The 58029-nt window shown below is 39.5% G+C and overlaps 1 protein-coding gene across 1 annotated transcript; it reads left to right on the forward strand.

Moving 5' to 3' along the window:
* Positions 1-17915: 17915 nt before the first annotated feature.
* On the forward strand, positions 17916-25009 carry LOC148022873 (peroxisomal acyl-coenzyme A oxidase 1-like). Its single transcript, XM_087695803.1, has 14 exons — positions 17916-18172; positions 19244-19352; positions 19721-19782; positions 19990-20199; positions 20297-20384; positions 20485-20647; positions 20775-20973; positions 21100-21297; positions 21567-21698; positions 23520-23640; positions 23751-23861; positions 24007-24076; positions 24206-24389; positions 24513-25009. The coding sequence occupies exons 1-14, from the start codon at positions 18032-18034 to the stop codon at positions 24717-24719; spliced, it is 1995 nt and encodes a 664-aa protein (XP_087551929.1). The 5' UTR covers positions 17916-18031; the 3' UTR covers positions 24720-25009.
* The last annotated feature ends 33020 nt before the right edge of the window (positions 25010-58029 follow it).

Genomic DNA, 58029 nt, shown 5'->3' on the forward strand with positions numbered 1-58029 from the left:
TGTGCACCATAACGTATATGGTAATGGTATATAAAATTAATGTGAGTGTTGCACACACCAAATTAACAAAATGCACCCCATAAAATTTTCAATCAAAATGAACAAATTGTTAATTTGTAAAAGGAATCTTGTCATTGCATGCACACACCTTGCACAATCACCCACATAATTTTGTAAATTAAAATTAACCCTTGATGTTCACAATGCACATACACATGAATTGTAGTCACATTTAAATTGTTTTTTAAAAAAAAGAACACCCCGGCATCACTCATGCATGCACTTTGCACCAAACATCATCTAATTTGCATTTCAAAAGACCATTATCTAGTGTTGAGTCCAATCTACATGGGTTTTGGGTTGCGAACTATGACTCATTGTGCATTAAGGGCCTAATTTAACAATGAATTGTTACTAATACCATCTACTAAAAGGAATTTGTATAGCTTTCACCCATCCATATCATGGAACTATAGGTTGATGAATTGCACTTACAGGGATGGGATTTATCCATCATATGTTGGTCTTATCACCCCCTATCTATTTTGGGTATTAATTAGTGGTTTTGTTATGAGTTCATTTTGATCTCTTTGGTCTAGTCAATGTTGGGGATGCAGCATAATTGTGCATAAATTTGATTTGATTGCTTGATTACCGAGAAGATAGGGGTGCTTATTTGTCTGTATATCATTGAGCTATCGATTGCATGTGTGTGTAGGTTGTGCCAAAAAAAACTTGTAGGCAATGGTCTGTTTGGGAAAGTCTGGTCTAGTCCTGTTTGTCCCTTTTTTTCTAATATTCATCTTAGTGGTGGTTTTTTTTTTTTATAATAATTTTTCACTTTTTTGGTTTTTGTGTGTGTGTTTTATCTCGTGTAATTTGAATGGCATCCACTTCCACACTACCAATAGTAATTCAGTATGTCCCACTACTAGTTTATGACTACTCCCTCCTGTTGGATACTGAGTGTATCCGTCAGGCTGGTCTTCGTCAATTTGTTGCCATCAAATTTTCGCCCATGGATAAGAAGCTTTGCTATCTTTTCTTTACATCCTATAAAAACCGAGTCTAGTTTAGTGTATGATCAAAATTTCTACTTATCTTCTGCCAATGTTAGAGTGAGGCATTGTTATTACCCCTTTTAGCATTCTTTGTGCCTAGTGATAATCAACTATTAACAACAGAGGAGATCATTGCCCTTCTACAAGAGGAGAATTCTATCACTTTTATACCAACTAAAGTTATTAGCAGTTCAGGAGTGTTAGTGGCCCACATTTCTTATCTTATCTGGTAGCAATTATGCCAATTACTACAGCATCACTTCATGTCAAGTAAGCTTGCATCCAAGTGCTTGTCCAAGAAACTATTCATTGCATTAGTCAAAATCCTTGAGGGGATGAGTTTAATTGGGTAGTATTGGCTAAAATGGATCAACACTTTCAGTATCGTGTAAAGAAGGGCCAGCTTATCAATGTGTCATATGAAGCTTTTCTTCAAAAATTTATTACTCTTGCACCTCCTAATGGGGAGTGCCAATACCCGATCCTGCTCCTCTTCCAAAATAATCTCCACCTCCAATTTCCTCTCTACCTCCTATGCAAGCCAACTCCTACTAGGTTCCATCCAAAGAAACATTTATGTACAAAGCATTCTTCCAATCCTTCTTTTGCACTCTAGATCCTCTTGCACATATATTTTCTCCTACCATTTCTAGTAGCTCCCTTCCCTCATTCCTTTCCCTTGCACAAATCTATTTGTAGCCCAAAGAGAAGGTCAGTTGCATTTACAAATTCCTTTCTCTTGAGACCATGCTACCTGGACCCATGCTTTCCCAGTTGATTTCTCATGTCTAGTCTACTATGAAAACTTGTATTGCCTTATGTCTTCAAACCATCTATATAGGTGTTTACACTTCTTTGTAAGATAAGATGGACTCTTTAACTAGTTAGCTTAGCAAGGATTTGGAGGATTTAGTTTCTAAGAAGGCTACCTTGAGTGACATCCATAAACAAATGACTACAACTACAGCCTTAATTGATTCACAGAAAGCCACAATTATAGAGCTCAAGACCAAGATCACTACTTTAGAAAAGGAGAATGTATCTGTGACTAGAGAGGAAAACATTTCTATTGAGGAGATGGTAACACTAGCTAGTAAGCTTGGTACATGTGAGGGGGGTTAGCTAGTACTCTCAAGAAACTGTAGAGTCATAGAAGAAGCTTATTATAGAACTCCATAGTAAAGTAGCTACCTTTTCTGTTTCTCCTCCAGCTCATATGGTATCTTCTGTGTTGTTTTCTAAAGAGGAGCTTGACCAATTACATCAAAAGGATAAATTATGTGATGATTTTTTTTATAAGGTAGAATGCCTTCAATAGCGTATGACATGAGTCCAAGAAGATTTTGTTCACTATGTTGAATTGGTGTCTCCTCCGCCCTCTTTCTTGATTAAGTATAATCAACACTGCTTTTCCTTGAACATTTCCTTGAGTAATGTGGATTTAGAACCTCCAAAGGATGGGTGGATGAGATTATGGTTTGCAGATTTGTTGAAAGCTATCTTTGAAAGATTTGTGGATGAGCTAATTTCTCATGAAGCCCAATTACTTTCTTTCATGTATCTCAAGGGAGATTTGCAGATTCGTGATGAAGAGGACATGAATCTCTATGTGGGTCATGTGATCTTATAGGCTATCATGTATATACATTTAGTTGAGATGCTTTTAGCAGATGGCCTTAAAAATTATCATCAACAATAGATTAATTCATGTAAAGGATATGCTTGGAATTCTCCTTTGGAGGATGGTGTCATAGATCCACAATGTCAACAGAGTGTTTTTCATAAGTCCAATATCTAGTCATTACGATCTCCAATCTTAACAAACATGGTAGATAATCCCTTGTTCACAATAGAATTCTTCCAAATTTTCAATTTTTGTTGCTCTATTTACCCATATGATCCTAATGACCTTCTTTTCTATTCCCTAATTCCTTATCGCAGACATTTGCAAATTTCTATTCTCACTTCTAATCCAGATACCATTCCCATCTTATCCTTCACTCCTACTAACTCCCCTCACATTCTTATCTTCACAAGTTGTCCATTCATTACTGATCCTACATCTTCTCCTACTCCTTCTAAGCCTTCTCCTATTGTTCCTCTTGTTCCATTTGTCTTTCAATAGAGTATGTTCATATGTCTTTATTATCTTTTCCTCAATTTTCATCCTCATTGTCTCTTTAGTTATCATCTTTTGATGATTTGTCATACCCACCTCTTCATTATTCCCCTATCATTCCAATACCCCCACCCACCGACTATATCAACCTTCCTCCCCAATCTATTCTCGATACTCCTGGATATCATGGTGATATTCTCCCTCGATGACATTGGACATTGTATGATTCTCTAATAGGGCCTATATTTAATCAAACTCTCATTTTTGGGTCTTGGGAGACTTCCTCAACATGTTCAAACTCCTATCTTCAATTTGATTGCGTGCATGCTCAGTCTCTAAGGACATTGTTGTATGTCTTGTTGTAAATTTTTGTCGGTATCTTACCTTCATGCATCAATAGTCCAATCAAAACACTTGGAAGAATATTCCACATGTGATAATAAATCCTAGTGAGGATGTGATTGTTGCTCAAATGGATGTGATGTACTACTTTGCACATGATTTTCCTACTAGATTCATTATCTTGTTGGAAAGAATGTGTCCTTTATAGTTTCTCCAAAATGTGCCTGTACACTTTGTAGATGAGAGTAAAGCCTTAGAACATCTCAAGCTTAACATAAAGTTTAAGCATAAAGTTTAAGAAGAAATATATTCATCTTACATAACAATGGTGCAGTTTTTGGATGTATCATCTTTTGAATGAAAATTCTCCTTCTTTTTAGTCCTCCATTTTTGGGGATTGGTGCCATTTAAACTACATTTTGTTGTATATTTGTGAGTTCTATGTTCTATGTTCTATGATGTGTGTGGTGTGTGTGTATTATCTTTGTCACTAGAGATAATGAAGGTGTTTTTGAAGAAGATTGAAGTTAAAGTGCTAATCAAAGCTAGTTGGAGATTGAAGTTAAAGATTGTCTAGATGGCTATGTGTGGCAATGTAAAAAACTGTTATATCCTTTACCAATTTGTTGACCACTAAGGCTTGTTCTATACTTTAAGTCATTTTCCTTTCGTCAATATTTTTTATAGATCTAGGTTATTTTGAAGATTGATGGAGTCGAGGTTGGTTTGTAGATTCTAATCGATTGATGTTCTAGAATGCAATGTTGAGCTAGTTTTTGGGATTAGTATTCTTCCTTATTTCGAGATCGCGAGGACACTTCTTGATTAAGTGTGGACATATATATTGAGGACTGAAGTGATTTTTTTTCAACTAATTTTAATGTTTTTGTGAGCTAAATGGTTAATTTTGAGGGTTTAGTGATTAAATTTTGTTGTGTTTGAAGTGTTTTGGAATGTGTTGGGATGGGTCAAATATGTTTGAGAAGCTCATGATGGGTTTTGGTTGAGGTATGATGTTTTGATAGGTTTTGTACTATCTATTTGATTCTAATAATATCTATTTTGTCTCTATTTGGATCTATTTTCTTTTGGTTTGTGATGTTGGAATTGTGAATTTGAGAAATTATTGAGAGTGTATTGAATGGTTTTTGATAGATTGAAGTGGTTCTCGTTTGAGTTGTATAGTGTATATGTCGTTTGTTGACTCTTTGAGTATTCTATAGAGCCTTTGTCTTTGTTCTATAAGCTTCTCTTTGCTTCTATATCTATTTTCATGGATATATATTTAGCTTGGGGAATGTTTTTTAATCTTAGAAAATATAGAATAAAATCTCAAAATAGCTCGAAGAAGTAAAAGATGTAGCTGAAGAAGACTTGAAGTGAAGACTACTGTGACACTAATAGTAGTGAGCTCTCAAGGGATACTGTAGTAGCTTTGGTGACTCTTCATATCAAGCAAACCTCTTGGCTCGAGGAAGTTACTATATGTATATCCTCTACATAATGTGTGTTATTCAAGGCCTATATTTAAATATCCTTATCTATGATTTTTTTTAAATAAAACATAATCCTTTTCTATTCAGTCTATAAATAACCCCTTTATATTACACCCTTCTACATGTAAAAAATGTATAAAAAATAGTATTTTAAAAATATCCTATTTTGAATCCACATTATGCACACATATATTCATGAGTAACTTACCCGAGCCTCTTGGGAGGGGTATCCATGACCAAGAGAGGATTATTGAGTATTATTCATTGTAATTTGAATGTACTATTGAGTGAGGATATGTGAGAGAGAGATCAAGTATGAGAAATAGTCATTTCTATAAAAAATATTGTATCTATATGAGTGATTGAGAGGAGAATATGAAGATATTGAATATGAAGACAATGAGAGATTGAGAGGAGAATATGAGAATATTGAAAATGAATACTATGTGATGAAATTCCATTCAAAGTGGATCATTCTTTTGTGTTTTTGTGGTTCTTTGATGGACTCTAAGAAGAATATGAAGAATGTGATCAATTTTACTAAAGATAAAGTCATGGGAATTCTTTCTATGATTTTATGTGAAGATTTATTGTGAGCCTGGTGTTCTTTTTCTTGTTGTGATTACATAAAGGATGAAAATAGCTTGTTGATGAATAGAAGATAGTTTTTCTTGTGATAGATTCCCCAGTTTTCTTGATGTTCCTCTTGGGATTCCATTAGTTGAAGGAGTTACTTACTTGAACCCCTATCTTAGTCTGTCCTAATTTTTCTAAGGAATTTTTTGTTTAGTGTGATGCTAGTTGATAGGATATTCATGCTATCCTACTTCAAGAGGATAGGGTCATTGCTTTTGAAGGTCATAAGTTGAGTGACAAGGACATGGAAATGAATGTATATAACTAGGAGATGTTGACTATTTTTCATGCTATAAAGAAATGAGACCACTATGTTTATGGTAGCCATTTCTGTGTGAAAAATGACCATAGGGTGCTCAAGTGTTTTCTCACACTATCTAATATTACTTCAAAGCAAAGAAGACAGGTTGCTACTCTCCAAAATTATAACTTTGAAATTACCCACACTAGGGGAAAAGACAATATTGTAGCAAATACATTATCAAGAATGTAGGCTTGTAGAGTATCTTCTATGACTCAACTTCATCATGATTGGATCGAAGAATCATAGGAGGCATATCTTTTGGATGAAGAATTCATCCATCTCTTCTAGAAATTACAATAATAAATAATTGAGGATAATTCCCATTTTTAGCTCAATAATGATCTTATATGGTATCATGGCAAGATTACTATTCCCTACACTTCCCCATTCAAGCAAAAGATCATGGAGAAAATGTAGCCTTTGCCAACAACTGGTTATTTAAAGGTCTTTAAAACTTATGAAAGGACTTCAAAAAGCTTTCATTGGAAAGACTTATGGAGCTTTCATTGGAAAGATCATGGAGAAAATGTAGCCTTTGCCAACAACTGGTTATTTAAAGGTCTTTAAAACTTATGAAAGGACTTCAAAAAGCTTTCATTGGAAAGACTTATGGAGGGATGTGAAGGATTTTGTGTCATGTTGCATACCATGTCAATCCAAGTCCATAACTTTACACTGTAACTCCATATTCTACACGTATGTAGCATGCATAGCTAGTTCTCCCTATCCTTATAAGCCAATAATCTATCATTTTCCATCAAAGTCTACATATTCCCTTGTAATCTTGTCTGCATATTTGTCAAGGCTTCATGAACCCTTGCTAATCCTTGTGTGACAAGTCTACACATGTATCCATACAATCCTTCATTGCCTTCACAAACTTCAAATTGTGGTGGCCTTTGAGTGACTAGATTGGGTGGATAAATTAACCCATCAACCCAAAGGTCCACTTTTTTTCCCTGCATTTCTTTCTTGTTGCATCCTCTATCTTATTGCATCATCCCTTTCCACATTTCTTTTGAACATTGGTGCATATTCATCCTCCAATTGAAAGTGAATATCTCTATCTCTTGGTATGTCCTGCGCCTGCATTCTGCAACGAAAAACATATGCCAATTTTAACTTGGATTAACACTCAAATCACACAATTAGACCCCTTTGATTCACTATATTTGTGTTCTTTTTTAACCAGTTGGATCTTGTCTCTTTCTCTTGATTTTAGTCATGATAGACCCTAATCAGCTTGTAATTTTAGCTTTTAATCTACCTCTTATTAGCATCAATTCTTATCTCTTGTTCTATCCAAAATATTCTCTCTCTCTCTCTCTCTCTTTCTCTCTCTCTCTCTCTCTCTCTCTCTCTCTCTCTCTCTCTCTCTCTCTCTCTCTCTCTCTCTCTCTCTCTCTCTCTCTCTCTCTCTCTCTCTCTCTCTCTCTCTAAAAAAGAATTGATCAAATATATTTAAACACATTTATATAGAAGCTTGGCTAGTGAAGAAAAATAACATAATCTTATCTTCTACCCTAATTTACTCTTTGTCACTCTATCACTTATTTTCTTAGTTCATCTCACACAGTCCTCTCTCCCCCCCCCCTCTCCCTCTCTCCCTCTCCCTCTCTCTCTCCCCCCCTCTCTCTCTCTCTCTCTGAATTGATGCTTAAGGATTAAACGACAACTGTGAAGAATAATAACATTACAAAGATTCAAAAAAATTTAGATACCTCCATTAAATCTTGATTGCTTGTAATTTAGACTATTAAGGACGAAGGTATCTTATAGCATAGTACTGAAGAGGGAGATTACTTGTATCAAGGTAGAGAGTGTTGTAGATAGAGATTATTTGATTTTAGAAAATTGTATCAAAACCACACCTAAGATTGCTTATAGCAGGGTAGAGAGTGTTATAGATAGTATACTGAGTGCTGCTTCAAAAGAATTCGTACGCAAGAAACCGTATTTTGAAGGGAAGGAGAAGAGTACACAAAATTTGGGACAAGACTAGAGCTTTGAGAGGGAATGAAAAATTTTCCAAAAAAGATAAAAATTTACAAGGAAACTCTCGAGTCAAAAAGGTGTCTCTAGGTAAAAAATAATCTTAAAATATGATGTGTACATCATTTTATATAAATGTTTAACTTCTGCCCTTTTAAGAAGTAAGAATGAGAATGATTCTAATATATTTTAATGTTGAAAAGTCATGAGGGCATTAAAGAGTCATATATCAATGAATGGCTCCATTTTTAGAGAAAATAGAGTTGTATTTTTTAAGTTATGAGGATTTTGAGAAAAATTATGAGGATTTTGAAAAAAATAATAAGTGAAATCTATTGAAAATACAAATACAAGATTTGCTTGATTGTAGAAGATCTCTTATTATAATATTATTTTGGAATCTAGAGAGAGAGAGAGAGAGAGAGAGGAGAAAAACCCCTTAAGGGGCAAAAAAGAGAGTCCATGTTTCTTGTAATATTTCCGCAATGAAATATTAATTGGCCCTAGACCCCGCACTCCCCGCGCAAAAATGCAACCCAAAGTAAAATCTCCTGCAACGTTAAATGTTGGTGGCTAAGTGCTCCCTCCGCGTGCATCAACAAACTCTAGCCGCATGGTGTACAAGAGCCGTGGCTTGAAGACTGCAAGCACACGCGGGAACACCCTTCATGGAAAAAGTAAAAGGATAATGGTTAAATTTTGTGTAAATTTTTTTATAATAACCCCCTCCCCCTCAGCCGATGCATGGCGGGGGAGAGGAGTGTGAGAGGGAGTGGAGCTAAGTGGAGTAGAGAGGAGCATGGGGAGGGGATCATGCCACCCTCCACATGTGTGGCTACCCCCCCGCCCCCCCCCCCCCCCCCTCTTGAAGCTTGGGGGATAAGAGAGAGAGGGGATCGTGAGCTTACCTGTGACATTGCTGTTGCCGCCACGCTGGCTACTCGCCGCCAGGGCTATCGCCACTCCGCCTCTACCACCACCAGCATCATCATAATCATCATTATTATCATCTTCATCTCCATCATCGTCGCCTTCACCCTCCCAATCATTTACACTCCCCAAGTCATCCTCTGGTACTTCAGAATCTTAGAAGCTTCTAAATAGAAGCTTCTAAATAAGGCTTCCATAAGCCTTGTTTACACGGCCTTCCCTGGGTTTTTTTAAAACCACGTCTTGTAAAGGCAATTTCTGCACAAGGGGGAGTAGGTAGTTTGTGGGGCTGATTTGCCAAAGCCTTGAGGGAGTTCAGAAATCGGATAAAGGTAAGGACAAGTTTGCAGAGTCAAGGATCTACGTCATCGATGGCTCCTAAGCAAAAGATGCAAGGCGCACACGCGGGAGCTTCCAACCCGAGTACACATGTGGACAACACTATGATCCTCAATGCCCAGGTTCTTAGAATTGATTCCGCATGAAAAGAATGCACTAGGCTTGTCTAATTCTCATAGGCGAGTTAAATACATTTGGAAAATTTTAATTGCTCGCCCGATTTACAAGATTTAATTGCATGTCATGCATTTGAAATTGCTTGTGCTTTCAAGTTGCAATCCTGAACGCATATTGCATAAGTTAAAAGGTGGATTTGTCTAAATGCATCCTTGATTGCCTTGCGAGAAAGAACAATGCATAATGCACTTAGGTAACAATTTCCTAGTTGTGCTTCGTATTAGATAATCGTTGGCGTCCATTAAATGTTGTCCGAGTAGTTGCAATGCATGAAAGGGATTTATGTACCTTGCAAATTGCATGTGATGATAATTACATCCTAGGTTGGGCTAAGTGTTGAAGGACGAATTAAATCAATGATGGTCTCATGGCATTCGCTCATGCATGGAGATCTCTTATCAAAGTTTGAAAGCATCTTCATTTAGAATATTAAAGCTTTGATTTCGTTGCATCAACGTAGGGTTTATACTAGTTAGCCCTGAATTGTCAATCATTATAGTTTAGGCAAGGAAAAGTAACGATCATTGTAGAACTTATAACTGCATAGAAGGAAAAAGTCTATAAATCGCATATTTGCATGGAATGTTATATCTTGCAATTATTTACTTCTCCCAGGAAAAGTATTTGCACCTCTAAGGAAAGATCACCTCTTATCGCAAGACAAGTAGATCAATTAGGTAAATCACTTGTAATGGTGTAACTCAAATGATAATCACCTCAATGCGCTAGGTAGAGCTAAGCCACGATAAAATTCTGCCTAGTATTGCACTCGGGAAACCGACTTAGTATTTCCGACCTCAAAGGTCCTACCCACATTCACGGAATGTTAGGGTTAGTTAAACGCCCATGCAAGAACGATCTAGGGTTCGTACCCTAAGGACCAATTGGCCTAATACTAGACTTTTGCAAGGAAATTAGAAACCCTAGGGCTAAGCGTTATCAGCCTAGCAGGGTTAGTGTTGGATTGGGTCAAGAGGACTCCCAAACCCTACATCCGAACCAAAGGTATTTTTGTCTACAGAATACCGGGTGATGGGAGAAATAATTCCACAAGTTAGGCGCGACACTTATCTCGTGCAACAAGTTGTAGCGTCGCATGGTTTTGTGTCTAAATCACAAAATGGTATTGCTACTCCTTAGAACAAGTTTGGCGAGTTCTAAGTGCAAGTCCAATTTCTAGAGGATGAGTAGACATCGTGCTTCATCACCCTTCTTTGAGGCTGATTTGCCAAGTTAGGGTAATTATGAATTACCTAGCAAGCAATTGACCAATCAAGTTAGGGCGACGAGGTTGCCTAGAATTATTGACCTTAATGTAAGGAAACTTAAGGTATTTGTTAATTGGGTTAACATGATATAAACCCTAACCCAAGGATAAAAGGGTAAACAAGCAACGAAACCCTTGGGGAACTTGCCAAGTCGCAATTGTTCGCGGATCGAATGCTAGATATATTCAAAGAAAATGATTCATACCTTATCAGTTGGCCGTACAAACGACCACTGGAATGATTGTGTTTATACAGTTAGGAGCATTGTTTGTACTTCTTTGCTCAAGGAAGTAAAGCTGGAAAATAATTAACGCTTCAGGTTGAAAGCTTGGAGGGAGAGGCAGCATCAATTACCCCCGACTGTCTGTCTGATCCTATCCAAGGGGGTTGTTAGCTGCACCGGGTACGTGGACCGAACCTGCCGCGAGAGGTCTCTTTGTGGGTGCTACTTGGAGCAGGAGGACGCTTGGGTGCTAGGGGGGCTCTGGCCGTAAATCCCTTGCCTCCAGGTCCTACACAAGAGGCCGACGTGACTCGAGATTGGATCTCGAGGCCCACATACTAGTCTACGGGCAGAAACTTGGAATAGCGATCCCTGAGGATTGCTGGAATTGCCTTCGAGCGGATTATGGAATTGCCTTCAGGCGGATTATGGAATTTCCTTCAGGCAGATTATGGAATAGCCTTCGGGCTGGATTATATGATGTATTCCAAAGACTGATAAATAAGATCAATTGTTGAAAAGGAACTTACTTGACATTGTTTTTCTATGTCAGTGCTTAAGTTACGTGAAGGAACCATTGAATAATTGGCTAATTAAGGAAGCTGTTTTTGCTTGTCAAACTAAATTGTGGTAGGTAATTGGATAACAAAAGCAACCTGAGGAAAGTGCGATGGATGTGACCATGGGTCCGTCCTACAGAAGGGTGGTCCCGGTTGGCCGAGAACTTTTCTCAAAGGAATTGACAGCAAGGTAACGATGACCTAAAATCTAGAGAGCTAGAATCCTGATTTATACTGTTTTAGGGGAACGGAATGGGACTATGCCTTATGGGCAGAGAGGTCAAGCTTCGCATCCCTCTCGTTTCCCATTCTCCTTGAACCAAGTGTAGTATAAATCCGCTTCGACCAACGGATCTAATATTTAAAAGGAAACTTAATGAGGTGAAGTAGAGCAAATGTTGTTAAAAACATTCCCTTACTTATCGATGCTGGCCTGTAGAATCGCGAAGCATGGAACAAATTCGTGGTGTTCCAGGTTATATTTATGACTGCGATGCATGCTTCGAATTTTTTACGGAGGCTCGATATGATGAATATCCTAGACCGCATCTACAATCCTTCACCCCTATATGTGGAACAAAGATGGATGGGTGATTCAGGAATTTGTTACATAGCTGCCCACCGACTTGCATACCTTTGGACCAACTTGAAGAGAATCAAGTGGATGGAGGACTTAAAGATCGTGAAGCTGTTCATCTTTGTCGAGGCTCACGCAAATGCAACCCTACATGTCGGCGGTCGAAGGGTCAAGCAAAACGAGTATGTGTATGAGGAAGTGACTCGAGTAATCCCTGTCGATAGAATCAAGGTGTTGGGATGTTATGAGAAGAACGGGTATCAAAGGAAAGGATACCCTAATCTTCCTATGACCTATCGATTCCTGAAAATCCATGACCCCAATCCATACTATTACTCAGTTCCCGTAGCTGGATGTAACACAATCTTATTCTCCCCAAATTGATGTATCAGCTTGTTCCACCTTCCCAAAAATAATTGTACTCGAAAGGGCTATGCCCACATGAATGAAATAGACTTTTTATCAATGACTATCTTGGTTGTAAGTGTTGGTACGGAGTTAAGTGATTAGGTCACTTGGCTAAAAGCTGAACTGGACATGTTAATGTAATGTGGAATTCCTACTGGGTGGAAAGTCGACTTCGGTCAGATTCAAGGTTATGAACTTAGGTATCCACGAGTGTTTGCTCGGAATGGATTGGCTTCAACCTAATGATGCCCACATCCACTGTGGAAAGGGCCAAGTCTCCTTTCAAAATTCCGAAAGAGAATTGGTCATAACTCAAGGAGAGGCTGGTAAGCCAAAAATTAAATTGGCCAAAGCATCTCAGATAATAAAAGGAGTTAGAAAGGGGCTACCTGTCTATTTGATTAAGCTAAATAAGCTAGATTAGAATCAAGAGTCTAGGGAAGAACCTTCATGGCTAAAGGAGTACACAGACGTATTTCCTGAAGAGCTGACAGAACTTCCTCCTCAAAGGGAAGTCAATCATGAAATCAAGCTAGCGCCAGGAGCTGCACCAATTGCAAAGAGACCATATAGGATGTCCATCCCAGAAGCGATTGAGCTGAAGGAGCAACTCAAGCAACTGTTAGACCAAAGCTACATCCGTCCTAGTAGTTCACCATGGGGAGTTCCAGTGCTGTTCCAGAAGAAGAAGGATGGAACGCTTCGGTTATGCATTGACTACAGAGGGTTGAATCAATCAACCATTAAGAACAAATACCCCATCCCAAGAATAGATGAACTTCTCGACCGTCTTCAAGGTGCGAAGATCTTCTCCAAGATTGATCTCAGGTCTGGATATTATCAGATAAGAATCAAGGAGGAAGATATCCCAAAGACAGCATTCAGCACAAGATATGGACACTTTGAATTCCTAGTCATGTCATTCGGGCTGACAAATGCTCCGGCTACCTTCAACAAGCTAATGCAGGATATCTTTAGGCCCTATCTTGATGACTTCGTACTCGTCTTCTTTGACGATACCCTAGTCTACTCCAAATAGGAAGAAGATCATGAACCCCAGCTTCGCATTGTTCTTGAAACAATGAGGGCACACAAGCTTTATGCCAAGAAGAAGAAGTGTGCATTCTTCAAACAATAGATTGAATATCTGGGATTCATTGTATCAGCAGAAGGAATTTCAGTAGACATACCTCATGCGTACCTCAAGATATCACCCATCATACCTGAATGATATGCTCTGGTTGAGGTCCCTCAAGATATGCAGAAGGAATTTCGTACGTATTCAATCTGTAGGTATGCATATCATGAGGTATACTCCGTTGAGGTCCCTCGAGATATGCAGAAGGAATTTCGTACGTATTTCTTGAGGTATGCAATCTTATGATTTTAATTCTCTATGTGGATGATATGTTGATTGCTAGGAGTGCTCATGATGAGCTAGATGCCTTGAAAGGTCAGTTTAAGAAGAGCTTTGAGATGAAGAACATGGGATAGGCCTCATATATTCTTGGGATACGGATTACTTTTCTTTCACTCTTAAGGGCCCCTCTACTTGTCACAAAAGGAGTATATCTAAAAGGTTCTTGAGTAGTTTCATCAGTAGGATGTTAAGCCTATTGGCTATCCTTACATTCTCACATGAAGGTTAGTCAAGTAGATTGTCCATAGTTTGATGAGCAGAAGGCTAGGACGGCCACAATCCCTTATGCATCCGCAATAGGTAGTTTGATGTATGCCATGATAGCCACTCATCTTGACATAGCATTTGTAGTGGGAGTTGTGGCACACCATATGGCTACACTTGGCTAACATCATTGGGATGTTGTTAAGGGTATCATGATGTATACTTGAAGGGCACAATAGCTATGTGCATATGTTATGGTGGCTAGGATACATGAGTTGTGATATACATCGACTTTGATTATGTAGTAGGACATACAAATAGTAGGAAGTCCACTTTTGGCTATGTCTTTATCTTTGTTGGAGGTGCTATTTCTTAGGTGTCCAACATGTAGAAATGTACGGCCTATTTACTACAGAGACAGAGTATGTTGTATCCACTAAGGCTTGTGAGGCTCTCTGGTTAGGCCATCTGGTGGCAACCCTTGGTATTACTGATGTGGTCCCTACATTGCATTCAGATTCTATGAGTGTTATTCAGTTGGCCAAGAATTCGGTATTCCATGCGAAGACAAAGCACATTGAGGTGCGTTACCACTTTATTCAAGAGGTCATTGAGGACAAGTCTATTGAGCTCAACTAACCAAAATCCTACAAGTCGATTCACTAAAAGTCTCTTAGTGGAGCATTTTACCTTCCTTAGAAAGTTAATAGGTATTGGATGAGATGATGCCTTTCCTCATCTTGTTGTACTTATATACATTTGTATTTTGTCACTTTTTTCTTGTTCTCTCCTCACTAGTGACACATTCACCTTTAAGTGGAGGTTGTTGGGGGTAAAGGGCATGTGCCTAGCTGGCTGTGTATTAGTTACATTGGCAATACGTGCACACATGTATATTGTGGGTGGTGAGCGCCCATCATTGTCGCTTCATTCTTTATTCTTTCAATGAGATTTGAATAAAGGGAAGGCCGATCACACATTGTGGTTATTGGAATTGCCACATCTTCTCTCTCTCTCTCTCTCTCTCTCTCTCTCTCTCTCTCTCTCTCTCTCTCTCCCCACCATAGCTCTTGCTTCCACTTTATGCTTCCACTTCATGGCTCACCTCCCTTCAAGTGGTTGGCTTTCTTTATTTTCATGGGATGGAGCTTGAACCGATTCCTTTTCATCATTGCCCTCGACTTGCTTCTTCTCCATGTTCTTATTGTTATTAGTGCCTCCTTCTCTCTTGCTTTACTCTTTGCAATCTCTGGCATAGTGGCATGGATAGTAAGTATCAGAGAAGCAATTGAATTTAACTTAGACACACACTTCAATACCACTCTAGAAACTCAAGCGGGTGCCGATCTCATCATCCGGTAACCATGGGTATGTAACCCAAATAGGATACTCTTACTGCAATGATTATTTTAGATAGAAATGCACTGCCCATGGGAGGGCATATACGAAGTTATCGCTAAATTTGACCGTTGATCCAAGGATCCAATTCCCTTCCAACAAATTTATATTCAAGCATAGCCCTACCATGATATGTTTACATAAATCACCACAAATAGCAAAATTGAGGACTTTGTAAGAGAACATTGATATTGTGTTGCACTTGCTTCTCCACCTCCCCCATGTCCACCTTCAATTGCCTAACAATTGTTGTAGCAAAGTCCATCTCCTTGATGGTGCTAAATGGTTGTGACACAACACTTTCCAATGGTCTTCAAGACAAAGTGTTGATGAGCTAGGAGAGTAAGATCCCAACTACTGATATTTTTAACTAGATTAGGAGTGATTCATTGTCCATGCTTAGAGTAGTAAAAAACCAAGCTCAAGTGTTTAAAATAGCCCCAAAAGGCTCGCTATGTAAGTCAATGGAACCCACATGGTTTTACAGGATTAGTTTTGTGTTGGACCTAATTGTAGGTCAAGGGCCATAGGCCACCAGTTCCTTTTATTTTAAATTTATTTTCCACCACATAATAACAAAAATTGCAAAGATGAAGATATCAAAAGTGCATAAACTACATGAAAAGTACAATGTGACAAAAATAATGTTAGAGAGACTAAGACAAAACATCCTTAAACATATAAATTATTTAACATTCAATCACCTTAATAAATGAAAACATTCACTCACATTGATAGACAAGATTAACACAAATACGTAATATTAACACACATAACACTAACACAATATTAATTAATACAACACATTCTTCACACACATTAATACATAATATTAACACAACATTCATTAATTTATATTAACACACATATTAAAAGGATAGACATGCATTTGCATTTATATAGAGACTCATATATGTATGCAATGCACACACATTAATATACACAATATTAACACACACATAATACTAACACAATATTAATTTAACACATATTCATACACATTAGTTAATATACATCAACATGACCATTGTGGGCTTGGGAGGGCTGTGGGGGGAACTTAATGTATGAATGACCACTTATGGTTGACGGGGGGTGTTCTTGAAAGGGGGGAGGGGCTTAACACTACTATGGGCCGCCGAGGGGGTGGGGTGGGGTGTGGATTGAATGACCACCATCATGGCATTGCTGCCATGGTCACCCGAGGCAGGGGCCGGGGGGGGGGGGGGGGGGGGGGGGGAGGGTACTAGTAGCATGGAGGGTGGTGGATTGTTGCCATGGTTGTGGGGGTTAGTGGACTATTGACATGGTCATTAAGGGGAAGGGGGGTGAGGTGGTGACTAAATGACCATTGTCATGCCATCATCGCCATGGTTGCACACGCACACATGCACACACACACAAAGTACTGTAAGGACGTCTCTCATTTATGCAAGCCACACTCAAAGTGTCAAAGAGGGAGCGATGAGAGCTATCCCTCTTATGTATGTAAGGGAGAGAGAAAATATTGAGGCCATGCATGGATTTGTGGTTAATGCCCACAAATTGAAATTATGCTACTAGCATGGTGTTATGGAGCATTTCTATAGAGTGTGGATGGTCAAAAATAGGAGTTTCCTTAGAAGGTTTATAAGGCTAGATTTGATATTGTTTTGGGTCAATGGATGGCATAGTTAGGTGTAAAGTTGATAGGGCGGTTGAATAGGTACTAAGGTATAGCTTGAAATCACATTGGTAGGTCGGGTGTTAATACAAGGGAGGTTCAAGAGGTGCAAGAAGCACCATGAGAGGGTGTGGCAGCTTAATCAAAGAAGTAGGCCTAGAGTTGAATGGACTAGTAGGGAAGCTGGATGGTGGATAAATCTGGATTAGTTGGGCTTGGAGCTAGAGCTTAGACATATCCATTAAACATGGTGCATGCCACTCCACTCAAGGTACAATTGGCGACGGTCTTCGAATCACATGCTTAGGCACAAGTAGGGATGTTAGGTAGGTGATCGAATGTGGGAGGGAGGGTCTTGACATGCGGATGTTAGGTGGGCAATCAGACGCAGGAGGGAAGGTCGTACTAGATGTAGATAGGGTTTCTTTCTAGTAAGTTTTCCAATAATTTGGAAGTTGAAGAGATCTCGAATATTTCTTTTTTTAAAAATTTGGTCCTTTTTGTTTGACAGAGTCTTGTTTCTTTTTTCATTTGTTATCCCGTTAACCCATTTCTTCACCTTTTCTTTCGTTTCTTTGTTCATTTTATTTGGTCTCTTTTTCTCATGTTGTGCCATATAGGCTTGGGAGCAATATCCTGGGTCTTGGAATAACTAACCTACCCGGTAGTTAATATACTGAAAAGATTCCTAGCATCACACACGTTGGGCTTTTCTTAGCCTAAGTCATCATTGATGACTTATAACGGGGGTCACAATGTGTGTGGCTTTTTCCCCTTCCTGAGGCTTTTTATAGCGTGAGTCGTTTTTAAAGGAATAGAAAGCGCATCTGCCTGAATCGTTCTCATTCTCTCTCTCTCTCTCTCTAATCAAATCAAATTCTCTCTCTCTCACAGTCGGTGGTTCGCCATCTCCAGCCATGGCCTCCGAGAAGGAGCTCCTGCAGCAGGAACGCGCCACTGCGCAATTCGACGTGCAGGCCATGAAGGTCGTCTGGGCCGGCGGCCACCGCCAGCTCCAGTTGAGCCAGCGAATGGCCAAGTTGGTGGCCGACGATCCCGTAGGTTTTCTTCTTCTTCTTCGATCTCTCTGAAGCTTTTACTAACAAAAGTTCTTTCTTTTGGCATTGATGCAATCGGCTATGTTTATATCCATGTAATATTTGTGGGATTGCAATCCGTACGTTCTGAAATCGTACGTGACAGAATCCATGTTTTCAAGTATTGATAGGTCGTGGCCTAGCTATACAATCTGTGCTTTCTGAAAATCGGTCATGAAAGAATCCATGTTTGAGTATTGAAAGGGTGTGGCCTAGCTGTGCAATATGTTTTCTGAAATGGTACATGAAAGAATCCATGTTTCAGTTTGATATATTAATGCAATCAGCTGTGTTGTATTCATCTAGTATTTCTCGGATTGCAATCTGTGCTTTCTCAACCCGTACATGAAAAGAATAAAGGATAATCAGTCTGTGATATAAGTGCCTCAAAGAAATTGATAATACAATGACGAGATACACACACACGCACACACACTCTATCAAGCAGTCCTAAAACATGGTTTCCTTTATGTCTGATTTGCAAAAACACGTATTGTATAGCTAGGCCATATCCTATCAACATGGCAAAAAGATTCTTTCATGTCGGATTTGTGAAAACATGTATTGCATAGCTAGGCCACATCCTATCAACATGGCAAAAAGGTTCCATGTTTGAGTATATGATAGAATGTGGCCTGTATCACAAGAAGTTATTATTATTTTCCCATGTGGCTTTTTTCCCTTGTGTTTCCGTGTAGTGCTCAATATCAGGAACTTCTGCTTAGGGGAGCTAGGTGCCGTTGGGGGCAACCCCCTGCCCCAACCGCACATAGCTAGGTATACAGTCCCTCCCTTGCAAAAGCTAATGATGTTGCTGTAATCCACATCTGGGAATTACAATGGGACTCTGTCTAAAACTTCTTATGCTAGCTGTGTTTAATAGTCTTCTGAATAAGAGGACAGTGTACACTTTCTGGTTTCAATCTACCCTTTCTGTTTGTTGCTTCTGATTGGGCTAGTGGTTTTTTTGCCCCTTTGGTTAAAGCTTTTCTGCTGAATAACATGAATCCAATGGCTACTGTTCCTCTTTAGGTTTTCTGCAAGGATGAAAGAGTAAGCCAAAGTCGACCAGACCTTTTCAAAAATACTCTAAGAAAAGCACGCCATGCTTGGAACCTGATACAAACTTTGCGCCTTACAGGTTTGTAGATGATGTAATAGGGCATTGGCTTTTTTTTTTTTTTGAAATTGTGAGATAATGGTACTGGTATTTTCAATATTTAGATAATGGTTGTTGACAGGTAACACTTCTACTAGACAAGGTTTGGGAGCTTACACTGAGTTGAATTTTAGTTCATGATGCTTTAGTCCAACCTTTTTGACTGGTGCTTTGCCATAATTGCTCTTGTAGATGATAATTGTTAGAGAACATCACATTCATAAATGATGTTTAATCCATTTCTTTTGTCATGATATTGGAGAATGCTGTAGTCTACTGTGGTGCACTGTCCTCATTGACTAAATTCTTTTTGAATGCATTTTGATGGGACTGTTTCCTTTATTTTGCAGAAGAAGAGGCAACCAAGCTTAGAAACTTTGTCGATGAACCAGCGTATACAGACTTGCATTGGGTATGTTCATTATATTTCTTGTCATTGGGTGCATTCAACTTTGGCTGATTCCATGCAAGCTGTAAAGTCGTTTAAGGTTTTGGACTTCCTAGTCATTGGGTGAACTTAACTTTGGCTGTTTCCATGGAAGCTGTAGAGTTGGGTTGAGGTTTTGGATGGAATACCGTGTTGATTGCTTGTGTAGTCAAGGCTAATATCATACTACAGGGTATGTTTATTCCAGCAATAAAGGGTCAGGCAACTGATGAGCAGCAAAAGAAGTGGTTGCCTCTTGCGTATAGACAATCTATTATAGGATGCTATGCACAGACAGAACTTGGGCATGGATCAAATGTGCAAGGGTTGGAAACTACTGCAACATTCGACCCTTCAACGGATGAGTTTGTCATACATAGTCCGACTTTAACAGCTACCAAAGTAAGAACAGCTAGGAGTAGACCGTACTTTTTGCAGTAGTGTGAACAACTCTTTGTTTGATAGTTAATAGCCTCTCTTATTCTCTTCGTATCGTCAGTGGTGGCCAGGAGGCTTAGGGAAAGTCTCAACACATGCGATTGTTTATGCACGCCTGCTTACAGATGGCCATGATTATGGTGTTCATGGTCAGTGATACATCTAATAGACTGTCGCATTTTTGGTTCTCCCAGCACATCTTACTGAGAGGCTGATTTTCATGTGTTCATTCTGTGTCTTTATAAACAGCTTTCATTGTGCAAATTCGTAGCCTCGACAATCATCAGGCATTGCCTGGAGTTACTGTTGCTGATATTGGGGTAAAGTTTGGAAATGGAGGATACAACACCATGGACAATGGTCTTCTTCGATTTGATCATTGCCGAATACCTCGTGAAAATATGCTAATGAGGTTTCAAATCTTCTTGGTTCATAAGTCAAATTATGAGCAGTTGGAGTTGATTTTGCTGCTCGTGCTTTGTGAAATTTCAGAGACAAATTAACTTTTTTGATTTCAATTATTAAGTCATGTTTTGTAGGTTGGCATCAGTAACAAAAGAAGGGAAGTATGTACCATCAAATGTACCAAGGCAGCTGGGTTATGGGGCAATGGTTTTTGTGCGTAAATCCATTGTTTTAGATGCCTCCAATTATTTATCAAGGGCAGTCACCATAGCAGTGAGATATAGTGCAGTAAGACGACAGTTTGGAGCTCAGAAAGGACAACCTGAAACACAGGTAATATCAGGATATTTGAGATACAAGCGGCCCTCTTCCCATTATCAACAAACTATATAAAATGGATGTGATTTGCCTCTCATTTGCAGAGAAACAGCTGATTGGAAAAGCTATCTATGCTTGCAGGTCATCGACTACATGACACAACAGAGTAGGCTCTTCCCACTTCTTGCAACTGCTTATGCATATCGATTTTTGGGGGAGTGGATGTCATGGTTATACTCTGATGTAATGGAACGACTAGACAATAAGGATTTCTCAACCTTACCTGAGGTGCATGCTTGTACAGCTGGATTGAAGTCAATTACTACATCTGCAACCGCTGTAAGTTGCCAGCTATTTAACATTGCTAGTAAAGTTTGGGTGTGGAAAATGGGAAATTGGATATAGATTTTGAAGAGGATTGAGAAGTAGTGGGCATTTGCACTTCTTTTGCAAAAGGAGGATTAAGTTTTCCATTTGAAGTATTCATAGCATATGGGTAGTTGAAGGGTGTACGTAAATTGTGTGGCACAAGGATTTAAAAATTTGATGGCTAGTCAGGATCTTTTTTTTTTTTTTTTTTTACCTCACTTGAAAATTTGGTGATATAGGATGGCATTGAGGAGTGCAGGAAACTTTGTGGAGGCCATGGTTATTTATGTGCAAGTGGACTTCCTGAGTTGTATGCTGCTTATGTGCCTGCTTGTACTTATGAAGGCGACAACATCATTTTATTGCTACAAGTATGTGAAATAAACTGCTCCTTTTTATTGCATGTACACGGTTGAAGTTGAGCATGTGTGTGAGATTAATTGTATTGCATTGGTTGGCAGGAACTTGATGGCTTAATAGATACTTATGGCTGTAAAAGTATAAAACAACTTGTGCTTCTATCGTTTTAACCAACAAGCATCTCACCAACCAAAATTTATTATTATAGTTGCTGGAACATCATGTTTGTCTCAAATGGCACTGTTCTGAGGTTGGACTTGAAAAATGGCTGTCTGAGTAGAATTAATGGCCTAAAAGCCGGCCATCTGCTAAAAAAGTTCGAAAGTAAGGAGAGTTTCATACAGGGTATAGTTACCATTTTACTGTGATCTGATTTTAGAAACCAAGTTCAAAGATGAAACTACTCTTTTGGAATAGTTTGACAAAATGTGGCCTTCCATCTCATGAGAATGGGACAACAGTCAAAACTTCTCCTCTGGCCATGTCTATGTTGGAAAGGCTTCTAACAAAAATGGCCCAATGCTTGTCACACTCTCCTCTCCCTGAAACTGCTGTGGTCTCTAACTGTATTTAAGCTGTCTGCCAATGGGAAGTGAAAGGAATCTGCTGAAGCCAAAACCAGAAAACAAAACTTCTCTTCACAAGTGAGTTACCTTATTGGGACTTCATAGTATCTTAAAATTCCCAAGATAGCTATGATAGTGGGACCTGATAGGAGCTACAATACTGGGACTCGACAGTCACAAACTCTTTGTGCACAAGTTAGCTACTATTTGGACTTGATAGCAGCTTAAGCTTTCCAAGTTAAGATGAAACCTTGAAGTTTTACTGGCTGCCTCTGCAAAGCAATCTGATTTTCTGTCCTGCTTTCATTGCCTCACTCAATCGTTGCATCACTCATAGTTCAACTTCTAGCAGTGGTGGAAGATAGTTAACCAGGTACATGATTTCATAATCGTACCAGTAACAGTGAGTGTGTTTACACAGATACATATGAGATTTGATGCAAAAGAATATGCAATTGTATACAATAATAGTGAGGCTTTATTGACCTCATAGTCTCAAAGTGAGGGGGAATGGGGATGTGATGTGGACTGCCAAAAGCAAGGGACAGGAACAGCATTTAAAAGATACATATTATTACTTAAACATCAAAGCTAAAAAATAAGAAACTTAAAGATTGAGAATGTGGATCATGATATATTAAAAGCTTCTCTGCATGAATGTGCGCAAGTATGTGACTCTTTAAAATTGAGAATGTGGATGATGATATATTGAAGACGTCTTCATATGCATGTGTATGTATGTGACTCCATTCTCATGCTATCATGTAAAGATGCAAGCATATGGGTGTGTGTATGTTATGGTTTGGGCAGCAGACTATTCAAAATCGGATTGGTTTTTGTATGTGCAAAAGGAGGAAAATTTTCTACATTGAAACTGCCCAAAACTGAGGAGAAAAATCCATTTTGTGGAGACAGCTGTGCATGATGGGATAGGACATATCCCTGTTTTTGGACATGTCTGTTCACTATGGGAACAGCATTCCTGCTGCCTGCATCCCAAGGCATCCTGCCAGTTGTGACTATGCTCTACCTCATTGCAAGTTTGGTGGAACAGACTACCATTCAATTGTTTGTCCATGTTATTTCTCATGTGCTATGTGGCATACCACAAGATTTGGCCACCTTTATCGTCAGCAATTGCACCATCTGTGTGTCTCTCCTCAGAATGTGCACAAATGTTCCATTATGATTATCATCCTGCACCTAGAAGCTGCAAAGTTTTCCATAGGTTTGGTCAGTTTAACAATTGTTTGTGCATTTTGACAGGTAGCAAGGTTTTTGATGAAGTGTATCTCTCAGTTAGGCTCTGGGAAAAAGCCATCTGGAACTGCAGCATATTTAGGGAATGTAGGCAGCCTTATGCAAGAGAATTGTCAAGTTGAAAAAGGTATTTGGGGGGTTCTGTAAGAAGTTGGTGGGATCACCCTTAGCAATTGGCTGGGATGTGTCTGTGTATGATACAGAATGTTTTGGCTTTTATTGGATTTTGTGGTGCAGGAATTGATTGGCTGGACCCTAGGGTCATGCAGCATGCTTTTGAAGCCAGGTCTGCAAGACTTGCTGTCTTTTGTGGAACTCAAATTGGTAGAGCAGCCAACCAGGAAACGGGTAGTGATTTCATTCTCAGTCTTTATAACAGAAAATCGTATTTGATCAATTGAAGATTTGTGGTGATCTCACTTCCTTGATCACTTTCGTAACAGAAAACATCCTTTATCAATTGAAGATTTTCTTGGATGTTTTGGATTTGTAGGATTTGCTGAGATGTCCCAGGAGTTGGTTGAAGCTGCACGGGCACATTGCGAACTTATTGTTGTCACAAAGTAATGTCTTTTTCTATAGTGTCCTTTTTCTTTTTGTTTTGGGGGCGGAGTTCCAAAAGAATTATGTGCCTGAGTGTTCTAACATTGGTCTTTATTTTATTTTGTTTGGTTTGTTTTTTTTGGGAAAAGATTCATTGAAGCCTTGAATAAAGAATTCCCAGGGAGAGGTGTAAAGAGACAACTTCAGAACTTGTGCAATATCTATGCTTTATCATTGCTTACCTTGCGTGCTGGGGACTTTTTATCCACTGGATATCTAAAAGCTGAGCAGCTTGCTCTTGCAAGAGAACAGCTCCGGATCCTGTTTGGTCAGGTGGGTACCATAACTGTGCTTTGTTCAATAAGAGATGTGATTTTTACCTTTCGACCACTTTTTGGGTACACTGAAGCTGGTCTCTTAGAAGAAAACTGAAGTTGGCTGACTTACCTTTTTCAGGTTCGACCAAACGCAGTTGCTTTGGTTGATGCCTTTGATCATACCGATAATTATCTAGGTTCGACATTAGGGCTCTATGATGGTGATGTGTACACTAACCTTTATAATGATGCATGGAAGAATCCTCTGAATGCCTCACCTGTAACTGAGGGCTATGAGGAGTTCATTCGTCCTGTTTTAAAAGGATTGTCTAGAGCCAAATTGTAACTCAAGTTGCATTTGTGGATATTAAAGGCTAGGAGACATCTAATCAAGAGTCAATCCAATCAAACAGTGGCAAAGGGGCCTCTGCCAAGAGAAGCAACAGTTTTGTCCCCTCTTAATTTTTTCTTCTTAAATTGAATAAGAGAAACCTGATGGAACTTCTATACCTGAGCTGTAAATCTGCAAGGGACAAGTTACAAGTCCTTTGCATCCAGGTTCTCATGTATAAGCAATTCTGGACAGTGGAGATACTGTTCTTCAGTCTTTGTAAAGCTTCCGAGTCTCTTGTGCTTGATGTGGTTTTTTGGACTTACCTGCAACTACGTTGAAAGTTGTGAAAAGTTTTAAGTGCAACCAAAAGCTCTTAAGAACTCAACTGTCAAGGATTTATCATTCTGCACTATACAAGGTTAAGTTCTGAAATCAAATGCTTATGCAGCAATGCTTCTTTGAACTAAATACTTGGACTAAGTTCTGGTGCACATGTTAAATTTTCTAGCAGAGCAGCTCAGTTAGCAACAAGCATACAATCAAATGCTTATGTGGCAATGCTGATTTGAATTTCAGTCCAAGTTCAGTGGGTAGGTCAAATTGGGTATAGTTTAGGTTTAAGGCTGCTAGCAGACTAGATCAGTTGGCAACAGATATGAAATCAAATGCTTGTGTAGCAATGCTGCTTTGAACTGAGGGTACATTAAATATCTGTAGGTTAGGTTGAGAGTAGATTAGCAAATAACAAATATGAGGGATTCTGTACTTCATGATTTGCACCTTGTACATCTGGCCAGTAATGAGCTACTTTTCTTAATGAGCATCCGTCAGTGTGTAGATACTAACTGATTTAAGGTAATAGATAGATGTTCATTTCTACCTAGTACATTGTGTGAATCAAATTCAATGGTACATTGTGCATCTCTCCTGTAATTTCTACAGTAAACAGCTCAGACTGGCCCACATGATGTATACTGCAAGAATGAAAATGATTGGCAAGTAGGCTTTATTTTGTAGAGGCTAATGTAAATGAGATTTATGAAGTTCCCATCATATCCTCTTTTGGGTGTTGTGAACCATAGCCATGGTTAATTGTTTATTGCATAGGCTAGAGTACAGAAAATTGTAGTCTTGCAATTTATTTGAGAGCTTTGATAACCATGACAAACTTGTTAGCTTCATTGATAATTGCATTGGATCAGATAAGCCATTGCTTATTTGATAGTTGGAATTCATGTGAGGGTTTTCAACAAAGATTATTAGACGTGCAATATATTTATTAGAGGTACAATGGTAAATGCAAAATGAGACCTTGTAAATATTGTCTATGAAATGGAAGGAAAAAACAAGACTCTCCTAGTGTTGTGAGATGTAGCCTTGCTTACCTAGTTGGTATAACACTACTACGAATTCATGCATTGATGATGCATGCGAATGTTAGGCAACCGAGCTTGCAAATTGATGTGATTGTGCTTATTTAAGTAATGTAATTTTCATAGTAGTTTAACCTTGTTATAAGTGTTAATTTGTTAATAATCATGACCTAACTTGGTACCTAATGGTCTTGGTTCTTAACCTTAGTTGGATCCAACATGGTTTAAGGCTTGGTTTTTTAACATGATATACCTTTTGTTTAATAGTTCAACTCATTTGTGAAAATGTCTATGAAACTAAGTCTTCTAAAGTATAATATGTCTACATAGTGAAGTGTGGCATTGAAGTGGCATGCCACTATTGAAGTGTCACAAAATTATGAAAGGTGAGTGGAAGATGGGAGGCACGAGTGGAAGTAAGAAGATTGTAAGAGCTGTGGAGTTTCAAGCAAGAATAAGAGAGAACAGTGTGTGGAAACTCCAACAGTCACAATGTGTGACTTGCTTTTTCTTCTTTCATTTGTCATTAAAAGAATAAAAAATAAAGTGATAGTGATGGGCTTGCTGATACAAGTAAATGTAGGCAGCTAGACAAATGTGATATTTAACCCCCAATAATCTCCCACTTAAAGGTGAATGTGTCTCAAATGAAGAGTGAATGAAAAAAAAAACCATATACATAGAGTACAAGAAGATGAGGAGGGATGTTATCTCATTCAAACAAGCTTACCACATCACTTTTGGATTGAAGTAGTGACTACTGCCATACACTTGATCAATCTCCTTGCACATTAACTTTCAGGTTGCAGAGAGGAGGTGTGGTTTGGAAAACCTCCCTTGTATGTTCATTTGTGTGTTTTTGGTTACAAGGCTTTCTACCATGTACCCTAAGACAATCACACAAAGCTAGATCCTAAGTCCATGAAATGCATATTTCTTGGTTATGGGGATGCATGTGAGATGGGCTATCACCTATAGGATCCATCAGCTCAAAAAGTCATTTGTAATCATAATGTATTTTTCCATGAGAAAAAGATTTATAAGTAGCCTGAGCAGATAGTTGGCATATGTAGAGTTATATTTTAGGAGAACTCGTGTCGTAATTGCAGTGATCGATATAGGGCGAGGATGATCTCGATGTGGCTGTGTATTCTCACTCTGGATTTGAAAAGTGAGCCACGTAAGCTTCAATGATCTTTTATAATTGTAGGGTCCGTGACACGTTGCAGTGTTTAATTGGCTAGGTTTTGCGCGGGCCATCCGCGTGGCTGTCTACGTGGCATCGCACGTGGCAAATATTTTTTGCTTTATATAAACACGGTTGTCATACATTTATGATTTTTTTTAAATACAAATTTCCAAGCTTGTTTAGAGTTGAGGTCCACTTTCAGGGTTTTTTATGTGAATTTTCGCGATTTTGTTTACCCCTTGATACGAAGCGAGGAGATATTGTTCTTGAGGTCGCTTTGCCAAATTCGTGTCGTATTGTCGACTAGCAAATACGAAGCGAGAAGGCATCGCTCGTGGAGTGTGGTTGCACACTTTCGCGCGGTATCGTACTTTCACTCATGTCTGAGCCTAAGGATGTTGTAGACTCCCAAGAGCAAGTAACCCCTTCTAAAAAAAGAAGAAGATTGTCATCAGGGTCAACAAGAACTTCTGGTTGTGATGCCTTCTCCCTTGAAATTTCCACAGCTTCCTCCCCTTGTTTAGCAGCAAGTGTGGGAATGCCTAAGAAGTCTCCAATCAAAGGCAAGTCACCATTGAGGATTTCTGGATTGTCTCAGATCACAGATGTTTCTCCATCTGAAAGGCTCCTAGAATTTCTTCTTCAAAATGGCATGGAGTTATCTTATTACGGAACTGCAAAGGATATTTTCAACCCTAACTGGGATATTGACCATGTATTAAACTCATGTAAGAAGTTTTTCTTGGAGGAGTTTGCTGAGTTTGAAAGTCTTGCATTTCCAGTGGTTGAAAAGGATGCAAAGGAATATGTTCACATACCTATTGGGAGCTCACCTTGAGAGAAGTACTCGTTTTCAAGAAAGTGTACATCTCATTCTCTTGACCGATTTTGTACCTCAGATTTGTTTTGTTCTGCTCATTCTAGGAAATGTAGGCTTATGTCCAAAATAGTTGCATTCATTGCGTTTTCTCTTGTAAAATATCATGTGAAATTTGATGAGAAACAATTAGAAGGTCCAAAATGTTCCAGCTTTTGCCTTTTGGACGAGGTAGCAAATGACAAGGATGCAGAGGAATGTTTGGACCCTGAGCAAGAAGCAAATATTGCTAGCAAACTAGATGTTGCCCAATTCAAAGCTGAGACCATTATTGAAGAAAACCATGCAAATGCAGATCTTGTTTCTGACTCTTCTTTTTATACTGTTGCTTCACTTCCAACTTTCCCTATCAAGGACAAAGAATACATACTGCTAGCAAACATTCAAAGGCTCTTCAATCTTAGGGAGGATTATTGTTTAGCCATCATTGCAGAGGCTTCTGATGCTGGAAATGGCATTGTTGACGTCGAAAATGAATCGAAAGAAGAGTTACTTAACTTGACACTGAAATTACAGACGACAAGTTTATTGAAGCAGGGGATGCCCTTTCTCTTTGTTTTCATAAGGCAAAGAATGCTGAGGAAGAGTATGGGATTACTGAAGAGGAATTCCACGGCCTTCAAGACCGACTTGGAATTTCCAATTTTGGAAGAGGAGAGTCGCAATATGTTAAAGAATTGGAAGATACCAATGAGGCACAATCATCAATTAACATATGGAATCCAACTAAGCTAGAAAATGATGAAAATCAATTGGTACTATTATCTCAAATTTTGTAAGATTTATATACATTAATATGTTTGATTTCAACATTCATTTGACATTTATCTTTTTTTACAGTTGGAGATTGAAGATTTTGATAACTTCTTGGGACGGGATAAAGGGACAAGAGGTGGTATTAGTTCACATAAAGATGTTGCACTTGACCATTACTTAGCAAGGATTGATCCGCATGTTTTCTTGGTTTTTCATAACGTCTTCTCAGAGGAAGCAGCATGGCCTATACTATGTATTAAGGCACTTACAAGGCTACTTGGTTTCTTTGGGTTACAATACAATGCACACAAGGTGATGCTTTTGGAGAAGATTGTGGCAATTAGGATTTTTGGTTATGGTCCTGGTTTCTCTACTTCTAGAGCTAGATACTTTCTGGCCCTCTCATCTTATGCTTTGGCAGCAAATCGAACTGATATAAAATCAATAGTTGGCTACAAGAGAAGAAAATTTCTACGTTATAGAGGAAATATCCTGGAAAGGGAGAATGATGTAAAGGCTCCTGAGAGCTAACTTTGTACTTTCCTTTCTTGAATTCTCAAGTTGAAGTATTCATTCTTTGAAGTTGTCGTCGAAAAATACTATGAAAGTTGAAGTATTCATTATTTGAAGCTATCATTGAAAAAACCAATTGAATAGCTCCTCAAGAGCATTGTTTTTTATAACTCCACCTCCATGTCTTGTGCTTTGAAAAAAACTTGTATGTGCTTAATAGTGAGATTTTTCCATGCCTTGGCCGCTATAAGTTGCGAGGGGGCCTTGCTCCTCCACAAAGTAAGGCCCATGGATATGAAGGATATGCTACAAATTCATAAGAGTAACAATCAGTTTCTGCCAATGGAAATTTTATCGAAGAAAGCTTAGATTAAATATTCTCTCTTACCAAATAAAAAGTGATATCTTTCTCTCCCCATGCATCCTTTATTGCCTAAACAAGCTTTGTAATCGAACATTTAAACTCTTCTGGATACATGTACGTTTTTGTTTGTTGCTTGAGGAGCTTTAGGAAGACATCAACATGTCTCTAAACCTCCATCCTTAGAAATGCAAGTCGTGGTGTGGTTGCAATATTTGTCGTTATCCCACACAGCTCTCTCCAATGCTCCCAAATAATGCTCACCTATTTTCCTATATGGTTACCTAAAAATCGTCTAGCTTTTGAGCCTCTCATTGAGACATCAGCCAAGACATCTCTTGTTTTCCCTAAAAGTGTTGGATCTTTTCTTAAATGAACTTGATCTCTATGAAAACCCATTTTGGAGAGTAATGCCTCACATTTTTCAATGCACTCATTCGATAAAGACAAAGGCTTAATTGAGTATGCATAGTCAAGATGCAACTTGAGAAGTTTATCAATAATTCTAATCTCTGCATACAAAGTACATATATGAACATTAGTAAGAGGAATTGAAAGAATTGGATCCCATATATCTTTCTTGTTTTTTTTTACTTAGATCTATAGAGTCTAGTTGGGCTCTTCTTACAAGGTGCAAGTTGCTTCAATTTTTAGACCCAACACTTTCCATGCAATAAATACAAGGATATTTTGCATTTGCCCCATTACATATTCCAAGCATACATTTGATAGTTTTCAAGTCAGCGCTCATGTGCCATTTCACATTAAAATTACCAACCCCATCAACAACTAACATTTCTCATTCACTTTGAGACTTAATAATGTTTGGAATACCTGTATGAGTAAACAACCATTTCAGTGTTTCATGATTCTCAATTGGTACCTGAGTTGCACCGACCCACCAAATCTCCATCTCAAACTGGAACTTATGCATTGGTGCTTGACCCCCACCATTGCTGTATTTCAATGCCCTGTTCATGATGTAAATGCTGACTCTTTCCATCTTTTGTCCTTTTTGAATCTATCCTTCATCTAACTTCAAGGCAAACTTTAAAACACCATGACTTTCCTCCAATGTGAGTCTATACATGTGAACCATTGCAATCTGCACTCTTCTTAGATCAACCCATATATTGTTAAATACATTGTATTCAAAACTAGATTTTCTTTTTTTCCTTTCATATGGCATAGATGCTTCAATATGAATGTGTTCCCTGAAAACTTGTGGAATCTTACGATTCATGGCAGTCCTTGCAACTGATACTCCTAGGGCTCGAGGTAACCCAAATGCAGTTATTCTATTACATTTTAGATTTTTAAACCATAATCTTGAGATAGCGCGATAACCTTTTCGACCACATGTCTCTACAATTTCGTTTGATTTTACTGTGTCCTTTAAATCCTTCACTAATTCTTTTAGAGTTGGGCCTCTCAAATCCATATTTTGAGGTGATCTAAGAATCCTCAAAATATCATTCTTATTCATGGTCTCTTTTAAAAAATTGATTCTCTCCTCACTCTCACGAATATTTATACCCGACATGTTTTTTTGCAAGATTCAATCTTCTTTTCTTTGCTCTCTCACACAAGCTAGTTATATTTTTTAATGGTCTCTTTCTCTCTCTTAGTCCTATTGGAGTTTTCTTTAAATGTGCTAACTTGTCTTGTGGTGACTTATTAGCATTTTTCAAAACGTCAATCTTATTTGTTAGCTCCGAAATGCTTGTCTCTGCAATAAATAATGCTTTTCTCATTCATTCATCTGAGCCATGTATGTGTAAGATGCAGAGTGTAAGCTTTTACAATACCCAAGCATCCCATTATAACCTTCCCCAACATATCTCACGTAGTCATGAATATTTAAAAAATTAGGAGGTTTACCTGTTGAAGGATCCTTTGGATAAATATTTCCATCTACCCACAAATCCATATGTTTCTTTCCTTGAGTTCGCAATCTATTGGCCTCCATCTCATCTGTTAGTACTCGACAATGTATACTTCTCCAAGATGAATAAATTGGATCTAGTTGGATGTTAAGTTTGTATTTGCATCTGCTCGCATTTGTATCACTTGCAGAGGTGTTGCTAAACATTTTAGTAGATCAACGATCGCAGTGATAAGAAAGTGAGCACAAAGAAGAGAATGGCGAAAGAGAATGGAGAAAGAGAATGGCGAAAGAGAATGGAGAAAGAGCATGTGAAAAGAAGATGCACGAGTAGACAAATCACGATATAGGTGGACATTTCTCGAAAATACAAATTCTCCCAAGTTCCAAGACAAAAAACGGCCGAAAAGGTGACACTAACATAAATTAAATTTGAGGGACAATTAATGGCTCAGCTCTTTGATGAATTCAATATTCTCTCATTAATCACATCTGAGCAACCAAATTTGGCGTTTTCATTCTTCCAAAATCTCAACTAATTAGCAACTTAATCATTTTCTTACAAGTGCCTTTTTTGAAGCGTTTTTGGCCCTAATGATGGACCTTCATATGAAGAAAGATACCAGTGTTTCTCAGCATTTGAGTGAGTTTCATGCTATCATTGGCCAAATGTCATCCGTAGGGTATTGACTTTAAGGGCAATCTTCCACCTTTGTTCTCGTTGGTCACACTGCTTGAGTCTTGGGACACATTCTGTACTGCTATGTGTGCAAATATGCTCGAGAATGGATTGAAATTGTCTGATGTAGAGGGTGCACTCCTAACAAAGGGGATACATAGGAAGAATAAGGATGTTTCTCGTACTTCTCATGCTTTGACTATTCAGGGTCGCCATGATGGCCAGAGCAAGAATGACTACTGTGGTAGAGACTCGCAAAAGTCTCATTCTAAGTCCCCTAGAAAATCTCACATTAAGTCCCATGGACATAAGTCCACTTTGACATGCCATTATTGTGGAAAAGCAAGACATATCAACCTGTAGTGCCATAAAATGTGTGATAACAAGCACAAGGAAAAGAGCTAATGATCACAGCATTGTCCTTACTAAGTCCAGTGTTAAGATCGAAGAGATCAATGTAGTGCAACAACCTCACTTTGATGATGATTACATAGTTGTAGCTTCTTCTTTGGATGAGTTACAATAGAGCTCACTAATGCCTTGCGTGGTTTTAGTTAGTGTTGGTTGATGGATTTAGGGGCTTCCTTTCATGTGACTCCTCATCATAAAGAGTGGTTCCACTCCTATCGTAGTATGACTGAATGTGTCCGTTTGGGGAATGACCTGGCATTATAGATAGTTGATATTGGTGATAGCCACTTGTAGGTTCATGGAATATGTTTACTTTGCATAATTTTCGGCACACTAGATGATGAGGGTTACTTTGTTTCCTTTGGGGATTCTTCTTGGAAAATCACCCATGGGAACCTTGTTCTAGCATGTGGTGCCAAGTTTGGTACTTTATATTCCTTGGTTGTATTGTATTTAGATCTGTACATCATGTTTTGTCTGTGGCTGCAGTTTCACATCTCTTTGGCATCTTCACCTTGGGCACATGTCCTTAAAGGGAATGAAAATGCTTACTCGTTTGCAATATCTTCCACCCCTTGACTGTAGTGTTTTGAGTCATGTGATCATTGTTTGTATGGCAAGCAGATACATAGTACGCATAAGAAGTCTGGCACTCTGCGCATGGGTGAGCCTTTGACTTTTGTTCATTCTAATGTCTGTGGACCTATGCCCTGTTAGTCATTAGGAGGCATGAAGTACTTTGTCACATTCATTGATGATTACTCACATAAGGTATAGGTATATCCGTAAAGCTAAAATCTGATGTTTTGGCTACCTTTCAGCATTAGCTTACATTGGTTGAGAACCAATCTGAGTATAGGCTAAAATGCCTTCGGTCATATAAGGGGGGTCAGTATGTCTCTAAAGCCTTTGAGCAGTTTTGTGATGAGAGGGGTATTATGTGTCAATTGACCACCCTCCTTTTCCCATAGTTATGGCAAGTCAATGAGTACTTACGGCCATGAGACTTGTTGTGAGACAGTCCTCCCCGTGTGACTAAGAGTGAGACTATTGAGAGTCTCTGCCACAACGGTCATTACTACCCCTACCATTATTATCTCTAATTGTCAAAGCATGAGAGGTGCAAGAAGCATCAATATTATTTTTGTTAACCTCTTCAGTAAAGAGTGCACCCTCTACATCTTGCAACTGTAACCCATCAGTAGGTATGTTGGCACACATAGCAATACGAAAGGTATCCCATGATCCAGTAGTGTAACTAAGAGGAACAAGGGAAGAAGAGTGCCCTTGAATTTAATCCCCTGTGAAGACAAATGAATGATAATGGAATGAAACTCATTTAAGTGGGCTAACATAGAACTGCCCTCCTTCATCCAAAGATCCATGAGTTGCTTCAGCCCCACCACCAATACATCTAAGAAGCAGGGCTTTGTTTGTCATAGACATTGCGAATCTTTTCCCATAACTCCCATGCAAACTATCCATCTAAGACAACATTATAGAACACCTGCTTAGAGAGGGATAATATGATGGTGGACTTACATAGGTCATCTAGTTCAGCCCAATCATTTGTATCAATGAGTTCAGGCTTGACACCCTTATGTTCCAAGGGCCTAACCTTTGGGCCTTCCAGTAGTTGTAGTTGGTGCCATCCAACTTGTCAATATTAAAGATAGCATTATTGGTCGAGCCACAAACCATAATGAAGGAAAATAAGTGCATAAACTATCAAGGTGAGCTGTTGTAATTACTACAAATAGCCCTAAAACCATTGCCAGCAAGCTAAAAACAAAGGGGTACTGACCAAGTAATTAAGTGTCCACAAACTCAATGCAAAGAACTGTCAAATGAAGGTGACTGCTCACATAAATAGCATAGTAAACTGCAATTACAACATATTGAATATGAAGTACACTAGTAAGAAATCAATGCGAAAGAGGGGCAATCACTTATATAAGACAAACTAGAACTGCCAGGGAATAGCTCCAACTACTAGCAATGAGTGAATATGCAACTGGCACCGAGAATAATCAAAGAATCAGTGTGTCAACAAACTGAGATACATTCCATAGGCATAACCATCATGCATAGAGTGGGTCTCATGGGTAATAGAAAAGCAACTAAAGGCACAACGGATTGAGCAATGTAACTAAAGCTCAGTACATAACCAACCAAGATGCATACATCATTGATAACATCGTGAGAAAAATAGCTGCCAATCCAAAAGTAATGTCAGATCAACCCACTAAGCATCAACTGCGTACATAAAGCATAACAAGAGCATGTACATGTCACCAAGTCCTATGGTCTCACTGTAGGATTCTCAAGCTCAACTGCATAACCAAATGTTTTACATAATATTCAAATGTCAAGAAGTGGCTCCCACTGGAATGAAAGTCAAATGCCAGATGAGCAAACAAAGCTCAAAATATCATGTGGAAGGCATCCATACATCCAAGATCCAAGAATCATATATCCGAGAGCATCTAATCCAAGTAACTTGCAAAGTTCTTCCTAGAGCATCAAATAACCATACATGACAGTGAATGGCAATGAATGTCAATATTCAAAGCTCCAATCTCAACTCAAATGAAATTTGGAACTATAACAAAGCATGTAACATGAACCATAAGCATCGATATATCAACCCAAGTAGTAGTTGATAAGACTCGAGAGCAATAGGCATGTATTTCATGATTAAATGAGTTTCAGCCCTAATTATTATAGCAGTAAAAAACCTCTATAAAATTGAGCAAAATAGTGCTCAAATCAATCCCATAAAATTCCAATACATTGGCATAACACCCCCAAATGATTCAGCATCAAATAGACATCCTAGGAAGCATAAATGACCTCCAGACAATGAGTGAAGGGCTGTCCATAACTATAATATAGCAAACTATCATAAACTGTGAGCTAATGACTGAACCCAAGAGCTCCAACTAATGCCCAAACTCATGCCAAAGATGTTGGGTAAGATTCCAAAGATTGCCAAGAGCCCAAAGGAGTGCCAAAAGCTGGAGGATGGGGCACACTAATCAAGAATGAGGGGGCAACAAACATGTGCAAATCACACTGATGTTGCTACTCTTATTGTTGCTCCTGCTATTAATATTGAGGCCTTGGGAGCACTCAAATGTGCTCAAAAAAACTGAGTGATGCCCTCAAACAAGTTGCAAAGGGGGGAAGAAGCCGAGTAGAAGATAGAGATCAATGCATATCTCGAGGTGAAGAATCCATGGCTACTATTGAAACTATAAACTAAAGCTTTTCTCCACAAGTTGAAGCAATGCCAGGTCAGGCTCAAGCTCTCGAGGAAGATGGCCTTGATACCAATTGAAGGGAATGAGCCCTAAAGTGGAAGCACAAAGTGAAAGCAAGAGCTATGCTGGAAGGAGCAAGAGCGAGAGAGAGAGAGAGAGAGAGAGAGAGAGAGACCAATAGTCACAATGTGTGACCAGCCTTCCCTTTATTCAAATGTCACAAAAAGAATAAAGAATCAAGTGATAGTGATGGGCGCTTGCCACCTGCAATGTATAGGTGTGCGAGTACTATCAATGTAACTAATATATGGGCGGCTAGGCATAGGCGCCTTTACCCCCAACAATGTGGTTATAGAGGATGGTTGTATGGCTCCAAATAGAGAGATGTGTTGAGGCCAATGTGGTTATAGAGGATGGTTGTATGCCTCCAAATAGAGAGATGTGTTGAGGCCAAAGTTTCCTTGTTTGAGTATGTATCAAAGAGATACCATTAGATTTTTTGGATAGTAGCCATGAATATTGTATAAAGAATACATTAAGATTACAGTTAGGTGAAGCTTTAGGTAAAACAATTGTCATTAAGGTAGATAAAGAGGAGTTGAATAAATAAGGTGCCAAGCTTTTTGTAGCACACTATAGTGATGGGACCATGGACATGACTCAAAAAAGTTTCCCAATATACCCTTAGTATGAGCTTGTGCCATGTTTAGAGCATAATCAACTTTGGGTATTTTCCTTATTTAACTATATTAGGGAAAAACCTCCCAATATAACTTGGGAACATCAATAATACTCATGTTAATACAAGCAAAATGCTCATTATGAATGAAAAATATCAATATATAGCTAATCAAAGGGACGCCCTCAATATTTTGGTGGTGCTTAGAAGCACCATAAACAAGATTATGACTACAAAAAAAAGCCAATAATCTCTATGTTATCTTTTAAAGGTAGCATCCCAATAATTCTAAGGAATGTCCTCTGATAATGGTGGTGCTTAAAAGCATGACTTTGACTATTGCAATCAAGAGCTAACTAGTTCAATATTAACTTATGGAGCTAGCGTCCCAAGTGTGAATACAAATGTTGTACTTAAGATAGGCATGTAAATCATGAGTAAATGGCAATAGTCCTAGTCAAATAGAATCATAGCATCCAAGAGAAGGAAAAGAGGAAGAATAAGAGTAGCCCAAGTCATAATTACATCAATTAGTGATGTTCAATAGAGGGTTCAATAGAGGGACAAGGCAAGGGGTTTTTCAAACTCACTTTCACGTATGCCTCTCCAAAAAGCAACCTAGTGTGTGAGTAGCTCTTTTTCAAGGGTTGAAACCCTAGGTTTGGAAAACGGCTTCTCCTTTGTTTTATTATTGTCAAAGTGCCTTAGAGCTTTGCAAATAAGATTATGTAAGTGAACCATTTTTTTAGCACCATGCCATGGATACTTGTAGAACTTGAAGGACTTGCAAAATTAATTGTCCCCTTGAATCATAGACCCATCCATAGCTCATGTGTTGGAAGCCCAAACATGTAATTGTAAATGTGTATAGGGGAAGCAAGTGTAGGAGAGAGAGAGAGAGAGAGAGAGAGAGAGAGAGAGAGAGAGAGAGAGAGAGAGAGAGAGAGAGAGAGAGAGAGAGAGAGAGAGAGAGAGAGAGAGAGAGAGAGAGTGTGTGTGTGTGTGTGTGTGTGTGTGCGCGCGCGCGCGTGTGGCTTAAGTGTGAGACTTTAGCATGAGTGTGACTTTAGATGAGTGTGAGATTTTATCCCTCTTTTCCCTTGATTACTTCTTCTCATGTGGATATCTCTTACTTGTAGTGGTTTGTGAAGAGAACATGTTGAATAAAATGTAGATCTAGTAGAGACCATTGTTGCTACATCGATTGAAGACCATTGAAGCTTATTTCTATCTAGATTAGCACAATAGAGATTAAGGCATCAATGAGTTCATGCATTGCCTCTTGATGTTTTTCATAGTTTGTATATATTCTCTAGATAAGACTTGTGTAGGTGAAAAGAGGGTGAAGAAGTAGGGTTATAAAGCCTCCTTGATGAGTTCGTGCATTTTCTCTTAAGTTTTCTCATAGTTTGCATGTATTCTTTGGATAAGAGTGATATAGGTGAAGAGAGGGGCAAATAATGATAGTAGACTAACCTAGGTGAGAGGTAGGCTAATATAGAGTTTATGGAGGCACATGAAACAATATGTAGTTCTATCTAGTCTTGTGTATTGAGCTTGAGTCAACTATGTTCTTTTTCCCCTAAGTTTCTTGCACAAAAAAACATGTGAATCAAAGTTTTTTGAAATCGTCTTTCCTTCGGATTCCTCGACACATCTCAACAATATACTATGAAAATTATTTATCCAAATGTACCTATAGGGCTAAGTGCATAGCCACCTCCATCTAAATAAGAAGTTATAAATAAAGCACCATTGTTTTATATCATAGTTCTCAAGCATGTGTATAACCATGTATCTCAATTCTGTGAACTCTCAAGTACCCCAAATGCCCTGAAAACATGCATGCATGTGTGCCTTTGACATGTCTCCCCAAAATCTAATTGGGAACCTTGAATGGCTAGTAAAATCCTTGTTCATGAAGTAAGATGCTGTATTGGCATCTACTCCCAATTTTTTGCATCATGTTTAATGCCTATTCATTAAACATGGTTTTCCCTCTCCAATCTATGATATTTTCCCCTTGATCACTCCATCAATGTCCAAAATTTGAGCATGATATGGTCATGCAGGGTTTTAAGCATGCTATGGGCTGCTCTTGATACACATTCAAGACTTATTTGCATCGTGGGTGCCCAAATCTTCATGCATGCCCATAAAACTTTACTAGGTGCTCCTTTTTGCCTTCAACCCCTCTTTAGCACCCAAATATGAAGAATGGGGTGGGTTGATTTAGCTTTGTTTAGATTGAGGTGAAGGGGACACACACGCGCGTGCGCGTGCGCACACACACACACACAAAAGAAGAAGAAGAAGAAGAAGAAGAAGAAGAAGAAGAAGAAGCATCAAATTATTTATTACTAGCTCACACCACTTAAATACAAGATTTGAGCCTTGTTATATAAGCTAAGGCACATAATTAGCCCTTTAACCTCATCAAATGCAAATATGTAAGGTGTTTTTGTCTCCATAGCCATGTTCATATAGTCATACACATGTATTCATAGTTAGAAGGAATTTGTACTTAACACAAGGGATGCTTCTATTAACTCGATAGACAATTAGATATGTTGGAGAAGAAAAAGTTACCCCTGAATCTTGCATACTCCAAACATTCAAATGAAAAGAATATTTTAGAGCTTTCAAAACTCAATGCCTAAAACTTGTGAACCCAAATATTCCAATGGAAAGCAAATCCTAGAGATTTCAACTCAAGAGTGAGGGCATGCACAATATTTTACATCAAGGTTTGTTAGAGGTAGAATTACACTTTCTTACCTCCATGCTTGTTTGTTGCCCATCTCTTGAACCAAAAGATCATATTTTTTATGTTGCTATAGTAGAATTGGACCTTGGAAATGTGAATGACCCTCGTCTAATTGATCTTGGTACTATGTTGATGGATGAAGAGCACGATGATTACATAGCTCTTCTACAAGAGTTTAGGGATGTATTCGCATGGAGTCATGATGAGTTGAGAGGGATTTCTCCTTCTGTGGATAGTCATATGATCCCATTGAAAGAAGTGTGCAAGCCTATGATGTAGAAGGTTAGATGCATACCTTTTGAGCTTAGAGACCCTATTTTTGAGGAACTTACGAGATTATGAAAGATTGGTCTAATCTCATTGAGAGCGGAATTTTGGTACCGAGAAGTGTTAAAAAATAGCTAAAAATTACGAATATCAAGGGAAAAATATTCAACGTCGAAGGCGGCGGCTCTCGATCTAGGACGATTTTAAGCGCCAAAGTGCTTTAAAGGCATCCGAGCGACACTTGTTGATTTTTCATAATTTTTCAGACTGTCGTGCCGGTTGACAAGAGTTACTTGCCAATGCGGGATGTCGAGCCAGATGCCCAGGATTTTTCAGAGCTCAATTCGGAGTCCGGACGGGGAAATGGCCAAGAAATGGTCAAGATTTGAAAGGGTCGCCACAACATGGACCAAAGGGAGGGTGCCCTTTGGGGAAATTTTAACCCCCCAACCAAAAGGCATGCAACATGACAAATCGTGGGATGAAGGAGATGAAGAAAAACGTGATCAGGGAGGCGCCGAAAAATGCGCCCCCTTGTTGATCAATGGATCATGCCTGCTGAATGCAACCCCCCCAATTGATCATTGCCCTTGCTTCCCTCCTAGATGCTAACTCTATCGCCGCCTCTCGCCCGAGAAATGGTGGTCCCTATGAAGAATTCTGATTTCAATATTTCTCTCTCCTCCCTCTCTCTCTTCTAAGGGCAGATTCATGTGGTGAAGAAGAAGAAGAAGAATGGATGATGGATGCTTGTCCAATGAAGACCGGATTGCTCTGTGGTTCAAGAGGAAGGAAGATTGCTGATTGTGGACTGTCATGAGCATTAATGGTGGCTGGAAATCAGTCCCGAGATATGGCAAATAAAAACCCGCAACCCGCAAAGAACGGTAATCTCATTTTTACAAAGGAAATTGATGTTTTATGCAATTTGCTTTATGAATATTTGTTTCCATGGGATGATTATGCATTATAATGTTGTTTGCAATGTCTTCCAACTGTTTATGCTCAGAAAATCAGAAAATCATAAGTGTTGTGGATGAAATTAATAGTGTAAAACCCGTAAAACACGTAAAATATGGAAAAATTGGATGTTTTTGAGATATAAATAGAAAATATAATAAGACACACCAACTAAATTTGTGATTTTGCTGCAAATAAACCTAAGGGCCATAGCCCACAACTCACTTTGTATTTTCAGTCATTTAATATTGCAAAAAATACAAGAAAAATAGGGAAAAACCACTAAAGATAAGGGAAAAATGGATTTTGAGTGCTGAAAATTAAGGAAAAATAAGATTCATGTTTGTGGATGTATGGGGGGTCTGAAGTATGAGTTTTAGCCTCAGTTCAGCCCTATCTTTATGTTCTAGTGAGTTTTTATTGCTTTTTATACAATAAAAATGTGAAAAATGAACCCTAATCCGATCAACGATGCACAACCTAAACGGGTGAGGGGGTAGAGTGTATAAAATGTGTTTAAATGTTGAATGAAATAATGAAAAGCTTGTTGGTTTTTATGCATACCATTTAGGTTGGTCGATAATTAAAAAATCAAGGACCTAGTAGCACGAGGGTTTCTCGGTGCTAGGTTCATGCAACACCGCACACGAGCGATAGTCAAAGTCATTGAAAGAATGCTTTTGCACTAAACACCAATGTTGATTGTCTTAATTGTTTGAGCACATGAACATTCACAATTTGCATGAAGCATAAAATGATAAAAAGTATCAAACAATACCTCCTGGATGCATGGCAATTGCCTTCTAGAGGAATATGACCAACGTTGAGTGAGTAAGGTTGTCCTAAGCTGTAGGCTAGGCGTTGGGTCTACGGGAAAGAAAGTGAGGTATGGTACATTCCTGGATACGATTAATTAGTACCTTGAGTGGAAATGTGTGCGATGTTGTGTTATATATGTTTAGCGACTCATCGAGGGGCCAATCCCCAAGGTGTAGGAGAGTCGCAGTGAGGTAGCGGCAGTCAACCGTGGGAGGACCTCCTATGTTTGTACTTCGTGCTATTTGGCAATGTGTTGGGACTCCCTCTGAGGAGTGTTAATTGGGTTAGAGTTGGACTACGAGATGTGATACAAACGCAAGATGTTTAGGAAGATTATGTATGTGGCATCCACGCTCCTGGCCGCGAGGTCGTGGGGTTGTTGAGCGCATGATAGAGGTCCGGCTAGTGCATGAGCCAGTGCCGGCCCGTTTCAACCGCTTGGAAGTGGCGGTCCTCAAATCCTGGTTGTCTAGGAACCAGTTAGCAGATTATGCCAAAGGATACTGAGATTGATTCGTTATTCATCGATAAGCATCATCTAGCAGAAATCCAAAAGCAAGAGAGAGACGAAAGAGCTAGGCGACGTGCTGAAATTCTTAGGAGGTATTTCCCTAAGCGTAGCGGTGCTGAACCCTTATGAGGGAGTAGATCTAGTGGTCTTGGTGCCACAAGCAGTAAGTTAGGAGAAGGTGGAAGCTCTAGTGCTCCCCTTTCTTCCATAAGCCAGTCTACATCAAGTGCGGGAGGTGTAACCCCACCGTCCCCTATTTCTAGTGCAAATCCAATTTCCGTCATGGCGCAGCCTATTGCAATTCCTACAGGAACGACGGATTTGCCGGCTCTAGGTTACCCGCTACCCATTTTTAATGGGCTAGTTGAGGAAGATGCGGAACTCCACATCAAGGAGTTTCAAAAGCTGATGTTTAACTGTCGCATCCAAGAAGAAGGACATTTAATGATGTTCTTCAACATGACTCTCAAAGGAAGAGCTGCCATATGGTATCATGGTTTAGAAGCCGGAACCATATTGAATATTGATTCATTTTATGGAGCTTTTCGAAGGGAGTTTTCCCCTGAAAGGGGTGGGCAATATTGGTTGCGTGTACTTAACGTGACCCGCCAAGAACCACACGAGGATATTCGTGCTTATGCGAAGAAACTAAAAGAGGTTTTCCGTAAGTTGGACACCTCTATTCCTATCCCCGCAGCTGCCCAATCGCAATATTTTCTGCATGGTTTGGACTTTAATATCCAGTTGCAGTTGAGTAGTGTCCCTTTGGGGGATATAGATACTGCCATTACGCGAGCACAAGAAGTGAAATCCCGACTGCAAGCAGCCTATGCCTCTCGAGGCAATTCGAATATGGGTCTAGGATTGGGAAATAATATGGCGATGGCCAATGGCAGTAGTAGCCACGGGATAGCGATGGATAATCCTAATGGGAGAGGGAACATGATGCAGAATGTGCCTTTATTACCAGCTCCCCCTAGCATGTCGATGTCTACGGGTAGTCAAATGGCTCCAAATGGTGGAGGCTAGGCAGTTAATCCTAATACCATGCCTGTGGTTCAACAATCAGTGCCTAATCGAATTGTTAGACCGATGGAACGACAGGGTAATGATCAAGGCTACGAGTCGAGCGCTTCCAATGTTCTTGGCGAGGTTAAGGACATGATGAAGCATTATACCGATATGATTACGGAGCAGTATCGACAAATAGCCGTTGATGTCAACTTTCTTAAAAAACAACAAAATTTGATAGGAAGTAGATACCCAGATGAGGGTGCACCTTCGAGGTTTAGCTACAAATGGTGTGGTGGGCAACATTATCCACGAAATTGCCCAAATGTCAAGTGCAACGTCTGTGGAAAATTCGGCCATTTAGTAGCCACTTGCTAGAGTAAGATTAGTTTCCTCCAACGAGGCAGTCGGCAATGAGGGCCTGTTAATCATCGTGCGCAAGGAAATGATTCCCAGCGAGAAGACAGGCCTAAACAAATACTCCAACGACCAAAGACTACAGTGGAGGAGCTGCCTAGTGGTAGTGGGGTTAGTTTGATTGAGGCTGTGCGCATTAATGACGCTGAAACCTCCAATCTGCGAGCTGTTCTTACAAGAGGTCAAAAGGGTAGAGAGGTCGACAAGGATAAGCATGTCGACGGAAACCCTAAACAGGGCGACAAAGGAACGCAAGTTCTGGATCCTGCCATGGAAGGGGGACCTCTGAAACCTGTGGAGAGTAAAGCCGATGTTAAGAAGGATAATGAACCACCGAGGAAGAAGGTAAAAGTTAAAAAAGAGACAATAAAGCCGGTTCAGCGACCTAAAGAGCGGATGGTTTGGCGTGAAAAGCGAACTCTACCGAACTATCATGAATTCGATTCGGCGAGCTCTCTTTGCGAAGTCAAGCCAGATGTGAACCTTTTACAGCTTATTAAGCTTTCTCCAGGAGTACGCAAGGAATTTAGAAAGATCCTGCGTACCGGGTATATCGTGGAACCTTTGGGTATTGCGTGAGTTGGTGATGACTGGTTCGAGCATGCTAAGAAGCATTGCCCAAGGGTTGCAGCCTATGTCGATGGGATATTAGTAGATTATGCCATTGTCGACACGGGATCATCTGTTAACATTATGAGTTTTGAACTGATGGAAAGGTTGGGTCTTGCGATCCAGAAAGATACCTCCACAATTCTCAGAATGGCGGATGATAGTTTGAGACAGCCGAAAGGCTGCATTACTAAGGTCCATGTCAGTGTTGCAAATGTAGAATGCATGTCAAACTTTAGGGTAATTCGTTTTGCAGGGCGTCCAAGTTACCAAGTATTACTTGGACGACCTTGGATCTTGCAAGCAGACTGCCAAGTGGATATACCCGTTGGTCGGCTGATATTCGGCAGAGGTGCTTAGCGCATGGTGATTGATGCCTATCCTGAGTCCCTGCAGAGTGAGAGAGCTCCTCTATCTTCTACAGAATTGGAGATATTAGAGGATTTATCTGCTAGTGAGACATCATCGAGTGATGAGTCCAAAGAGGGATCCACCACGGAAGACATCTATCAGATCACTTTAAACGAGCCGATAGAGGCCCAAGATCGTATAAGAGATGCAGATGTTATCGAGCTAGACCTTGGTACGCCAAATGATTCGCGGCCAATTAAATTAGGTTCTATGCTCAACTCAGCAGAAAGGGAGGACTATGTGTCCCTAATTCAAGAATTTCGTGATATCTTTGCCTGGAGTTATGATGAGCTGAGAGGCATTCCTCCCAGCCTGGCTGTTCATATGATTCCTGTAAAAGAGGGCAGTCGTCCTGTGTGTCAGAAAGTAAGGCATACGCCTTTTGAACTGAGGGACGGGCTGTTTGAGGAGTTACAGAAGCTTCGGAGAGTGGGTTTGATTTTTCCTGTGCAACACACGGAATGGTGTTCGCCAGTTGTGATCAGAAAGAAGAAAAATAATCAAATCCGATTGTGTGTGGACTTTAGAGAGTTGAATAAGTAGATAGTTAAGGATTACTACCCGTTGCCATTTATTGACCACATTTTGGATCAATTAGCAGGTAGGGAGATATATTCGTTTATGGATTGCTTTGCAGGATATAACCAGATGGCAATTGTAGAAGAGGACAAGTTGAAAACAACTTTTATTACTGTCTTTGGTACTTTTGCATACCATGTGATGGACTTTGGTTTATGCAATGCACCTGGTCCATGGCAACGAACAGCAGATAAGACATTCGGTGACATATCCCTTGAAGAGTTGAAGGTGTTTATTGATGACTTAGGGGCCGCCACCGTGAGAGAAAGGCAGTTGATCATCTTAAGAAAATGCTTTGAGCATTGCAGACAATTTTGCATCACTCTAAACCCACAGAAGTGTGTTTTTGGTGTACCTTATGGGCTCTTGCTAGGCCATGTGGTCAGTTTGGTAGGAATTGCGACAGATCCTGAGAAGGTCAAAGTCATAGTTGCCATGGGTCCACCATGCACTCCGAAAGAAGTTCATAGCTTTCTGTCTTTGGTTGGTTATTACCGTAGATTCATAAACGCCTTGGCAGAAAGAACGTTGCCGCTTACAAATCTATTATCCTTTAGTTGTTTATTTGTATGGAGCAACCCCTGTAAGGTAGCTTTCGAGGATGTGAAGCAAGAGCTAGTAAAAGCACCCGTTTTAAAAGCACCTAAAAGAGGCGAGGTGTTCTATATATTTTCAGTAGCCACCATACACAACATTAGTTGTTGTTTAGCCCAAATCTGGGAGGAAAAGTGGTATCATTCGATAGCCTTTGCTAGTTGAAAATTGGGCATTTCAGAGATCAATTATACCTACATGGAGAAGTTGTGTCTAGTGATGGCCTTTGGGACCAAGAAATTCAGGCACTATATCCTCTATGAGAAAGTTGTGCTTTATACGAAAGCGGAGGGGCTTCGATTATTGATGAATAAGTTGCAGCCGCCTGATCGTCTAGCGAAGTGGTTAATCACTTTGTAGGAGTTTGATTATGAGATCAGGAGTAAGCCACCAAGGTTACAGGATATTGTGGAATGTCTTGTGGACTTTGGGGAGCCAAAAGAATCTGTGGCTGAAGGTAGTGACATGGAGTCGTTATTTAAGATAGATATGGCATCTATTCCCTCCTAGTATGCTGCTAAGCACGTGCAACGAGGAAAGATGATGCTAAAGAAACTGCTAGTTTCCTTTTAGAGCAAATAATATGCCGTTTTGGTCCACGAAAGAATTAGTGTCGGACCGTGGAACCCATTTCCTGAATAAGGTGATCAAAAGCTTGACAGAGGCTTGGCAAATCAAGCACAATAAAACGACTCCTTATAATCCGTAGACAAATGGGCAGGTTGAAAGTACCAATAAGCACCTTGTGGGTATCCTATCGAAAGTCGTATCTGAAAAGAAACGCGACTGGGACAAGAAGCTGTATATGGCAGTATGGGCATATAATACCACGTTCAAGCGAACCACTGGTCACATGCCATTCAAACTAGTTTATGGTGAAGAGTGCGTTTTACCCTTAGAAATTGAGTTACCAACCATTAGATTCGCAATAAACCATTCTTTGGGTAGTGAAGACGCCCTATTAGAGCGATTTACGACCTTAGCACACCTAGATGAACTTAAGTTGCAAAGCCTGTTACATCAAGAGGTGGCTAAACGTCGCATGAAACAGTTACATGACCTGAAAGTGAAGAAGTTTACCTTTAAGAAGGGGCAACTGGTTTTGTATTATGATGCGCATAGGGAGCTTTTCCCAGGAAAGTTGGAACCTAAATGGGACGGGCCCTACAAGATTGTTAGGTTAGGGAAGAACAGGTCTACAGCCCTATTAGCTGATCTAGAGGGAGTAGAGTTTAAGAATAAGGTTAATCTTAATAAGATTAAACATTATTACTTCTAAATATGCTAATACAAAGAAAATGCATTGCAGGTCCCTGCTAGGAATGATCTGAGACCTGCGAAAGAGCTTAAAGTCGGTTGATGGGTCGGTTAATCCCATATTTGGAGCACCCATATCTGGAGCAAAGATACCATCAAGGAAAACTCATCTGGTGGAGCAAAGGATGTAAAGTGATTGAGCAAGAAGACGGAACCTTTGTGTGGGAGATCAAAGTCTTCTACCATCACTGCTTACGGCTGTTGACAAGTATCCCTGTTGAGTTCAATGAAGAAGGTGGGATGGAGGCGTCAGTTCATCCTCTCAATATGCTAAACTTTGATTACCATAATTATGAATAGAGGAGTTCGCAATGGCCGGCTGTGTAAACCCATTGTGGACGTATACATTATATTTTGATGGAGTGTCCAGGGGCCCTAATAAAAAAGAAAGTGTTGGAGTAGTAATCCGAGATCCTCGACATAGAGTGACGATGAAGTTAGCTGCTTATCTCGAGGTAGGATTCACTAACAATAAGGCGGAGTATAAAGCCTTGATTATGAGACTGTATATTGCCAAACAAGGTGGTATTCGTCGGTTGTTAGTAAAAGGGGATTCCCAGTTGATCCTGAATCAGTTAGATGGGACATACACAATGTGGAATCCCATTCTTTGTATGTATCATCGGACTGCTATGACCCTACTTGAGGAGTTTGAGAGAGTGTCTTTTCAACTGATTCCACGTTCTTGGAATCAGTTTGCGGATTCACTAGCAATTCTTGCTTATGAGGAAGACCTCTTCTTTAATTGTGGTCCTAGTTTGGATATTGTGATCAATGATGAAACATGACCCGGTCGCTTGTGGGGGATGTTATCAGACCATGCAATATATGGCAGACGATGGTTGATATGGGTGATGCAAAGAGTAGCCGAGGCCAATTTACCGTTATTATCCGGGACCCATAGGTTGATTAGACAACATATTATGCGTACGCCTCTTGCTATCTATGCAAGAGGGATGGGTCATAACCTTATGCATTTAGTTTAGGGCTACGAGCCTGTTTTTCCTCCTTGGAAAGGAGTCTATTCTTGTATATCTGTATAATTCTAGGGAAAGATGTGTAGGTGTTATCCTGTTTTATTTCGTTAGGCCAAGAGGGCCAATTCAGTTTTGTAGTGAAGTGTTTTATTTCATTAGGCCAAGAGGGCCAGTTGTCTTTTTAGTGCAGGTGTAGTTAATGGTTTTTTGTTTGAGTCCTGTGCTTGACAGATTCGTGGAGCTAGAGGGAGCCTTTGTCGCGGCATCGACGCTCCTTGTGGCCCTGTCCAGGTGATATCTATCCTTTATGAGTACTGTGGTTTTTATGATATATATGTGTTTGTGTACTTGTGAAGGGGGATCTTTCTTTTCTTGTTGGGGACTGGCGTCCAAGGCATGAAGTCCCGAGGTTTAGGTTCAGTATGTTTGAGGGAGGTCGGAGTAGTCGTTGCCTCCTGTAAAGCCATTGTCAAGCATCAAAAGACTTGTTTTAGATGGAAGTCCTAGTGACCCTGTTATGCTAGCCTGCTAGGCGGCCGTTCTAGGAGTTCTTGTTAGTTGTGAGGCCGTTAGGGAAGCCTGCCAAAAGGAACATAATGATGATAAAGGGCAATATAACCTTGCATATCTTCAAAATAATAAATATAGATACAAAGGTGTGTAAAAAGGGGTTCTAACCCCTAGCAAAGAAATGAAATGAAATGAAAATGTGTATGCAGTTGATCATCGCCTTGCGCAGGCTTGGTAGGTTCCTGGGGACAAGTCAGACCCGAGGCCGATGCCTTGTCTTCCTAGGGGTGGCTTCTTGCTAGAAAAGAAGAAACAAGGAAGGTTAGAGCGAAAATAAAAGTGAGCGTCAGACAAGGATTAAGTGTCGCCTTGTGAGGGCTTGGTAGGTTCTTGGGTACCGAGACAGGACCTGAGACCGATGCCCTGTTCTCCTTGGGTCACTACGCTCAGCTCCCTCCTTTTTACATACCTAAGTATGTCAATAAAATAAAACCCTAACAGAAGAAATGTGGTAAAAGCAAATACTTCTTGATCAGGCTATAGGAGTTCTCGCCTAGTAGGAACTCCTAGTTGTGTTGTCCTTAGTTAGGTAGGTAGTTCAGACCACCACTTCGGGCAACCTCTTTGATAGTTCTTTTAGTTTGGCTATGTTGGTGCAGTTGGTTAGTGACTAGCTTCGAATCTTCTATCAGATGATGCTAGGCCTACTCCTTGTGGATGTCATGCCTTGGTTCTGTCAGGGGGTAGGGTGAGCATTGTGCTGTGTTCAGTATGTTTTTATTTTGTATCAGCTTGATGCTTCCTTTGGATGTTTTGTGCAGATCTACTATGGGATTCGACGAGCTGAGTCGCCCTATCCCGTGGTCGCCAATGAGAGCGGAATTTTGGTGCCAAGAAGTGCTTAAAAATAGCTAAAAATTACGAATATCAAGGGAAAAATATTCAACGTCGAAGGCGGCGGCTCGATCTAGGACGATTTTAAGCGCCAAAGTGCTTTAAAGGTGCCCGAGCGACACTTGTTGATTTTTCATAATTTTTCAGATTGTCATGCGGGTTGACAAGAGTTACTGGCCAATGCGGAATGCCGAGCCGGACGCCCAAGATTTTTCAGAGCTCAATTCGGAGTCCAGACGGGGAAATGGCTAAGAAATGGTCAAGATTTGAAAGGGTGGCCACAACATGGACCAAAGGGGGGGTGCCCTTTGGGGAAATTTTAACCCCCCAACCAAAAGGCATGCAACATGACAAATCATGGGATGAAGAAGATGAAGAAAAATGTGATCAGGGAGGCGCCGAAAAATGCGCCCCCTTGTTGATCAATGGATCATGCCTGCTGAATGCAACCCCCCCCAATTGATCATTGCCCTTGCTTCCCTCCTGGATGCTGACTCTATCGCCGCCTCTCTCCCGAGAAATGGTGGTCTCTATGAAGAATTCTAATTTAAGTATTTCTCTCTCCTCCCTCTCTCTCTTCTAAGGGCAGATTCATGTGGTGAAGAAGAAGAAGAAGAATGGATGATGGATGCTTGTCCAATGAAGACCGGATTGCTCCGTGGTTCAAGAGGAAGGAAGATTGCTGATTGTGGACTGTCATGAGCGTTAATGGTGGCTGGAAATCAATCCCGAGATATAACAAATAAAAACCCGCAACCTCCAAAGAACGGTAATCTCATTTTTACAAAGGAAATTGATGTTTTATGCAATTTGCTTTGTGAATATTTGTTCCCATGGGATGATTATGCATTATAATGTTGTTTGCAATGTCTTCCAACTGTTTATACTCAGAAAATCAGAAAATCATAAGTGTTGTGCATGAAATTAATAGTGTAAAACCCGTAAAACACGTAAAATATGGAAAAATTTGGTGTTTTTGAGATATAAATTGAAAATATAATAAGACATACCAACTAAATTTGTGATTTTGCTGCAAATAAACCTAAGGGCCATAGCCCACAACTCACTTTGTATTTTCAGTCATTTAATATTTCAAAAAATACAAAAAAAAATAGGAAAAACCACTAAAAATAAGGGAAAAATGGATTTTGAGTGTCGAAAATTAAGGAAAAATAAGATTCATGTTTGTGGATGTATGGGGGGTCTGAAGTATGAGGTTTAGCCCCAGTTCAGCCCTATCTTTATGTTCTAGTGAGTTTTTATTGCTTTTTATACAATAAAAATGTGGAAAATGAACCCTAAACCGATCAACGATGCATAACCTAAACGGGTGAGGGGGTAGAGTGTATAAAAGGTGTTTAAATGCTGAATGAAATGATGAAAAGCTTGCTGGTTTTTATGCATACCATTTAGGTTGGTCGATAATTAAAAAATCAAGGACCTAGTAGCACGAGGGTTTCTCGGTGCTAAGTTCATGCAACGCCGCACACGAGCGATAGTCAAAGTCATTGAAAGAATGCTTTTGCACTAAACACCAATGCTTATTGTCTTAATTGTTTGAGCACATGGACATTCACAATTTGCATGAAGCATAAAATGATAAAAAGTATCAAACAATACCTCCTGGATGCATGGCAATTGCCTTCTAGAGAAATATGACCAACGTTGAGTGAGTAAGGTTGTCCTAAGCTGTAGGCTAGGCATTGGGTCTATGGGAAAGAAAATGAGGTATGGTACATTCCTGGATACGATTAATTGGTACCTTGAGTGGAAATGTGTGCGATGTTGTGTTATATATGTTTAGCGACGCATCGAGGGGCCAATCCCTAAGGTGTAGGAGAGTCGCAGTGAGGTAGCAGCAGTTAGCCGTGGGAGGACCTCCTATGTTTGTACTTCATGCTATTTGGCAATGTGTTAGGACTCCCTCTAAGGAGTGTTAATTGGGTTAGAGTTGGACTACGAGACGTGATACAAACGCAATATGTTTAGGAAGATGATGTATGTGGCATCCACACTCCTAGCCGCGAGGCCGTGGGGTTGTTGAGTGCATGATAGAGGTCCAGCTAGTGCATGAGCCAGTGCCGGCCCGTTTCAGGTCCCATCACTCATCGATTGAGCATAATGAGTGGTATTCAACAATGCTAATAAATAAAAATAAGAATAACCAAATCACTCTTTGATTGAGCATATGCAGTGGTGATCACCTAAGAAAAATAAGAATAAAAAATTTAGGTTATGCATAATTTAAGGAACTTAACAAGCAAACACAATGAAAGATTACTATCTACTACCATTTATCAACCAAATCTCGAATCAATTTGTGGTTCAAGATATCTATCCATTCTTGGATTATTTCATTGGGTATAACCAAATGGCTATAGTAGAAGAGGATAAGATAAAGATGATGTTCATTACTATTTTTAATACATTTGCATATCATTTCATGTCCTTTGGTTTATGTAACACCCTAGAATCTTGATAAAGAACTTTAGATAGGACATTTGGTGACATTCCACCTAAAGAGTTCAAGGTCTCTGTAGATGACCTTGGGGCTACCATGATCAATGAATGAAAAACTCATAGTGTTAAAAAAGTGCTTTGAGCATTGTCATGAGTATTGTATTGATTTAAATTTGTGTAAGCATGTATTTGAATACCATATGGCTTATGATTGGGACATATTGTGATTATGGTCAGTATTGCTACTGATCTTGAAAAGGTAGTTATCATTGTAGCAATGAGCCCATCCACCAACTTGAGGAAGGCTCATAGTTTTATGAGAATTGTTATTTCCTTCATTGATTATCATCATAGGTTCCCCAATGCATTGGTCAAGCATTTGTTGCCATTGACAAACTTTTCTGTCCCACAACTATGCATTTGAATGGGCCGAGCCATTAAGATGGCCTTTGAAGATGTGAAGTTGGAACATTAGTTCTTAAAACACTTAAAATGGCTAAAGTCTTTTATGTTTTTACAATAGCACTAATGGGTGATACAAGTTTTTGCCTATCTTAAATTTGAGAGGCACAACTTATCATATCTAATTATCTTTGTGAATCAAAAGTTGGGAACTTCATTATAATTACTTGTTTGACCATGCTCTTTGCTGCTAAGAAGTTGAGGCATTACATCCCTTATTAAAAGATTGTATTATTCACTAAGGCAAATGGGCTACATCTGCTGCTTAACAAGCTTCAACCCCTTGACCACTTGGCCAAATGCTAATTTCTCTTTAGGACTTTGATTATGAAGTTCATAGGCAATCATCAAAGCTGCAAGGCATTATTGAGTGTCTCTTAGTCTTTGGGGAGCCTAAGGAGGAATGGGCTGACCTAAGTGATTATAAAAACTGTGCAATGATGATATCATCATGGTATACCTCTATTACACACTATTTATTTATGGGCAACTCAACAAAGAATTTGTCTAGGTTAGAGAAGCGAAAGATTAAGCGACAAGAACTTCATTTTACCTTGATAGCAGGAGTCTTTGTATAAAAAGGGAGTGGATGGCGTGTATCATTAATGCATGGTTCCATGCACTTTGGAGGAATGTCATGATTATGCATTGTGAGGCCATTCTATTGGATGACTTAACACTCAAAAGGCTTTGCATGTTGGATATTGGTGACCCATGATTTTTCAAGATGCTATTGGGTATATGAAGTATTGTATCATGTCAAATACATGATGCAATGAAAAAGTGAAAGCAACCATTGAATCCGATTCTAGCTCTTTTACCCTTTAAGGAATGAGATATTGGCTTTGTAGGACCCATTCACCCTTCTTCATCATCATGTAAATTTCATATCATTGTGGTGATGGATTACTTTACGAAGTGATCTTTAGCCCATGCAACTTAAAAGGATGATAAGAAGGAAACCACATGTTTTATCTTGGAGTAGATTGTATGTCGATTTGGTCCATTGAAGAATTAGTTTCTAATATAGGGACACATTTAGAATAAAGTCATTAAAGCCTTAATAGAAGCTTTGACAATTAAACATGAAAAAGCAACTTTATAATACCCAAGCAATGGGCAAGTTAAGAGTACTAATAAGTAGTTACTGGGGAGTCTATCTAAGACTATATATGAGGGTAAGCATGATTGGGACAAGAAGTATGTGGCAATTTGGGCTTACAATAATACGATTTTCAAAAGAGCAACAACCACACCCCATTAAAATTAGTATATGGGAAAGAATGTGTGCTTCCTTTAGGGATTGAGTTGCCCACTATGAGGTTTGCATTAAATCATTCTTTAGGAGATGACGAGGCATTACAAGAAAGACTCATCTCTTTAGCACATCTTGATGAGATTTGACAACAATCATGCTAACATCAAGAAGTGGGAAAGAAGGCAAAGGAAAGCCCTTCATGATCTACTTGCTAAGAAATACACATTTTTTAAGGGACAATTAGTTTTACAATATGATGAATGGCATGTATTGTTCAATGGCAAATTGGAGCCTAGATGGGATGCGCCTTATAGGATAGTTTGTATTGGGAAGAATGAATCTATAGCCCTTTTATTAGATTTCAAAAATAAAGTAAACTTTAATAAATTACTATGTTTAGGGATTGATGTATGTCTTAGTTCCTTGTAGGTGCCCCAATGATGTCACTTAAACTTGGGCATAAGGAAGTTATAAGATTCAACTCTAGAGTTAGTACTCAGGTACTCAACACAAAAATAGTTTTCTCATGAATCTTTTCCACTAGAAACATGGCCTCGAGTTGTTACAGAGGCAAGAAGAGCATTAGGAGCATGGTAGAGGTTGATTTATGGAAAAGATTCAAGCTATAATATTAGACAATCCATAGAGAGAGAGAGAGAGAGAGAGAGAGAGAGAGATCTGTAATTATTTTACATTGACAAGTCACCACACATGATTAAAATATGCTAAGCCTTGGAAGGACAAAGAACTTGGAAGACCCAATAGGGTTTTGGGATGGGGGAAGGGAAAGGACATGCATCCACATATTGTACATTAAGAGCTTTTACATATGCAACCCATTGTATAGGGTATGCATCTATAGAAGAGATTCATTCTAGGATGTGTGCATGATGGAGGAAGGGAAAGGACATGCATCCACATCTTGTGCATTAAGAGCTTTTACATATGCAACCCATTGTATAGGGTATGCATCTATAGAAGAGAGTCATTGTAGGATGTGTGCACACATGTGCACCCCATGCTTGTTAATAAGAGATTAAGTTTGCATGTATGTGATTGACTTACCTAGCCAAATCCATATAGAAAATGTGAAAATTATTTAGTATTTGCTACATAAAAGGAGGTAAAAATAAAAGAAAATATATGTACACAACAAGCTAATTACAATCATGAAGAGAAAAAGAGTGCCATGCATCCATGTATCTTTGAATAATAATAGGCATTTTATGTTGCTAAAGAAGTTCACCCTTGGGTTTGAAAATGCAATGGATTACATCCATCATGTATCTATATAAGATAATCATTTTTTGTATGTACTTACATGTAAGCACACTTATACACAAGACCACAAATAGACTAATGTGCACATGTATGTGATCATACAAATATACATATATCAAAGAAAATGTATGCATGCAACAAGACAATTATTAAACTCATGAAGAGCAAAAAAGGGTCCCATACATCCACATATCTTTTGGGCACGAATATATATTTTATGCCATCAAGAAAGTGCAATCTAATTTGTATAGCTAACATGATACTATTTTGAATATGAGCTCAATGTTTCCTATATTAAAATGCACTAGCATGCAATTATCAAGCATGCTTGCTACAGCGGTTGGCATCATTGTGAAGCTCGTGAGGTTATGCCTCGCTCATTTCACCATTTGGTGAGCAAAGCAAGTTTGACTCTAGACCATGCAAGTAGAGTGTCCTTAGAGTAGAGAAAGGAGTCTGACACAAGGACTGTGAGGAGCACACAGCCGCAATCAACTACGAGCAGGCAGGCCTAATCCAACCAAGTGATGCACCACTACTGCGAATAAACTCACCTTCTGAGCTATGACCACCAGGAGAGAGTCCCTCTTTTAGCGAAGACAGAGAGTTTGATTGTGAGTCGGAAGTCAGCTCAAATAGTGATCCTAAAATACCTCGACCTCCTAAGACTAGACACACTAAGGGAGACCTACCTATCCACCTAAGATACCGACAGTTAAGGGAGGAATGATGAAAGCTGCCCAAAGTAATGTAAATAGAAGAGCAACAAAAACCACAAGACCTGCCAAAGCGATTCACGAAGTTCAAAAAGGGAGAAAGGGTGGTGATCTTGCTGAGAGCCAAACAATAGGGGCAAGCAAGCAAACCAATCGAGGACCCGCCAAGGTCAAAGATGTCAATTTAGCTAGGGAAGGGGAGACCCCACGACCTATCTTTATAGTAGCTGATGGCTTGTTTGAGCAAGATGAAGCAAGTCTCATTACTCTCTTGTGAGAATATATAGACATCTTTGCTTGGTCCCTAGAAGAGCTCAAAGGGGTGGACCCGAGTGTGGTGACTCACAACATACCCATGACACCTAATGCAATGTCTACCAAGCAGCGATCGTATTCCATGAATCCAAAGCATGCCCACATTGTTAAGGAAGAAATTGACAAACTAATGAGAGCGGGACTCATCTATGAAATTAAACACACGGACTGGGTTTCGCCCATAGTCATCGTGCTAAAGAAGAATGGAAAGATTAGAGTGTGTGTCAATTACAAGAAGTAAACACGACAACAAAGAGAGATTATTATCCATTGTCGTACACCAAGTACATGCTCGAGAGAGTATCTAGCAAAGATACCCACAATTTCTTGGGTCGCTTCTTTGGATACAATTAGATGCAAGTGCATCCTAAAGATAGGTATAAGACCATGTTTGCCAGCAAATGGGGCATCTTCGCCTACATAGTCATGCCTTTTAGGTTGACTAATGCGCGAGCTACCTTTCAATGACTGATATGTACTATATTCAAGGACATGCTTAGGAAGGAGCCAAAGGTCTTCGTGGATGACTTGTGTGTTCACTCTACTTGGAGGGAACACTTAGATAGGATTCGAGCAGTCTTTGAACTATGTCGACTGTATCGCATCTCATTGAATCCCTTGAAGTGCAAGTTTTGGGTGAAGCATGGATGCATCCTAGAACGTGTAGTATCAAAGAACGGCATTGCCACAGATTTCTCAAAGATCAAGGTCATTGTCGACCTTCCACCCCCAACAGATTACAAGGGCATTTAGTGCTTCTTACGACATACAAGGTACTATCGACGGTTCGTGTTGAACTATGCATTGATTGCTAGATCTCTATACAAGCTATTGATCATATTTGAATGACCGAGGAATGCCAATGCACATATGAGGAATTGAAAAAGGCTCTAACCACGGCACCAATTCTACGAGCCCTAGATTGGATACTCACATTTCATGTGCACATCGACGCTTCAAATTCGCCATAGGAGGTGTGTTGTGCCAACCTGGTGAACACAACTTGGATTACCCATTGAGCTTTGCTAGCAAATAACTCACTGAGACCGAAATAAATTACTTAACAATTGAGAGAGAGGGCTTGGCCATGGTGTTTGCTGTAAAGAAATTTTGGCATTATCTTTTAGCTATGCCTTTTAACTTCATTGTTGACCATCAAGCCTTGTTGTATCTTGTTAACAAACCATGCGTTAGAGAACGCATCGCTAGAAGGCTACTTCTGCTTTTGGAGTTTGACTTCTTTGTGGTGGTGCGTAAAGGGAAGCAACATTACATGGCTGACCATCTATCTCATATCCCCATGAGAGAAGTTGCTAGACAAGGCATTGTGGATGAACTGCCAGACTATTCCGCTTATCCAATGAAAAGGATTTGTTTAGAGCTGACATGACGCCGTATTGGGCAGATGACATAGTTCAAGTTCTTGAGCATGGGCTATCAAAACAACCAATAGAAAAGGCCCAACTTAGGCGGCTCATCCTGAAGATCCAACCCTATCAGTTGATAGCATGCTAACTTTACAGGCTGGGGTAAGACAAGTTATTGCGCAGATGTGTGTGTGAGTATGAGATGCATGACGTACTGACAAAGGCACACGATGAAATCGGGACATTTTAGTGGAGACGATGTCAAGTGTTTTTGTGAAAACTGAAAAGCCCTAGTCAAATTGTAGTTAGGTTTGATTTTTTCTAGCTTAGTTATTTGTGTGACAGTTTGTTTTGTTATTTCGTAGTTGGATTTCTTGTGTTTGTTTAGCCTAGGATTTGCTTCTGTCATTTTGTTTGATTTGTTGAGTGTGAAACTTGATAGCCTTGGTCGAGCTTGGTATTTTTTTGGACAGGAGAGCTTGTGTTTGTCAATAGCTACTGAACATTGAGGAGCTAGGTATGTTTTCTTGTCGAGACTCTTGCACATCACGGGGATAATGGATTCACGAGCACTTCACATTGCACTTGTTGATGCACTACACTCAGGGGTCGTCTCCTATTCCTATCAAATACTTCCGTGCCATGGGTTGGGATTATGCACTTTTGCACCACCATTGAGCACTAGCACGGCATGAGGTCTGCTGCAATTATATGCAGTAAGTTTTAGATGCACGCGCACATGAGAAAGCACCTGTCATTGAGCACGCACATTTCTTGCACGCACCATTTGGGATGCTCATCACAAAGTTAGGAACCTCTAGTCGAGTGAGTAAG

This window comes from Lygodium microphyllum, chromosome 16 (assembly GCF_053477565.2).
Source record: "Lygodium microphyllum isolate KBCC chromosome 16, Lygodium_microphyllum_v1.1.10, whole genome shotgun sequence".
Lineage (NCBI taxonomy): Eukaryota > Viridiplantae > Streptophyta > Polypodiopsida > Schizaeales > Lygodiaceae > Lygodium > Lygodium microphyllum.

What these genes read in the sequence shown, in the direction of transcription:
- LOC148022873 (XM_087695803.1), top strand. Translation starts at nt 18,032, where the DNA reads ATGGCCTCCGAGAAGGAGCTCCTGCAGCAGGAACGCGCCACTGCGCAA. An exon ending in CCATGATTATGGTGTTCATG is followed by an intron (nt 20,385 to 20,484) that starts GTCAGTGATACA and finishes CTTTATAAACAG; the next exon opens with CTTTCATTGTGCAAATTCGT. An exon ending in CGTGAAAATATGCTAATGAG is followed by an intron (nt 20,648 to 20,774) that starts GTTTCAAATCTT and finishes CATGTTTTGTAG; the next exon opens with GTTGGCATCAGTAACAAAAG.